The following is a 61,646-nucleotide window of genomic DNA, read 5'->3' on the forward strand; positions in this document are numbered from 1 at the left end:
GTAAAGGATTTTATTTCTCCTTCACTTATGAAACTTAGTTTGGCTGGATATGAAATTCTGGGTTGAAAATTCTTTTCTTTAAGAATGTTGAATATTGGCCCCTACTCTCTTCTGGCTTGTAGAGTTTCTGCCGAAAGATCCGCTATCAGTCTGATGGGCTTCCCTTTGTGGGTAACCCGACCTTTCTCTCTGGCTGCCTTTAACATTTTTCCTTCATTTCAACTTAGATGAATCTGACAATTATGTGTCTTAGAGTTGCTCTTCTCGACGAGTATCTTTGTGGCATTCTCTGCATTTCCTGAATTTGAATGTTGGCCTGCCTTGCTAGATTGGGGAAGTTATCCTGGATAATAGAGTGCTTTCCAACTTGGTTCCATTCTCCCCGTCACTTTCAGGTACACCAATCAGACATAGATTTGGTCTTTTCACATAGTCCCATATTTCTTGGAGGCTTTGTTCATTTATTTTTACTCTTTTTTCTCTAAACTTCTCTTCTTGCCTCATTTCATTAATTTGATATTCAATCACTGATACCCTTTCTTCCACTTGATCAAATTGGCTACTGAAGCTTGTGCATGTGTCACGTAGTTCTCGTGCCATGGTTTTCAGCTCCGTCAGGTCATTTAAGGACTTCTTTACACTGGTTATTCTAATTAGCCATTTGTCTAATCTTTTTTCAAGGTTTTCAGCTTCTTTGCAATGGGTTCAAACTTCCTCCTTTAGCTCGGAGAAGTTTGATCATCTGAAGCCTTCTTCTCTCAACTCGTCAAAGTCATTCTCCATCCAGCTTTGTTCCATTGCTGGTGAGGAGCCACATTCCTTTGGAGGAGAAGAGATGCTCTGGTTTTCAGAATTTTCAGCTTTTCTGCTCTGGTTTGTCCCCATCTTTATGGTTTTATCTACCATTGGTCTTTGATGATGGTGACGTACCTATGGGGTTTTGGTGTGGATGTCCTTTCTATTTGTTAGTTTTCCTTCTAACAGTCAGGACCCTCAGCTGCAGGTCTGTTGGAGTTTGCTGGAGGTCCACTCCAGACCCTGTTTGCCTGGGTATCACCAGCGGAGGCTGCAGAACAGTGAATATTGCAGAACAGAAAATGTTGCTGCCTGATCGTTCTTCTGGAAGCTTCATCTCAGAGGGGTACCCGGCCGTGTGGGGTGTCAGTCTGCCCCTACTAGGAGGTCCCTCCCAGTTAGGCTACTCAGGATTCGGGGACCCACTTGAGGAGCCAGTCTGTCCATTCTCAGATCTCAAACTCCATGCTGGGAGAACCACTACTCTCTTCAAAGCTGTCAGACGGGGACATTTAAGTCTGCAGAAGTTTCTGCTGCCTTTTGTTCAGCTATGCCCTGCTCCCAGAGGTGGAGTCTACAGAGGCAGGCAGGTCTCCTTGAGCTGGCCAAATCTCCTGGCCGCTTTGTTTACCTACTCAAGCCTCAGCAATGGCAGGCGCCCCTCCCCCAGCCTCCCCCAGCCACCTTGCAGTTCAATCTCAGACTGCTGTGCTAGCAATGAGCGAGGCTCCATGGGTGCGGGACCTTCCGAGCCAGGCACGGGATATAATCTCCTGGTGTGCCGTTTGCTAAGACCATTGGAAAAGCGCAGTATTAGGGTGGGAGTGACCCGATTTTCCAGGTGCTGTCTGTCTCAGCTTCCCTTGGCTAGGAAAGGAAATTCCCTGACCCCTTGTGCTTCCTGGGTGAGGCGATGCCTAACCCTGCTTTGGCTCACGCTTGGTGGGCTACACCCACTGTACTGCACCCACTGTCCAACAAGCCCCCATGAGATGAACCTGGTACCTCAGATGGAAATGCAGAAGTCACCCATCTTCTGTGTCACTCATGCTGGAAGCTGTAGACTGGAGCTGTTCCTATTTAGCCATCTTGGAACCACATGCCTACATTCCTAAAAATGGATTTTACAAAGAAGTGCACAGATGGGCTCAGGAGAAGGTTTGGGAACTTGAGTAAAGGTAGGTCAAGCAAACAATCCTTGTCAGTTATATGGATGAAGAGTCAAACAGGCCAAGTGCAGTGGCTCGCACCTGTCATCCCAGCACTTTGGGAGGCCGAGGTGGGCAGACACTTGAGATCAGGAGTTTGAAATCAGCCTGGCCAACATGGTGAAACCCCATCTCTACTAAAAATACAAAAATTAGCTGGACATGGTAGTGCACACCTGTAATCCCGGCTACTAGGGAAGCTGAGGTAGGAGAATTGCCTGAACCCCGGAGGTTGCAGTGAGCCAAGATTGCACCACTGCGCTCCAGCCTGGGTAACAGAGGAAGACTCCACCTCAGAAGGAAAAAAAAAGAAAAGAGTCAAATAAATCTCAAATATTTGAAGATATTTATTCTGAGACAAATATGAGTGACTGGCCAGGCATGGTGTCTCACGCCTATAATCTCAGCACTTTAGAAGGCCTAGATGGGAGGATAACTTGAGTGCAGGAGTTTGAGACCAGCCTGGACAACACAGTCAAACATCATGTCTACAAAAAAAATAAGCAAAATTAGCTAGGCATGGTGGTGCATGCATGTAGTCCTAGCTACTCAGGTGGCTGAGGTGGGAGGATCACTTGAGTCCAAGAAGTTGAAGCTGCAGTAAGCCAAGATCACACCACTGCCCTCCAGCCTGGGTGACAGAGCATGACCCTGTCTCAAAAACAAACTAACAAATATAAGTGACCATTGGCCTGTGACACAGCCCTTGGGAGGTCCTGAGAAGATGTGCTCTACAACTTGAGCTACAACTTGATTTTATACATTTTAGGGAGACATAAGACATTAGTCAATACCTGTAAGATGTACACTGGTTTGGTCCAGAAAGGTGGGACAACTGGGAGTGGGGTTTGGGGGTGGGTGTCTTCCAGGTCATACATTTTAGAAATTTAAAGGTTTTCTGATTGGCAATTGGTTTAAATAGTATTACCTAAAGACCTGGAATCAATAGAAAGAAATGAGCGGGTTATGATAAGGGGTTGTAGAGACCAAGGCTTCATCATGCAGATAAGGCCTCCAGGTAGCAGGCTTCAGAGAGAATAGATTATAGATGTTTCTTATCACACTTGGAGTCTGTTCTATCAGTCTTAAGGTCTCTATGTTTATGTTAATGCTGGTCAGCTGTGAGGCATATCTGATACCCACCACCCTCCACTTCCCATCATGGCCTAAACTAGTTTTTCAGATTAATTTTGGAATGCCCTTGGCCAACGGGAGGGTCCATCAGCCAGTTGGGGGCTTAGAATTTTATTTAGAACTTATTTTTGGTTTACAGTAAGAAAGTTGGATCTGGCCAGCCACAGTGGCTCATGTCTGTAATCCCAGCACTTTGGGAGGCTGAGGCAGGTGGATCACCTGAGGTTGGAGTTTGAGACCAGCCTGAACAACACGGAGAAACCCCATCTCTACTGAAAATACAAAATTAGCCAGGCATGGTGGCACATGCCTGCAATCCCACCTACTCAGGAGGCTGAGGCAGGAGAATCACTTGAAGCCGGGAGGCAGAAATTGTGGGGTGAGACAAGATCATGCCATTGCACTCCAGCCTGGGCAACAAGAGCAAAACTCCATTTCAAAAAAAAACAAAAGAAAGAAAAGAAAGAAAGAAAGTTGAATACCTTACATGAGGTGTGAATTATGATGGATATCATCAGCCCCATAGTTCCACCCATGAGAAAAGCAACAAAAGGAGGCTGTTAGCTCAACCACTGTTTTGTTCACCCAAAGACTCAAACTGAAACATTTATCTTTTTCTCGTGTAGTAAAGGAAGTGGTGCATTTCATAAGACCAGTCTTCCTGTTGTTTTACAATAATGTGTCAACCTTAAATAAAGAGATTTAGAAAATATGATTACGTATGGAGTTTACTAGAGCTCAGAGATTGAAGATGGCCACCCAGGAGCAGACATTCAAGTTGCCCTGAATATACACTTCAATTAGCAGTCATAACAATGAGTTTTTAAACCAGATAAGAAGAGTCAGTTCCTAAATTATTTAGCAAGTATTTACATTAAAATAACTTAAACTACTGATTAGCTATGCATTTTTCTTTGTATCACAAATTCTAGGAACGTGAAGATAATGGCTTAGGTAGCTAGTCAGGCACAAAATGTCTTTTAAACAATTGCCACAGGCAGGGCATGGTGGCTCACACCTGTAATCCCAGCACTTTGGGAGGCCAAGGCGGGCAGATCATCTGAGATTAGGAGTTTGAGACAGCCTGGCCAACATGGTGAAACCCCATCTCTACTAAAAACACAAAAATTATCTGGGCATGGTGGCACATGCCTGTAGTTCCAGCTACTCAGGAGGCTGAGGCAGGAGAGTCGCTTGAATCCAGGAGGCAGAGGTCGCATTGAGCCAAGATCAAACCATTGCACTCCAGCCTGGGCAACAGAGCAAGACTCCGTCTCAAAAAAAAAAAAAAAAAAAAAAATGCCCAACTGAAGTCCCACATTTATGTCTCTCCGGACCTGATAAATTCTGCATACCTCACAGAACTCAGACTGCTCTTAGCTACTTTTCTTTTCTTATAAGCACACAAACAAATTAAAAGACTTGGCCTAGTAAGGTGGCTCACACCTGTAATCCCACCACTTTGGGAGGCCAAGGTGAGCAGATCACTTGAGGTAAGGAGTTTGAGACCAGCCTATCCAACATTGTGAAACTCTGTCTCTACTAAAAATACAAAAATTAGCTAGGCATGGTGGCATGGGCCTGTAATCCAAGCTACTTGGGAGGCTGAGGCACGACAATTGCTTGAACCCAGGAGGTGAAGGCTGCAGCGAGTAGAGATTGCACCACTGCACTCCAGCCTGGGTGACAAAGTGAGACTCTATCTCAAAAAAAAAGTAAAAGACTTAATTTTTTTTCTGTGGAAATAAAGGAAGACACAGCTCTGACCTCTCCTTTTTCTTTCAGAATTTAATCCTCTGTCCTTTTCAAATGTATGTTACATCTTTATAATGGCTAAATAAACCTCTTCTCAGTCTCACAATTTAGGACCTGGGAGCCATGTTTCAAAATATGTATTCAAGGGAGATAGCTCTCATAGTTCTTCTGGGAGGGTAAGAACTGAATTTTGGTGGGCAGGGTGCCTTGGCCCAATCTTCAAAACTATATCCTCACGAAAAGATTTGAGGAGTTTGCTTCTTCTCATTTGGATAAAACCAATTAGCTAACAATGGTGGTCCTGCTAACAATTATGCTAAACTTAAGATGAACTATATGTGACAAAATATGCTGTCAAGTTTTCTTACTTGAAGCCTATTTTTGTTTATCTTGAAAACATGTTTGTAATGGGTTGCATCTGCTTGTCAATATAAACGGGTGAGATTCCTTGTGTCTTTTCAATCTCTTAATGAGTTGCCTATGATGTCCATCATATTGTGGTTTAATGTTCATTCAATAATAAAACTTTTCTATCTCTACTACCATTGTGGAGAGGATTTGGGGGTTGGCAGGTTTTTTTCGTTTGTTTGTTTGTTTGTTTGTTTGTTTGTTTTGCACTCAAAATCTTTTTAATAAGAGGGTAGGATCCAGGGTTAGTTTTTGTAGCCTGGGGGGGCCAGTTGGCCTCTGGCACGCTCGAACTTCCGGCCCTTGGAGCAGACGTAGGCTTTGGTGTGGCTGTGCGGGGTTCCTGGGGCCTTGCCCAAATGCCAGTACACCTCTCGGCACTTGCGAGGATCAGAGAGCAGGACAGTGCCGCAGCCCTTGGGGGAGTCCAGGGCCAGCTGGTCGAAAGTGAGGATCTTGCCCCCTGCCCTGAGGATGCGGCTGCGGGCCCGGCTGGTCACGCGCAGTGCACATACCTTCAGTTTGGGGACCTCCTGAACCTGCACGTCATCCGTTATGGTCCCCACAACCAGGGCCATTTTGTTTTCCCGGCCAGGAAGCTTCATCTTCTGGATCATCCGGGAAAGGGACAGAGGCGGCCGGTTGGTGCGACTCATAAACAACCTCTTCAGCACAACCTGGTTGAATGCGGAATTGGTTCTTCTGGCCAGAAACCTGTACAACTTGACCAACAGCCTCAGGTAGATATCCTGGCTCTTGAGCTCCTTGCTGGTGAAACTTTCGATCCTTGTTGTGGCAGATGTCAACTCCCATGATGGCACCTCCTGCTTAGTCAGGTCTGGAAAGAGCAATATTTTTTTTTTTTTTTTTGAGAGAGAGACAGGGTCTCACTATGTTGCCCAGGCTGGTCTTGAACTCCTGGGCTCAAGTGATCCTCCTGCCTTGGCCTCCCAAAATGCTGTGAATATTTTGTTTTTAATTGTATTTTCCCAACAATAATATACCATTTCCTAAGTCCTGGCGCAATCAGGTAATAGAAGACACCACCTTCAGGCAGAGAGAGGAGGAAGCAGCCAAGGTATTACATAGCAATGAATTTTGCAAAGCATTAAACTACAGTAAGTCCTCATTTAACTTCATAGATAGCATCAACCTTAAATAATGAGATTCAGAAAATATGATTAAATATAGTTTATCTGATCTCAAAGCTTAAGGATGGCTACCGAGGGCACAGATTCAAGTTGTCCTAAATGTACACTCTGATTAGCAGCAGTTACAAGTGGCTTTTTAAAGCAAAAGAGAAGAGGCAGCTCATACTTTTTTTACCAAAAATTTACATTAAAATAACATAAGCTATTGATTGTCTATACGTTGTTCTTTGTATCACAAATTCCAGAAGCATGAAAATAAGTGAGGCACCTAGCCATGAGAACAAATGCTTTTAAACAATTACCCCTGGGCGGCCAGGTGCAGTGGCTCAGGCCTGTAATCCCAGCACTCTGGGAGGACGACGTGGGTGGATCACGAGGTCAGCAGTTCAAGACCAGTCTGACCAACGTGGAGAAACCCCGTCTCTACTAAAAATACAAAAATTACTCCACATGGTGGCAGCTGCCTCTAATCCCAGCTACTCAGGAGGCTGAGGCAGGAGAATTGCTTAAACCTGGGAGGCGGAGGTTGCAGTGAGCCGAGATTGTGCCACTGCACTCCAGCCTGGGCGACAGAGTGAGACTCCATCTCAAAAAAAAAAAAAGTTACCCCTGGACCTGGGTTGGGAAGCAGTGGGAATGGGGGTGTATGTGACCAAAGTCCCATACTCATGTTTCTCTGGGCTTAAAAATTTTGCAAACCTCATATAACTCAAACTGCTCTGAGCTATTTTTCTTTCCTCAATAGGTTATTGAAGCTGCGACTTTGAGCTAAATAATGCATAATAAAACCAAATTTACCTTAGGCTAATTGATATAAACAAGAGTTAAGTTCCTAAGGCATATTTCAAGTCACAAAAACATTACAAAACTTCTAAATAAGGACAAAAAACACCTCTAATATTAAACACTGAAATAAATATGAGCTGTACATACATTTTAAAGGATTAATAAAACAAGATAATTATCCAATTTTGGTGAATCAGGTAGTGATGACAGTCATAATGGTGTTGGGTTAAATCAAGAAATAAATGTTTGCAAAGCAAAAAGTGTTAAGTTTTTGGAAAGGGGTTACTGGAAAGGGGTCCCAAACCAGACCCCAAGAGAGGGTTATTGGATCTCATGCAAGAAAGAATTTGAAGCGAATCCAGAAACTGAGAGTAAGTTTATTAGAGAAGTAAAGAAACAAAATAATGGCTACTGCATAGGCAGAGCAGCAGCTTGGAATGCTTAACTGATAATACTTATAGTTATTTCTTTATTATATGCTAAACAAGGGGTGGATTATTCATGAGTTTTCCAGGAAAGGGGTAGACAATTCCCAGAACTGAGGGTTTCTCCCCTTTTTAGACCATATAGAGTAACTTCCCAACATTGCTGTGGTATTTGTAGACTGTCGTGGTGCTGATGGGAGTGTCTTTTAGCATCCTAATGCATTCTAATTAGCATATAATGAACAGAATTATCAGAGGTCAATTTGGTCACCATCTTGGTTTTGGTCAGCTTCTTTATCACATGCTGTTTTACCAACAATGTCTTTGTGACCTGTATCTTGTGCCAACCTCCTATCTCATCCTGTGACTAAGAATGCCTATGCTCCTGGGAATGCAGTCCAGTAGGTCTCAGCCTTATTGTACCCAGTCCCTACAAAAGATGGAGTTGCAGGCCGGGCACAGTAGTTCATGCCTGTAATCCCAGCACTTTGTGAGGCCAAGGCGGGCGGATCACCTGTGGTCGGGAGTTTGAGACCAGCCTGACCAACATGGAGAAACCCCGTCTCTGCTAAAAATACAAAAAAATTAGCCAGGCATGGTGGCCCATCCGGTGAGCCGAGATCGAGCCATTGCACTCCAGCCTGGGCAACAAAAGCGAAACTCTGTCTCAAAAAAAAAAAAAAAAAGATGGAGTTACTTTGGTTCAAATGCCTCTGACATAAACAGCACTTCCTCCCACCACGCAGTTCAATAACAATCACAAACATGGCAGGCTCATTGAGCGCTTTCATATCACACTGTTTATTGTCATACATTTTGTATGATCACTGTATAATTTATAAATTTTATTTTACAATAAGCTGTATTAACTCTTTCATTCATTTTCCAATCTATTTATTCTACCAGTTCAGGGTCAAGGATAGCCAGAGTGTATCCAGAAGCTCAGCGCACAACACAGAAACCAGACCTGAACAGAACCTCATCCTATTGCACAGTGCCCTCATGCACACCTGAATTAACTCTGATTGGTACAATGTACACATGCCAATTAACCTAATGTGCACATCTTTGGATTGTGAAAGGAAACTGGAGTACTAAGAGAAAACCCACACCCACATTATTTGAGTACCTGCTGTACAGAACAATTCTTTTGTTTGGTTTCTGACTCTCTTTGTACAAAGACTTTCATTAAAGTTTTAAAAAGCACAAAAGGCCTGGCCTTCAACAACCTTTGCAAAATTATGATAGTAAAAGAAGTCTGACATGGCTGACTCCATCTTGCTTCTAAATTCTAAGCTGTCTATGCTTATTCCTCAGTGTAGCCTAAGCTAACCATGGGTGGAATTTATATTCTAACTTGAAAGCAAAGACAATAGTTCCTCTCTAAAACTAACTCCCTCCCTGTTCAGAGATTGATAACCACATTTATAAGTTTGATGAAAGGCCAGAAGATTAGGATTATGGGAGGGGCCTGAACTCTGGTATAGTTTCTATAAACCCTTGTTCCTCAGGAGTCATGTGGCCACAGGATTTATGACTTTCCCAATTGCTTATAGGTAACATCACTGAGAGTGGTCTTTTGAGATTTGTTTCAGACTTTCTGGCAACCAACTGACCCCACCAGGACCCATGACTCTTGACTCAGCTGGTCCTGTGGCCCCATCCAGAGGCAGACTCAGCACATGATGACTGTTTTCCACACCCCTATGATTTCATTCCCAACCAAACAACAGCACCCATTCCCTAGCCACCTGGCCACCAAATGGTCCATAAAATGTCTAGCCTGTTAGTTCTCAGAGAACTGATTTGAGAATTCAAGTTCCTCTATGTGGCTGGTTTCATGTCAATTAAACTTTCATTACCGCAATGTGAGGTTCTCAGTGAATTGATTTTGTCTGTGCAGCACTCAGGAAGCACTCATCAGGCAATTATGGGCCCAGAAAGGAGAGGCCTTCCTAATTTTGGCAGACTCTAGGACAGAAATACCTACACCAAACGGAAAAGAGAACCTTCATATAGTACTAAATACAGAGAATAAAATTGACTTTTGAAACAACAGTAATTATACTTTGACCTCCATTCCTAGATCATCTCTAATAAACTCTCCTCTTGTATGCCTACCACTCACTTTTGTGGTTGTATTATAAATCTTGGCATTGCTCCACCATGACATTCACAAAAGCAGATATCTGATTCTACCACAACCTCCTGTCACTTCAGCTTGCTTACTCAATTACATCTACTAACCTGTTTCTCACCTCCTTTGAAATCTTCAGTCAACTGTTCATTTACTTTCTACAGTCTTTCATCCCACCTTCTATTATTATTTGCCTCTCATTATACAGCTGAGACTTGTAGGGGAGGAAAACTGTCCTCTACCCTCTTAGGTTCTCCAGCTGGGTCTTTGAAATGAACTGACAACATACAAATTAACAGGAGAAAAGGCATACAAATTTATTTGATGTTAAATGTTTTACATGGCACAGGAGTCCTCATAGAAAAAAAGAAAATCCCCCAAAAAACAGCTGGGCTTGGAGAATTTGGACTGAAAAAGATAATTTCTTTTTTCAAGACAGGGTCTCACTCTGTCACCCAGGCTGAAGTGCAGTGGTGTGATCATGGCTCACTACAGCCTTAAACTCCCAGACTCAAGCAATTCTCCTGCCTCAGCCTCCCAAGTAGCTGGGACTACAGGTGCAAACAACCATGCTCAGCTAGTTTTTTCATAAGAAAGATAAACTTAGAGAGAAGAGACAAGGCAAAGGAAAGGGACTTTGAGCTTCTATGAGTAACAAATTGAAGGAAGGCAAGTATATGGGGAAACTGATGATAGATAAGGGCCAGTCAGTAGGTTTGTTTATGTAGATTCTTTGTCAGTGCCATCTCATCTCTGGTGATAAGTTGTTTTCTTCCTGGTATGTAACCATAATAGATTTGTTTCCTGATACACTCAGCAAGTCAATATACTGAGATACTAGGTTGCAGCAGATAAAGAGTTTTAATCATAGGGCTGCAAACAAGGAGACAAGAAGAAATCTCAAATCCATCTCCCCAAGGAGTTCGGGGTTAGAGATTTTAAGGATTTTGCAGTGGGCTGAAGTATGGAGACTGTTGATTTGTAGAAAATTATAGAGTGAAACCATGGGAGAAGGAGATGAATAAACTGGTTTGTTTGTTTGTTTGTTTTTTAGACAGAGTCTCACTCTGTCTCCCAGCCTGGAGTGCAGTAGCACAGTAACAGTTCAATGTAGCCTTGACCTCTTGGGCTCAAAGAAACTGTATCCTCATGTTGATTCAGTTCCTTTGGGGGGGCTCCTCAAACATTCAAGTTGTACCACTGGAATTTGGAATCTGCTTAAGCACTTTTTTTTTTTTTTTTTTTTTTAGACACTGTCTCACTCTGTTGCTCAGGCTGAGTGTAGTGGCACAATCACAGCTCACTTCAGCCTTAACCTTCTGGGCTCAAGCAATCTTCCCAAATCAGCTTCCTGAGTGGCTGGGACTCTTACAGGTAGTTAAATAGGCATGTGTAGGGCAGGACAGTGCTCTTCCTCCCCACCCACTAGGAATGTCAGATGATGGTTCAACAGTTTTCACGCTGACTCTCTAAAAATAATTTGGCAGTCAGTGACAGGGAGAGACAATCTCCTGATGATCCACAGCTATTACCATGAAACTGTTAGGTTGGGCACATTGGCTCACGCCTGTAATCCCAGCACTTTGGATGGCCAAGGCAGGTGGATCACTTGAGGTCAGAAGTACAAGAACAATCTAGCCAACAAGACAAAACCCTGCCTCTACTAAAAATACAAAAAAACAGTTAGCCAGGCATTGTGGTACATGCCTGTAATCCCAGCTCCTCAGGAAGCTGAGGCATGAGAATCACTTGAACCTGGAGGCAGAGGTTACAGTGAGTTGAGATGGCACCACTGCACTCTGGACTAGGTGAAGGAGTGAAACTCTGTCTCAAAAAAAAAAAAAAAAAAAAAAATCCCAGGCAGGGTGGCTCATGCTTGTAACTCCAGCACTTTGGGGGGCCAAGGCAGGTGGATCATGTGAAGTTAGGAGTTCAAGACCAACCTGGCCCACATAGTGAAACCCTGTCTCTACCAAAAAATATAACAATTATTTGGGCTTAGTGGTACACACTTGTAGTCCCAGCTACTCGGAAGGCTGAGATGGGAGAATCGCTTGAACCTGGGAGGCAGATGTTGCAGTGAGCCAAGATTGTGACACTGTATTCCAGCCTGGGTGACAGAGTGACATTCTGTCTTAAAAGAAAACAAATAAACAAAAAAAATTAAAGTGTTAGCTGCATGCAGATGCCAAGGAGAAGCAACTTCCTGGGCATGCACATTAAGAGACAAAATGGTGAAGTATGACCTTCCAGGGACACTCCATTGGACAAGGGAAGAAAGCCTCCGATGGGCACGTGTATAACTGCCTAGACACATTGCACATGTGTGCTCACTTTCCAAGGGTAAGAAGGGCACTGTGCATGCAGACAGCCCATCCTAAGGGAAGAATCATGGGAAAGAGGCAAGCTTATTGATATGGTTTGGCTCTGTGTCCACACCCAAATTTCATCCTGTAGCTCCCATAATTCTCATGTGTTGTGGGAGGGACCTGGCGGGAGAAAACTGAATCATGACGATGGGTCTTTCCTGTGCTGTTCTCATGATAGTGATTGGGTCTCATGAAATCTGATGGTTTAAAAAATGGGAGTTTCTCTGTACAAGCTCTCTCTTGCCACCACCATGTAAGAAGTGCCTTTCCCCTTCTGCCATGATTGTGAGGCCTCCCCAGCCATGTGGAAATGTAAACCCATTAAATCTCTTTCTTTTGTAAATTGCCCAGTCTTGGGTATGTCTTTATCAGCAGCATGAAAATGGACTAATATGGTAAATTGGTACCAGTGGAGTGGGGTGTTGCTGAAAAGATACCTAAAATGTGGAAGTGACTTTGGAACTGGGTAACAGACAGAGGCTGGAACAGTTTGGAGGGCTCAAAAGAAGACAGGAAGATGTGGGAAAGTTTGGAACTTCGTAGAGACTTGCTGAATGGCTTTGACAAAAATGCTGATGGTGAGATGAACAATAAGGTCCAGGTTGAGGTGGTCTCAGATGGAGATGAGGAGTTTATTGAGAACTGGAGCAAAGGTGACACTTGTTATGTTTTAGCAAACAGATTGGCAGCATTTTGCCCTTGTCCTAGAGATTTGTGGAACTTTGAACTTGAGAGAGATGATTTAGGGTATCTGGTGGAAGAAATTTCTAAGCAGCAAAGTATTCAAGAGGCTATGTGCGTACTGTTAAAGGCATTCAGTTTCAAAAGGGAAACAGAGCATAAAAGTTTGGAAAATCTGCAGCCTGACAATGCAATAGAAAAGAAAATCGTATTTTCTGAGGAGAAATTCAAGCTGGCTGCAGAAACTTGCATAAGTAACAAGGAGCTGAATGTTAATCACCAAGACAATGGGGAAAATGTCTCCAGGGCATGTCAGAGACCTTTGTGGCAGCCTCTCCCATCACAGCCCCAGAGGCCTAGGAGGAAAAAAGTGATTTTGTGGACTGGGCCCAGGGTCCACGTGCTGTGTGCAGCTTAGGGACTTTAATGCCCTGCATCCCAGCCACTCTAGCCATGGCTGAAAGGAGCAAACATAGAGCTTGGGCCATGGCTTCAAAAGGTGAAAGCCTCAAGCCTTAGCAGCTTCCATGTGGTGTTGAACCTGTGAGTGTACAGAAGTCAAGAATTGAGGTTTGGGAGCTTCTGCCTAGATTTCAGAAGATGTATGGAAACGCCTGGATGCCCAGGCAGAAGTTTGCTGTTGGGCGGGGTCCTCATGGAGAACCTCTGCTAGGGCAGTGCAGAAGGGAAATGTGGGGTAGGAGCCCCCAAACAGAGTCCCTACTGGGGTACTGCCTAGTGGAGCTATGAGAAGAGGGCCACTGTCCTCCAGACCCCAGAATTCTAGATCCACTGCCAGCTTGCACCATGCATCTGGGAATGCTGCAGACACTCAATGCCACCCCATGAAGGCAGCCAGGAGAGAGGCTTTACCCTGCAAAGCCACAGGGGTGGAGCTGCCCAAGACCATGGGAACCCACCTCTTGCATCAGCATGACCTGGATGTGAGACATGGAGTCAAAGGAGATCATTTTGGAGCTTTCAGATTTGACTGTCCTGCTGGATTTTGGACTTGCATGGGCCCTGTTGCCCCTTTGTTTTGGCCAATTTCTCCTATTTGGAATGGCTGTATTTACCTAATGCTAGTACCACCATTGTATCTAGGAAATAACATAATTTGCTTTTGATTTTACAGGCTCATAGGCAGAAGGAACTTGCCTTGTCTCGGATAAGACTTTGGACTGTGGACTTTTGAGTTAATGCTGAGATGAGTTAAGACTTTGGAGGACTGTTGGGAAGGCATGATTGGTTTTGAAATGTGAAGACAAGAGATTTGGAAAGGGCCAGGAGCAGAATGATATGGTTTGGCTCTGTGACCCCACCCAAATCTCATCTTGTAGCTCCCATAATTCCCACATGTGGGAGAGACATGGTGGGAGATGATCAAATCATGGGGATGGGTCTTTCCCACGCTGTTCTCATGATAGTGAAGGCATCTCATGAGATCTGATGGTTTTAAAAATGGGAGTTTCTCTGTACAAGCTCTCTCTTGCCACCACCATGTAAGAAGTGCCTTTGCCTTCTGCCACAATTGCGAGGCCTCCCCAGCCACATAGAACTGTAAGTCCATTAAACCTCTTTCTTTTGTAAATCGCCCAGTCTCAGGTATGTCTTTATCAGCAGCATGAAAACAGACTAATACACCTATAAAGTCCTAGGATGAGGGTTAAACACCACACTTGAACTTCAGGTGCCCACTTGGATCTCATCCAAGTGAATTTTCCTTTCTTTCCTGTTCTAAAGGCTTTAAAATAAACTTCCACTCCTGCTCTGAAACTCACCTCTGTCTCTTCTTCTGCCTTATGCCCCTCGGTTGAATTCTTTCTTCTGAGACGATAAGAACTGAAGTTGCTGCAGACCCATAGAAAGTCGCTGCCAGTATCTCAGATACCTTCCATCCATAACAGGACTACAGGCATGCACCACCATGCCCAGCTAATTTCTTTTAGTTTCTATAGATACAGAGTCCCATTATGTTGCCCAGGCTGGTCTCAAACTCCTGGACTCAAGTGATCCTCCCGCTTCAGCTTCCCAAAATGCTGGGATTATAGGTGTGAGCCACCATGCCTGGCCAAGCACTTTTTAAATAAAATTCTTATGATTCTAGTATCAGAGCTCCTACCTGTCTTAAAAACTTTATGATTTTAATATCAGAAATTCTATCTATAGGAACAATGGGTGTGCAAATCTGGTGCTATGTGCCTTTTGGTTACAAGGAAGTGAGTCAAACTGCAGCTTGATAAATGCTTAATTATAATTGTATTTCTGTCCATTATTCTTGCTAACCCTGTGACAACAACTTCATTAAGTGTGTGAGTGGGTGGTAGGAACACCTTCACAGAAAGAAATGTATGTTTTACTCTCAGGCAGATAGGAGAGGGCAGAGAGCTCATGTTATATATGCTTTTTATTAATTGTCTTCAGCTCAAAATAATCCTTACACCAGAGAGACATTTTTTGGGATGGTATATTTTGATCTATAGACTCTATAGACCACTCCTGCAGCCACTCAGATGCTGATGATGGGACTCAGGATACACCAACCCAAAATATGACCATAGGAGACTGGAACACATCACCCTAAAATACGCCTCTTTGACATATTGATTATTCTGAGCTAGTTATTCTGGGAAGCTGCAGACACAGAAGCAGCTATGAAAAGTTGTCCTTTTATCTCAATAAAGGAAATCTCCATTGATAAGGATGTCTCCCTCTCTGCACCAAGAAGACACTGATTATTAAATCACTAAACAGGCTTTTTATTTTTTTGACATGGAGTCTCGCTCTGTTGCCCAGGCTGAGTGCAGTGGCATGACCTCCGCCTGCTAGGTTCAAGCAATTCTCCAGCCTAAGTCTCCCTAGTAGCTGGGACTATAGGCGTGCACCACCACACCTGGGTAATTTTTTCTTTTTTCTTTTTTGTTTTGTTTTTGTATTTTTAGTGGAGATGGGGCTTTGCCATGTTGGCCAGGCTGGTCTCAAATTCGTGAGCTCGGGTGATCAGCCCACCTCGTCCTCCCAAAGTGCTGGCATTACAAACATGAGCCACCAGTCTGGCCCTAAATCACTAGAGACTCTTAAACAATCAAGACAGGATCAACTGAAATCTGTATAACAAACCTTATCTCTGTTTAAGGTAATTTTGCTGGCCATCTCAACTGAATCTGTCTCTGTCTCCACATCCTTCTTTGTTGTTGTTGTTGCTGCTGCTGCTGTTGTTTTCAGAAAATGATAACATTTAAGCCTGAAGTTGAAAATTTTTTTTGTTAATTTTTATTTTTTAAGATTTACTCATCTCTCTGGGTTATCTCCCATGCATACAAGATGTATACATGTTACTAAACTTGTTTTTCTCTTGTTCAATCTGTCTTTTGTTACAGAGAGTCTCAGCTAAGAACTCATGAAGGGAAGATAGAAAGTCATATTTCTTCCCCTATACCAGTATATTTAACAACTTTTCACCACTCCCCTTCTGTAAACTGAGTTATACCCAGACATCTTAGCCGTTAGCAGCATTAGCAAAATAAAGAGAAAGATCATGTAACACAGATTGGTACCACTATAAATTCATGATCCCCAGACTAAACTAGACCATCAACACTGCCTGATATCATGGTTGTCTCACTAGTCAATCCATACTTCTTTCTTTACCATCTTAACCATTTTTTAGTGTGCATTTCAGCAGTGTTAAGTTTATTTACATTGTTGTGCAACAGATCTCCAGAACTTTTTCATCTTGCATATCTGAAACTCATTAAACAACTCCACCATTCCTGGTAAACTGTCACAGGGGGGTGGCAGGGACAACAATCTGGGCCAGTGGCTCTGGAGTAAAATAATTTACCAAAAATGGTTGTAAAGAAAGGCAAATTTATGAAAGAAAATAGGAAAAGCCAGGCACGGTGGCTCACGCCTGTAATCCCAGTACTTTGGGAGGCCAAGGCAGGCAGATCAAAAGGTCAAGAGATCGAGACCATCCTGGCAAACATGGTGAAACCCGTCTCTACTAAAAATACAAAAATTAGCTGGGCATGGTGATGCACGCCTGTAGCCCCAGCTACTTGGGAGGCTGAGGCAGGAGAATGGCCCGAACCCGGGAGGCAGAGATTGCAGTGAACTGAGATTGCACCACTGTACTCCAGCCTGGTGACAGAGTGAGACTCCATCTCAAAAAAAAAAAAGAAAGAAAGAAAGAAAGAAAAGAAAGAAAGAAAAGACAAGAAGAGACAAGACAAGAAAAGACAAGACATTGCAATAAAGCAACTGGAAGCCTGCAAAAGACGAGCTGACTGCAAAGAGACAAAGGTTAGCTGGAGATTTTATAGAATAGAACTTGGGCTGATTGATAATGCCAATGCACTGGGAGCATAACTTGCATTCTTTTGTCAGCTGAGATGTTTGATAAATTGAGGCGTTTGTTGGTAAGCAGTAAGTTTGTGAGTTATGTACATTATCTGAGTAGGACGGCCATACGTCTTGGGCAATATATCCTTGGGCATAAAGAAAAACGGACCCATAATTCATCCGCTTCCTTTTTTGTTTGTATGTCCTGAACCATGAAGAAAGGCATATTTATAGCTTATTTGTTTTATCTCTTTGCTTTCCCCTGGTCCCGCCAGCCTGATTCCTTTTCCCTAATTAGGACTCCACAGTAACAACCACTCTACTTTCTGTTTCTATATATTTGTTATATATTATTCTTTATAATGATAACAAACCTTCACCCCATCTTTAGTCTCCTCAGAGGTAGTCTGTCTACCTCTTTCACAGAGAATGTGAACTACATCAAATTATAGCCATCATGTCTATAAATTGTCCTCCATACCTACCTTTCTTCCTTTCTTCTTGTTACAATGGAAGTGGTATTTCTTCCTCTTATACGAAACCAATCTCTCCATCTCTCTTCTAAATACCATCTCTGTTCATCTTCTCAGGAAGTCTACCCATCCTATTATCCTTTCTTTCTCTTATCCCTTTGCTGATGATTCTCTCAGCATTTAAAATGTCAGGCCTCTCCCAACATAACAGTAATAATAATGAAGAAAATTTCCCTGAACTCCACACCCCGGGACTGAGCATGCTGTCTTTTCTTCAGATAAATTTCATAGAAATGTTTAAACTTGCTGATACTCTTTTCTCATAATCTCCTCATTCCTTATTCACACTCATCTGGCTAAAGCCCCCAAACCTCACAATTAAGGTCCCAGTGGCCCTTGTATTGCTAAATCTAGTAGATACTTTTCAGTCTGCATTGCATGATCTCTAGGCAATATTTGACCCTGTTACCCATCCACTTGTCTTTGAAAACACCCTTTCCTTGATTTCTATGTCATATTCTGGTTGTTTTCCTCCCATCTCTTTAGCTGCTTATTTTCGGTTTCCTTTGTCCATTCCTGTTCTCTACCCAAGCCCTAGGTAATCTCTTCCGCCCATATGGTTTCACAGACTCTGTGTTAGTAACTCTCAAATCTCTATCTTTGGTGCATTCTTCTTTCTCCTAAACTCCAGACCCACACAGCCTTCTGCCAAATATCCTAAAGGAGACATCATTTGGCTGTCTTGAAGACAGCTCAAAAGCCACATATCTAACACTATACTTACCATGTCTGCCCTCACCCCATATACTCCTTTTCACTGTCTGCCCAAGTGCTCAAACCAAACTATTGACTTGATCCTCTCTTTCTCTCCCAAATTGATCACCAAATTCTGTCATGTCCACCTCTTAAAAGTATTTCAAATCTTCCCCCTTTTCTTTGCCTCTACTGCCACCACTCTTGTCCAAGCCACTAACATCACTTACCTGATCTATTTAGTATTCATTCATCAGCAAATAATTATTGAGTTTCCGATACTTGCCAAGCACTGCTGTAGACATTGAAGGTAAAGCAGAGAATCAGAGTTCTCTACTTTGTAAGTAACACCTAAATCTTTGAATCCATGCTTTGTCTTCCAACTCTTGAAAGAGACGTTGGTATAGAGAAATCGTTCTCTATTATATAATAAACAGTGCAGGCAAAATACATGGCAAATTACATTTGTACCAGTGTAGAAACGATAACGTGGTGGAATAAGCTCTGGGGAACTGGAGAGTGGGTGCCTTGACTACAAAACAGCCTCTACTTACGTCTAACCATTGTTTCCAAGAAGAAATATGAGCTAAGAGAGAGCATTCAGACCTTCTACTTTTTCAATTCTAGCGTTTATGTGACATTGCCTTATGGGTTTTTATGTATTTCCTTGCTTTTAAAAATTAGTCCTTTTTCTTTTCTTTTTTTATGTATTTTTTGTAGAGACAGGGTTTCACCATGTTGGCCAGGCTGGTCTGGAACTCCTGAGCCGAAGCAATCTGCCTGCCTTGGCCTCCGAAAATGCTGATTATAGGCATGAGCCACTGCTCACGGCCTAAAATTTATTTTTTGTGTACCTTACATCCCATATTACAAGCCATTTTTCTATGCCAAAACATATATTTTGAAAATCACTGTGCTTTTTTTGGAGGTAAGATGTCTGAACCCTGGAAATATTCTTAATCTAGAACAGGTCAGATCCCAGACATACCGAATAAATTATGTTCTGCTATATTTTTAGAAACACTTCCAAAGATTTTTCACATAAAGAAACTTAGTAAACTTAACAGAATGAAATTTCCTTTACTTGACAAAGATCATATAGCAAAACCTTCATAAAATATTAATGGAAAAACTTCAGATGTATCTCTTTAAAGAACAGGAACAAGAAAAAGATAACCCCTACCACTGCTATTTGTTATAACCACTAGAGGATATTTATTCTTGATTTTTTTCCGTGTTTGGGAGTAAACTCATGATTATTTTGCTATTGCTACCTCACCTTTCTAACATGATGGTAATCAGTCTCTTACAAAAGATCTTGTCTTTTAAAATCATTTGGAAAAGACTATGCCTACCTTCTTTTATTTTGGTAAAGTATATATAATATAAACATTTCCATTTTAGTCATTTTGAAGTGTACAGTTCAATGGCATTAAATACATTCACGTTCTTGTAAAACCATCACTACTATCCATCTCCAGAACTTTTTCATCATCCCATACTGAAAATCCATACCTATTAAACAGTAACTGCCCATTCTTCCCTTTCCCCAGCCCCTGGTAAACACTATTCTACTTTGTCTTTATGATTTGACTATTATAGGTACTTCATGTAGGTGGACTTATACAATATTTGTCCTTTAGTGCCTGGCTTATTTCACTTAGTGTATAATGCTTCCAAAGTTTATCCACGTTGTACCATGTACCAGAACTTCATTCCTTTTTCTGACTGAATAATATTCCATTATATGTACATGCAACATGTTTCTATCTATTCATCTGTTCATGGATATTTGGGTTGCTTCCACCTTTTGGTTATTATCAATAATGCTGCAATGATATTAGAGTACAAGTGTCTGTTTGTGTCTCTGCTTTCAATTCCTTTGGGTATATAACTAGGAATAGCTGCAGAATATGTTCATTCTGTGTTTGGTTTCTTGAGGAACTGTTAAACTGTTCTTCATAGCATCTGCTCCATTTTGTTGTTGTTGTTGTTTGAGAGAGTCTCACTCTGTCACCAGGCTGGAGTGCAGTGGCGTGATCTTGGCTCACTGCAACCTCTGCCTCCCAGGTTCAAGCAATTCTCCTGCCTCAGCCTCCCAAGTAGCTGGGACTACAGGCATGCACCACCATGCTCAGTTAATATTTGTATTTTTAGTAGAGATGGAGTTTCACCGTGTCGGCCAAGATTGTCTCAATCTCCTGACCTCGTGAACCGCCCACCTCAGCCTCTGAAAGTGCTGAGATTATAGGCGTGAGCCACCACACTCAGCCACATCTGCTCCATTTTACATTCTTATCAGCAATATACAAGGTTCCAATTTCTACATGTCTTGGCCAACATTTAACTTTTTTGGCTTTTTTTCTCTTTAGAGACAGGAGAAACACAGACTTGCTTCGTCACCCATGCAGTGCAATGGTGCAATCATAGCTCACTGCAGCCTCAAACTCCCGGGCTCAAGTGGTCCTCCTGCCTCAGCCTCCCAAGTATCTGGGACGACAGGCACACACCACTACACTTGGCTATTTTTTTTATTTTTAGTAGAGATGGGGTCCTGCTATGTTGCCCAGGTTGATCTTGAACTCCTGGACTCAGTGATCCTCCCACCTCAGCCTCCCAAAACACTAGGATTACAGGCATGAGCCACCATGCCCAGCCTTATTGTGGTTTTTATTTGCATTTCCATAATCATGTTGAACATCTCTTTATGTGATTACTGGGCATTTTTATATCTTCATTGGAGAAATGTCTACTCAAGTTCTTTGATCACTTTGAATTGAGTTGTTTAGGTTTCTTTTGTTGTCGAGTTCTAGTTCTTTACATATTCTGCATTTTTTGTTGTCATTGTTTTGTTTTTTGAGATGGAATCTCACCGTCGTGCCCAGGCTGGCGTGCAGTGGCGCGATCTAGGCTCACTGCCACCTCTGCCTCCTGGGTTCAAGTGATTCTCCTGCCTCAGCCTCCCAAGTAGCTGGGATTATAGGCGCTTGCCACCATGCCCAGCTAATTTTTTGTATTTTTAGTAGAGATGGGGTTTCACCATGTTGGACAGTCTGGTCTCAAACTCCTGACCTCAGGTGATCCGCCCACCTTGGCCTTCCAAAGTGCTGGGATTACAGGCGTGAGCCATGATGCACAGCCATATTCTGGATATTAATCCCTTAACAGATACATGATTTGCAACTATTTTCTCCCATTCTGTGGCTTGCCTTTTTATTCTGTTGACAGTGTCCTTCTATGTACAAAAGTATTTCTTTTTTTTTTTTTTCTTGAGACAGAGTCTCACTCTGTTGCCAGGCTGGAGTGCAGTCACACAATCTCGGCTCACTGCAACCTCTGCCTCCCAGGTTCAAGCAATTCTCCTGCCTCAGCCTCCTGAGTAGCTGGAACTACAGGCACACACCACCATGCCCAGCTAATTTTTGCATTTTTAGTAGAGACATGGTTTCACCATGTTGGCCAGGATGATCTCGATCTCTTGACGTCATGATCTGCCTGCCTCGGTCTCCCAAAGTGCTGGGATTACAGACATGAGCCACCGCGCCCGGCCCAAAAGTATTTCAATTTTATGAAGCCCAATTTGTATATTTTTTCTTATGTTGCCTATGATTTTGTTGTCATACTTAGGAAATCTACCAAATCCAATGTCATGAAGATTTTCCTCTATGTTTAATTCTGTTTTATAGTTTTCACTACACTATTATATTTAAGTATTTGACTCATTTTGAATTAGTTTTTATATATGGTGTTAGGTGAGGGTCCAACTTCACTCTTCCCATGTGTATATCCAGTTTTCCCAGCACCAACTGTCGAAAAGATTGACCTTTCCCCAGTAAATGGTCTTGTACCATATGTTTTTAAGATGACAGCTAAACCAAAATAATTGAAAACATAAAAACACTGTGCTAGCTAAACAAAATATGTGGAGGCTGGATTTTGGCCCAAAGGCCACCAATTTACAACAGTGTTTTAACTTCATTTCACATTAATTTTCCAAATGAACGGGGAGGAGAGAGAAACTTACCGTGGCTTACCATGTTCCAAGCATAGTGACAGGTACTGGTGATAAACTGGTCAAAAAGATTAAGAGTTTAAAGTCCTAGCGTCAGGGAGTTTGAAGCCGAATAAGAAGATTTGTGAAAAATAAAACACTTTTAGTACTTTGTCAGCAAATGTTTATAAATACGGAGCCCAAGCAGACAGTCGGTTGAGAACAGGATTAGAAAGTTTTTGTTTTGCTTTTTGAGACGGAGTCTCGCTCTGTTGTCCAGCCTGGAGTGCAGTGGCCCGATCTCGGCTCACCGCAACCTCCGCCTCCCAGGTTCAAGTGATTCTCCTGCCTCAGCCTCCTGAGTAGCTGGGACTACATGGCGCGACACCACACCTGGCTAATTTCTGTGTTTTAAGTAGAGACGGGGTTTCACTATGTTGGCCAGGCTGGTCTCGAACTCCTGACCTCAAGTGATCCGGCCGCCTCAGCCTCCCAAACCGCTAGGATTACAGGCGTGAGCCACCTGGCAGGCCGAGAGACAGTTTTTAGGATAAATGGAGGAAAACACAACACAACACAACATAACACAACACAACACAGGTACAAGTCCATGACAACTAAGAGCGTAGTCTGCAAGTACCCAATTGCCTACTGACAGCTGTCTCGTCTACGCCGCTTCTTTCTGCCGGGAAAGCGTTCTTTGAGTGCTGTGACATAAAAAAGCAGCGCCGGAAGAGAGAGGGCGGAACTTCCGCCTGAGCCCCGGCGACCAATTTGGTCTACCGTGTGGAATGTTGGGTAAGCTGCGTTCTGGCTTCGGCGCGGGTCACCGGGCGTCCATACGGCGGAGTCCTTCGTCCTCTAGGGTTCCTGCACTTTGCGCCAGCTGGAACCACTATCTTTGCACTCCTGGTAAGCGAGTTTCTTCTTTCTCCTAATATGTGTGTTGGGGGTGGGAGGACGCCAGAGACGTTCCAAGACGCACTTAGTGGAGTGTATGCGCTCGGAAGGCCCAGAGGTACGAGGAAGCCTAGTGATTAATAAACTATAATTAGTGCAGTACCTTAAACAAAATCAGTGGTTCCTGAAACGATGTCCTTGATTGCTTTTTACAATTGGGGTTTTCATTTCTGTGGTATTCTAAGTCTTTACCAGTTACAAGAATAAAACTTTTAAAACTCTTTCTGAAATCAGTGTTTATTAGACTGGGGCCTGGGTACTCCAGTTTAAATATTTCGGGGATTTTAAAGTAAATTGTTTTCTCTTTAAAGGGAGGCTGAGCCGGGCGCGGTGGCTCACGCCTGTAATCCCAGCACATTGGGAGGCCGAGGCGGGCGGATCACGAGGTTAGGAGATACGAGACCATCCTGGCTAACACAGTGAAACCCCGTCTCTACTAAAAATACAAAAGAATTAGCCAGGCGTGGTGGGCGCCTGTAGTCCCAGCTACTCGGGAAGCTGAGGCAGGAGAATGACGTGAGCCCGGGAGGCGGAGCTTGCAATGACCCAAGATCGCGCCACTGCACTCCAGCCTGGGCGACAGAGCGATACTCCTTCTCAAAAAAATAATAAAGGGAGGCTGAACTTTTTTTCTTTCTTTTAATGTAAGAAGCATCGATCAAGGATATTAGGAAAATATTTGCGTGATTACTGTGAGCCAAATACTGTCAAGCATTGGATTCAATGTTAACATTATAGACAAAGTCCTTGTCCTCATGGACGCTAGTTAGTCCTTACCATCTAGAGAGGCAAATAGATAACCAGTCAATTACAGTACAATGTTAAAAGTACTGTCATAGGCACAAGAGTGCTGTGAAAACTAATGGTGGAATACTAAAGTGTGAGGTGAAGAGTAGCTAGAGATGCTGATGCTGCTGACCTGGCCGCAAAAGGCTTAGAAATATATGTTGGGAACAATACCAATGGATAGCAATATCCCTTGAAACAGAACACTGAAGGAGGACCAGATTGTGAAGCAAAGCTAGAGGGGTTATTTTGATTTGTTGCATTTGAGATGTTTTTTGTTTTTGTTTGAGACAGTCTTACTCTGTCGCCCAGACTGGAGTGCAGTGGTACAATCTCCGCTCACTGCAACTTCCGCCCCCCCCCCCACCCTCCGTGTTCAAGCAATTCTTCTACTTCAGCTTCACGAGTGGCTGGGATTACAGGCGTGCACCACCACACCTGGCTAATTTTTGTAATTTTAGTAGAAATGGGGTTTCACCATGTAGGTCAGGGTGGTCTCAAACTCCTGGCCTCAAGCGATCTTCCTCCTTGGCCTTCCAAAGTGCTGGGATTACAGGAGTAAGCCACTGCACCCGGCCTGCATTTGAGGTGTCTTTCTGATGAATGGTCATTGAAGCCACAGAAGTAAGTCACATCTCACAAGGGAAATATATAGATTGAAAAAAAGAATAGGATAGAATGCAGAGTTATATCCACCTTTAAGGGAGAGGCATCTGGACATCAGTGCACAGGTCAGAGAGCAGGAAACCTGTGCAGGGTCATTAAATGAAGCCAAGGGAAGAAGGAATTTTTCAAGTGTTTTATTTGCATTTCGTAAAAAATTTGAATTCCCTTTATTTCTTTTCCTTCAAATTTGAGACTAGTTTTACATCTGTAAGCACCTTCAATATCTCATGGACATCCAGGCCTTTAGGATAAAATTGTGGAGATTTTTATACATTTGTCCCAATCTTGGACATTTTCTTTGTTAAAAACATTATTTGCTGCAAAATAAAGCCTGAACTGGGGAAGAGTTTGTTGCTATTTTTTAATCAGTAGATCTCGGTATATTTCTGTAATGAGGGCATTGGTACAGCAGTTCCTAAGTGCTTTTTACCTTTTGCCATTCTCAGTTGCTTTCATGTCCTTTGTCTTTGTTGCTTTTGTGAAGGATCTTGTGTTTGGTTCTGTATCTGGGCTTAGTGTAGAATGGAGGAGAATGGAGCATCATGATGTCAGCTGCCTTGGTGATACATAAATTTGTTGCCCAGTAACATTGATTATCTGGGCCCCTAGATAAAAATCTAAAAAGGAAAGTTATCCTTTTAGCTAAAGCAATAGTGAAATTCATGTCTAAAATAAGAGTCTCACTCTGTCACCCAGGCTGGAGTGCAGTGGCACAATCTTGGCTCACTGCAACCTCCACCTCCCAGGTTCAAGCAGTTCTCCTGCCTCAACCTCCCAAGAAGCTGGGATTACAGGTGTCTGCCACCATACCTGGCTAATTTTTGTATTTTTGGTAGAGATGAGGTTTCTCACCATGTTGGCCAGGCTAGGCTTGAACTGCTGATCTCAGGTGATCCCCGACCTTGGCCTCCCAAAGTGCTGGGATTACAGGCATGAGCCACTGCACCCGGCCAAGAACCCAACTAAGTTTTAAACTTTTTGCTCAATGAGTGATCACAGGCTCTAGGCCACAGGAGTCTAGAAAAAAAAAATTGGTACAAAGATTTGACTTTGTGTTTCAAAAATTGATTTTATTTTGGTATTTCAGATTTATACTTGCACAATTAGTTGATAAGTTTTAAAATCTTAATTTTAATTGCATTTTTCTTCTTTTACAGAAGTTATCTTACATATCTGCTTTCCTCAAAATGAGTGTTTGTGTCAATTTCTTCAGACCTTTCACCAGGTTTTTGGTGCCATTTACCCTTCCTAGGAAGAGAAATAATTTATATTCAACAATTTTGCAGAGGTACATATCTTCCAAAATACCAGCTGTTACTTATCCTAATAATGAGAGTACACCCCCTTCTGAAAAGCTAGAATTGGATAAGTGGAAAACTACCATGAAATCTAGTGTGCAAGAAGAATGTGTTTCAACAGTCTCAAGCAGTAAGGATGAAGATCCTCTAGCTGCCACCAGAGAGTTCATTGAGATGTGGAGATTGCTTGGCAAAGAAGTACCAGAACATATCACTGAAGAAGAGCTCAAAACCATTATGGAATGTGTTTCTAAAACAGCAAAAAAAAAATATTTAAAATATTTATATGTGAAGGAAAAACAGAAAAAAGCTAAGCAAATAAAAAAGGAAATGAAAGCAGCAGCAAGGGAAGAAGCAAAAAATGTCAAGCTGCTGGAAACCACTGAGGAAGATAAACAGCAAAACTTTCTATTTTTACGACTTTGGGATAGGAATATAAACATTGCAATGAGCTGGAAGGGTGCCCAGGCCATGCAGTTTGGACAACCTTTGGTTTTTGACATGGCTTATGAAAATTATATGAAACCAAAGGAATTGCAGTATACTATTTCCCAGCTTTTAGAAAGTGAAGGATGGAACAGAAGAAATGTTGATCCTTTCCATATTTATTTCTGCAATCTAAAAACAGATGGTGCTTATCACAGAGAGTTGGTTAAACGGTATGAAGAAAAATGGGACAAATTGCTTTTAACAGCAACAGAAAAGTCTCATGTAGATTTATTTCCAAAGGACAGTATTATCTATTTAACTGCAGATTCTCCCAATGTTATGACTACTTTCAGGCATGACAAAGTTTATATAATTGGGTCTTTTGTTGATAAGAAGATGCAGCCAGGCACATCCCTAGCCAAGGCAAAACGGCTGAACCTGGCAACCGAATGCCTTCCATTAGATAAATATTTACAATGGGATACTGGTAACAAAAATCTCACCTTAGATCAAATGATGCGTATTTTGTTATGTCTGAAAAACACTGGTAATTGGGAAGAGGCTCTGAAATTTGTTCCCAAGAGAAAACATACTGGTTTTCTGGAGATTTCTCAGCATTCTCAAGAGTTTATCGACAGATTGAAGAAGGCAAAAACTTTTAATTCATTTTCAAAAGGTTCTCTAAATGTGTGTGCACAGAAGAGGTGGCTCAAATGAGAACATTTCATGGCGTACAAAGTAAATGGGTTGGAAATACAGTTCTGTTAATATATGTCTTCCCAAATAATTCATTTTTCTCTTCTAAAGGTAGTCTTTCCCAACTGACTGCAGGGTTGTGTCTTTTCCCAATTAAATATCTGCAGAACTTTGGAATTATACTTTTACTGTAAAAAGATAAGTAAAAAGAATTGTCCAAGATTGTTGAACAGAATCATCTTTAAATTATCCCAACTAAATAGTTGTACCATTGGCAGACTTTTTTATGGAGGTTCCTAGAGGGTGGTGCCCTGGGGAGGGCTTGGAAGCTCCGCACCCCTTCCCCAATACCTTTCCCTGTGCATCTCTTCATCTGTATGTTTTGTAGTGTCTTTTATAGTAAACTAGTAAATGTGTTTGCTTCAATTGTATGAGCCACTCAAGCAGATTAATCAAGAGAAGGAGTTGGTACTCCAACTTGAAGCCAGTCAGTCAGAAGTTCTGTAGGCCCAGATTTGCAACTTGTGCTGGGGTGGGAGGAGGGAGCAGTTTCGGGGACTGGGCCCTCAACCTGTGGGGTCTGACACTATCTCCAGGTAGATAGTATCTGAATTGAATTACAGAACATTCGGCTGGTGTCCAGTGCAGAACTGATTGCTTGTGTGTTGATGAGAAATTCCCCCACATTTGGTCACAGAAGTCTTCTGTCTGTGTTGCTTGTTGAGGGAGAAAATAGGAAAAAGGACTTTTGAGTTTGGGGGGGTTTTCCATACAACTATGAAAAACGGGTTCACGGATAAAACTGATTTCTTGTCCTCTTACGGAAAAAGGGATTTATGCCTGGTGCACTGGCTCACTCCTGTAATCCCAGCACTTTGGGAGGCCATCGCAGGCTGATCACTTGAGCCCAGGAGTTTGATACCAGCATGGGCAACATGGTGAAACCCCATCTCTAAAAAAAATACAAAAATTAGCCAGGTGTGGTGGTGTGTGCATGTAGTCCCTGCTACTTGGGAGGCTGAGGTAGGAGGATCACTTGAGCCTGGGAGGTGGAGGTTGCAGTGAACCGACATTGCACCACTGTGCTATAGCCTGGGCAACAGAGTGAGACCCTGTCTCAGAAACTAAAAATAACATTTTTGAAAACATGGGAAATAGGAATGATATAGGCAACTATTCCTAATTTCTGAATTGGAAATTAGCATAAGTGTCCAATGCATTTCTTTTCTTTTTTTTGTTTTTTGTGATGGAGCCTCACCTTGTAACCCAGGCTGGAGTGCAGTGGTGTGATCATGGCTCGCTGCAGCCACAATCTCCTGGGCTCAAGCGAGCCTCCTGCCTCAGTTTCCCAAGTAGCTGGAATTTTAGAACCCTGAATGATGCCCTGTTGCAGGGTTGCATTTGCTAGAATAGACGCCATTTCTTCATACAAAGACTGTCCGTCTTTAGGCCATGTGCTTAAAAGATTGCATCCACTAAGGAGGTATTCGTTTCCTAATTTGCCCAAAGACAGACAAGGTGACATCTCCACAGAATTCAAGTGAGAGTAAGCTATGAAGATATAAGGGAAGGGAATTCCAAGTAAAAGGAACAAGTGTAAAAGCCCTTGAGCGAGGGTTCAAGGTCCAACAAGGAGGTTGGTGCGCCTGAAGCAAAAGGAGTAAAGAGCTGAAGATCAGGTCACAGGAGTAGCTAGATCTGTCAGCGCATCTTAAGCCACCATAAGAACTCTTATTCACTGTTATATCCCTAGAGCCTGGTGCTTAAACATTTGAATAGATGAATCTGACTCATTCTCCACCTCCCACCCCCATGGTTTTGTACATTTATTCTATGTGAAAACATTAACAGAAACTTTTCCTCCAGCCCAGATATAAATCTGAAATGGGTGATTTTTTTCCTCCCCCTCCTTGGATGATTTCTTTTCTTCCTCTTTCTCTGATTCTTGTCTTTTCTTGCCCACTTGCTACCACCACCCCATTTAGGGATCTTCATCTTGTCTTCATCTCTTCCCACCTGTCCCACCCCACCCCAAATTGGATTAAGTTTAAAATGATCACTTTGGCTGCTATGTTGAGAAGAGATTATAAGAGAGAGACCAGTTAGGAGGCTATTGCAGTAACAAAAGTGAGAGATAATAGGTAGGTAGTGAGACGCAGTCAGATCTGAATGTGTTTAGTCTGAAGGGGTAAAGCTGGCAGTAATGGATTGGATGGGAGAAAAATAAAATTTAGGGACGACTTCAAGATTGTTTACTAGAGAAACTGGAAGGACTTGTTACTATTTACTGAAATGCAGAAGCTTTGAGGGGGCAGGTAATCCAAAGTTAACTTTGGGACATTTTACAGTTGCCTATTAGATGTCCAAGTGGAGATGTCAAGTGGTCAGTTGGATATATGAGCCTGGAGTTCAGAGACAAGGTCTGGCTAGAGATGTTAATAATGTAGTTAAATGCTCCAGACTAGTTGAGGCCATCTAGGGAGTCTGTGTGGATAAAGATATCTGATGTTTGAGCCCTGAGGTACTCCAACATTTAGAGGTGTGGGAGATAAGAAGGAACCGGCAAATAAGACTGAGGTAGAGCAACCAGTAAGAAACGAGAGAAAATGTCCTGGAGGCAAAATGAAAAAAAGTGTTTCATGCTGCAGATCAAGTAAGATGAAGTCTGAGAGCTGACCACTGAATGTAGGAATGAGGACACTGCTGATTATCTTGACAACAGCAATTTCAATGGAGGGTTGAAAAGAAAGCCAATTGGAGTAGGGTTAAAAGAGAGTGGACAAAGCCAGGTGCAGTGGCTCAGGCCTGTAATCCCAGCACTTTGGGAGGCCGAGGCTGGCAGATCACCTGAGGTCGGGAATTCAAGACCACCCTGACGAACATGGAGAAACACCATCTCTACTAAAAATACAAAAAAAAAAAAAAAAAAAAAAGCTGGGCATAGCGGTGCATGCCTGTAATCCCAGCTATTTGGGAGGCTAAGGCAGGAGAATCGCTTGAACCTGGGAGATGGAAGTTGCGATGAGCCAAGATCATGCCATTACACTCCAGCCTGGGCAACAAGAGCGAAACTCCGTCTCAAAAAAAATTAAAAAAAAAAAAAAAAAAAAAAAAAAAAAAAGTTGGAGCTAGTGAGCGTGGTGGTGTGTGCCTTTAGTCTCAGCTACTTGGTGGGCTGAGCCAGGCGGATCGTTTGAGCCTGTGATGTGGAGGTTGCAGTGAGCCATGATTATGTCATTGCATTCCAGGTTGGGTAACAGAGCAAGACCCTGTCTCAAAAGATAAAGAATGGACAGATATAGGAGACAGAGTATGAACAATCTTTTCAAAGAGTTTCTATATGAAGGGAAATAGGAATGAGGAGCTAGAGGAAGATACGAGATCAATAGAAGAGTCTTTTATTAAGATGGGAGACATAAAAGCATGTATGTATGATGTTGGGAATGCCTCAATAGTAGAAAGAAAAATCGGATGGAACAATAGTGATGTGTGTAAACAAGGACAGGCTCCACTTCATAAATTTTAGGGCCCTAGCCACTGAGTCAATTGAATCAGAAACTGGCAGTGGGGCCCAGCAATCTGTGTTTTAAAATGTCCTTCAGGTGACTCTGATGTACACTGAAATTGAGAATAGTCTAAGGACATGTAGTAGAATTATAAGGCTACATTAAGAACCTACTTAATGGCTTACGTCTGTAATCCCAGAATTTTGGGAGGCTAAGGCAGGAGGATCACTTGAGCCCAGGAGTTCAAGGCTGCAGTGAGCTATGAGCCACTGCACTCTAACTTGGGCAACAGAACGAGATCCTGTCTCAAAAAAAAAAAAACTATTTACGGTTAGTGAAATCATGATTAGCCACTTTTCTTCTCCACTCTAATTTTTTTTTGGTAGCTCTTGGCCTGAATTTCAAGTTCAGCTCCACTTCTTCCCTTTTCCGTGCCCAAATTCCCTCTTCCATAAAAATGGGAGTAATAGTAGCACTTAAGTCATAGGGTTGTAATGATTTAATGTACTTAATTTCATGTAGAATACCTACAACAATGCTTGGTGTATAGTAAGCTTGAATAAATGTTAGATATTATAGTTGTCACCTCACAAATTACACATCTAAATTAACATAACAATTGCTCGTATTACCTTCCATGTCCAACTTTTTAAACCACTTAAATAGCTCATTAGAGGTTATAATCCATAGCTACTACTAAGCAAGCTCTCACCATGGCCAGGCAGCATATTAATAGATTTTACCTTTATTATCTCACTTAATGCCTTCAGTAACCCTATATGAATTATTCCATTTGTATAGTTATAACATATTCCATAACATTTTTATCCAGTCCAAACTCACAGAATTAGCAAAACGCAGAGTTAGAATTTAAGTCCAGTTTTTGTGTGGTGCAAAACTAATGCTCTTTGCCTTGGACTACATTGCCTATTCATTGTCAGAAAACAACACCTCAAAATTCAGTGCTTTGACATGCTGAACTAGAGAAGCAGCCACAACATGTCTCTGATCTCCCCACCCAACCTCCTGCCTCTCAATCCTCTGCCTCCCCCAAAACACGGGATAAGACTGTTCTTTGAAGTTTCTTATCTACATAGAAACCAGACCCATCAAAGAACACAATTGCTTTCTATCTCCTTCCTCCCTGAAATTTCATTAACCAGAAGAAATTAAAACATATCACAAAGCCAGACACAGTGGTGCACACATGTAGTCCCAGCTACTTGTGAGTCTCAGATGGGAGGATTCTTGAGGCCAGGAGTTTGAGGCTGTAGTGTGCTATCATCATGCCTGTGAATAGCCACCACACTCCAGCCTGGGCAACACAGTGGGACCTGGTCTCAAGAAAAAAACAAAACTCACATCACAGAGAAGGAGACTGAAAATTAACCACCACACTTAGAGCCCAAACTTTGCCTCAAACTACTGTTTTTTGTTTTTGAGACAGGGTCTCACCCTATCACCCCGGTTGGAGTGCAGTGGCGAGATCTTGGCTCACTGCAATCTTGCCTCCTGGGCTCAAGTGATCCTTCCATCTCAGCCTCCCTAGTAGCTGGGATTATGGGAGTGAGTCACTCACCCCTGGCCTTCAAATTATTGTTGGTTCTCTAGTTTCATTTGGTTCACAAAGAGAATAATTTACAAGTGAATTTCTGCATTAATCTCTCCTAAAATCATTTACTACTCCTCTAAAATTGCCTGTAGCCTCCCCACCTCTCTCTCCCCTGTGAAAAGTATTTAAGCTTCAACCATCTGACCCTTTTTTGAGTTTTCTTATTTTGTTGTGTTTTTCCCCACGCTTATGCACATTAATTTGTTAGGCTTCTCTCTTGTTAACCTGTCTTTTGTTATAAGCATGTTGTCATGACTCTTGATGGGGAGGAAAGTGATCACCCCCTTTCCACCCCTTCATACTACACTACTTTTTCATTTCCTAACCCGTTTGTAGGAGGCTACTGAAGCTTGCATTAATTTCTTCAATAGATATTTATCCAGACTAGTATAATCCAGGTGCTGGGGAAACACTGGCGAACATGACAGGCACACCTCATGAAACTCACAGAACTGAAAGGTGAATGGATTACTATCTTCATCCTTTTTTTGTTTTGTTTTTTTTCCCTTACATACGTAGTCCTGCACATCCTTAACTTCTGCAGTGTGGTATATGGGGACTGGATCCGCTCCTAAACAGGTATGTGACTTCTCTGAGCTTTATCTTTTTCACTTAAAAATTACAAGAATCGTCCAGGCGCGGTGGCTACTGCCTGTAATCCCAGCACTTAGGGAGGCTGAGGTGGGCGGATCACAAAGTCAGGAGATGGAGATCAGCCTGGCCAACATAGTGAAACCCCTTCTCTACTAAAAATACAAACAGCCGGGTGTGGCAGCACACACCTGTTGTCCCAGCTACTCAGTAGGCTGAGGCAGGAGAATCGCTTGAACCCAGGAGGCGGAGGTTGCAGTGAGTCGAGACCATGCCATTGCACTCCAGCCTGGGTGACAGAGTGAGAGACTCCATCCCCCCCAGAAAATATTACAAGCATCTATAAATACATAATCTCAAATAAAAATCTTCGCGTATACCTCCATTTTTAAAATGTTCTCTTTTCGCTGAGGAGGTGGAGGAGAGTCTCAAGGATTACCTCGAAAAGATCACAAGGAAAATGAAACAAACATGAATTAAGTACCTGTAAGATAGTTTCCTGGTTACTTTTACATACTTGATGATAAATGATGGCTCAGGGACTTCAACCTAGATCACAAAATCACCACACTGCCCTGCTTCTGTCATGGGAAACACATTTTGATACTTTCTTCATTCTTTCTCCACTCCCTAGACTTGAAGCCCGAGGTGTAATCCATCTGCAAATATTGAACACTTTTCATATATGAAACGCACAGTACAGTTTTAAAAACTGGGTCTCTGTTGTCAAGAACTTTTGAGCCATTCACAGACAACTGTTTAAAAACACACACACACAAACTGAGGGAAGTATGAAGTGACCAAATAATGGTATACAAAAATGATCTCATTTGAGCCCTATTACCACTCTTTGAGAAGGTACTATTATTATATCTCTTTTATAGAGAAGAAAAGGTAGGTCTGTAGGCAGTAAGCAAGTCTCTAGGTTACTCAAGCAGGAAAGGGCAAAACAGATTCAAATCCAAGTTGACTCCTAAGACTTTCTCTAACTATATATTGTAGAGCAAACCCAGAAATTCCAGTTCCCTAAGCAAGTAATAGACCCCATTTGGCTAGGAGGGCTGGATAAACACTGAGAAAGGGGGAAGATGAAGCCGAAAAGGTAGGCTAGGGCCTAATGTAACTCACGGACTTCATTCTGCAGACTGTAGGAATCCACTAAAGGTTTCTTAGTAAAGCAAAAATTACTGCAGTCTGAACTTGACGTAGTAGTTTCTCAATTTGGTAGAAACACCCTGTAGAAAAAGTAGCTTTACAGTTGGCTACCTGACTTGGACAAATTACTCTCTCTGGCCTCAACTCTCACAGCTAATTGAGAGAATTCTATTATTTGGACAATCGCGGTGATTAAACGAGTGTATGAAAGGCGTCTGAAGCTAGGGGGCGCTAGATAAACGCTGATTTCCCCTTTAAATAGGGAAAAAGAATGCGGGCTTTTTGTTTACATAGAGTTGGCCGGCATACGTTATCCAGCAAGGCCGGAACGGAAGACCCTCTCAGCCTCAGCTGCAACCACACCTGGGTATGCAGAAACCTTCTAAGATCCCAGCGTTTCCAGGGAGATGCTCCATTTCCCCTCACTTCTCCGGACGTGTCGCTGGACCATGAAGACCTCACTACCCTCTAATAAAGTCCGTAGCCAGCACTCCACGTAGACCGCCCAACCATCCCAGCTCTTCCTTCCGAAGCGGCTACTCAATGACATCACAGTCACTTCCGTTTCCGAAGGGGGGGGGCCTCTTTTCATTCTTCGGGACCGCTCTAGGCCGCCACCACGCCGGCTGGCCCCAAAAACTCAATGGTTGCTGGGCGGGGTCGTGACGTCCTTGGCGTGGCTGCAAGGGAGGCCGCGGCGGGGAAAATGGCGGACGGGAAGGCGGGAGAGGAGAAGCCTGAAAAGTCGCAGCGAGCTGGAGCCGCCGGAGGTGAACACAACCCCAGCGTCGCGGGCAGCGTGGGATGCTCCGGGCCTTTCTTTGAGCTCCCCAGGGTGGGGGGAGTGGGGTGGGGCGAGAATGGGCGGACCTGGACCTCACCCGGCCAGGTGCTGGGCCCAGACCTGCCTCGGGCACGCCCGGTGCGGCCCGCTGGGCTCCTGGCCCATATCGCCTCCTTGCCGGGGGAGAAGTGGCCACCGTTCGTCACCTCCTGGCCCCAGCGGAGGCCCTGATTCCGAGGAGAAGGGAGATGGGCTCCAGAAAGGGAGACCGAACTCGGGGTGGGACCAGGAGCGGCGGTGCAGGAGCCGCTACCGCCACACCGGAGACGCATATCACACAAAATACACACACCGGAGACGCTCATGAGACAAAACATACACACAGTGCGAGCCACCGAGTAGTTGCCGCGGGAACTGGCCGCAGGCCGAGTTTCTGACGGTGCCGGCCTCTCACTTACACGCAGGAGTTAATTACGCTTGCTGCTCTCTTTCACTGAGGAGGTGGACAACTCCGGCCTGCTCTCTTTCCTTTACTTCCAAGTTTAATACTGCCCCTGTGACAGGGTGGGCCGAGGTGATGGAGGGGAAGAGGAGTGCCTTTGCCTGCCCTCTGGTTTAAGCTGTGGGGTCTAGGGCTAAGGTTTGCTTGCTTTTCTTTGGAGTATCTCCCTTAGGCTGTTGCCAGCTGACCGCTTGCCAGATACTTAGGCGACTAAATAGTCTAGCGTGACTCTTCCTGTATTTTGTTACGATGTTAAACTCAGGTTACAGCTATCCTTATTCTGTCCATTCCACTCCCTAAATTCGGGTCTTGTGCGTTAAGGAAAAGAAACATGTAATCTCTCCAGCCCTCTCTTTGCACTTAATAAGACAAGTGGCTTAACACGTGCGAGCTGTTTAAAATGTTTTTAGAATATTTTAAACATTATTCTCTATTCTGACCACCTCAGTTAATCATTCCGGAAATTATTTGAGAAAATAGAAACGATTAATAGCATATTAATAGGCCACTAGTAGACCTACTAACATGTTTCATGTGAATTGCCTTGGGAACAAAAATTATTGAAAAGATTAAGTGTAATGTTAATTACTTTGGACCCAGGATTTCCTTTTTAAAAAAACATGTACGGTTCTGTTAAGCTGAAACTCCATCTCTCTCTTTCCCCTCCCCACGCCCAGCTTTTTTGTTGTTGTTGTTGTTGTTGTTGTTGTTTTTGACTAGTAAAATACCTTATGAAAGAACAATTTAAACTATCTACTACTTTCTCACTAGTGAATTTTTTTCCCAAAAAATTTGTCTTGGAAATTGTGGGATAAAATTACATAAAAATATTAAAGCAGTTTGAGGAAAAGCAAAAAAATTTAGAAGTAGTTTGAGGAAAAGCCTGAAGCATCTTACGTGTTGACTTTAAGGCCATCTCATTAACTGTCTTGACCGAGGGTAGCAGATGTGTTTAATGTGCTGTCAAAATGTACCTTGAATGTCATCATAAATCCACTGTATAATTTATCTGCCATTCTTTTAGTTGAGGGTTATTAGTTGTACAGTATGAATATTGATGTTTCCATTTTAGCATGTGGGGAGAAATAGTATAAAATTACTTTGCTAATTGGTATCAGAAAAATTATTATGGTCTTTTTCTTGGTAACTTAGAGTAAGTAATATCCCTTAACTTCTACATAATTTGTCTCCTTGTGGTTACAAGAAAGTAGTGCTGTTACATTTAAGCCATTTTTGAATGTCAGATATTTTTAATGAAATTGTGCAGAGGAATAATTAAAATATGTTATACCATGGATATTGCTAAATTGGTAATTTTGTGGCAGATAGTCACTTTTTTGAAAACACTGTCAAGTTTGTCTTACGGGCTTAACTAGAGAATGTTCTGAATTTTAATTCCTGGTTGAGCAGTCTACTGATTTGGAAGTATAAGTATTTTTTTATGAGTAGTTTCCATTAATTTTTTGTTGTTTTTTTTTTGAGATGGAGTCTTGCTCTGTCGCCAGGCTGGAGTGCAGTGGCACAACCTCGCCTCACTGCAAACTCCACCTCCTGGGTTCAAGTGATTCTCCTGCCTCAGCCTCCCAAGTAGCTGAGGCTACAGGCGCGTGCCACCACGCCCAGCTAGTTTTTGTGTTTTTAGTAGAGATGGGGTTTCACCATGTTGGCCAGGATGGTCTTAATCTCTTGACCTCGTGATCCGCCTGCCTGGGCTTCCCGAAGTGCTGGGGTTACAGACGTGAGCCACCGCGCCTGGCCAACATTAATTTATGTCTGTGAGAGAAGCTACTTATTTGAACTCCCTGCTTTAAAGAATAGGGTAAAACTTTGGTAGTTTTTTTTCTCCACTCTTTGGTTATATCTGTGTAGCTCTTTGAAAAAATGTTGGGAGAAATAATGTTAGGAAAAATGTTGAAGAAGAGCTAGTCATACATAATCATGGCCATCTCAAACTTGTTTGGTTACACCAAGAACTGCGTCAATGAAATTGACATTTATTATGCCAGACGCTAGTAGGGTCTTGAACACCTTCTCATTTAGGCTGCACACCTCTGTGCATACTAGAGAGGTAGCTCTGCCCTTCTTTCAAAAAAGGAAGCAACCAGAATGCAAATGGATTATGAAGGGTACCCTTATGGACTTAAACTTTCTTATTAGGTAATTTTTTCTTTCTTTCTTTTTTTTTTTTTGAGATGAAGTCACGCTCTCTCGCCCAGGCTGAAGTGTAGTGGTGTGATCTCAGCTCACTGCAACCTCTGCCTCCTGGATTCAAGTGATTCTCCTGCCTCAGCCTCCGGAGTAGCTGGGATTACAGGCGCTCGCCACCTTGCCCATCTTAATTTGTATTTTTAGTAGAGACGGGGTTTTGCCACGTTGCCCAGGCTGGTCTCAAACTCCTGACCTCAGGTGATCCACCCGCCTCAGCCTCCCAAAGTGCTGGGATTACAGACGTGAGCCACTGTGCCCAGCTTACTAGGTAATTTTTTCAAAGTAACGTGCCTTTGTGCTCTAAGGCTCACCCCTCTCCAATTAGTCAATGAAAAAAAAAATGCTAGTACCATGTGTAATTTTATTTCATATTAATTATACATTTTATTTGCTCAATACAAATTAGATAAAATTCCTTTTATTAAAATATTCCTTAGTAAAGAATCTAGTGATTTACTCTTTTATCCATGTTTTATGTTCTAAATTGATAAGTGATTTTCTCATTTTTAAAAAAACTGATCATGTATTTAGTCATTCTTTAGTGTATAGATGGTTTCTACATATAAAGCCAGCAGGTTTTTTGTATGTTTCTCTGTTCCAATGTGTAGAGCCAAAGAGATTTTTATTTTAACTATGTGTCAGTCACAGGAAAGTAGTTATTGTTTGGGTTTCACTATGAAATGTCATACTTTATTAGAACTACAAATAGAATACAGAATAAAATTAGCATAAGTGCTTTTAGTTATAAACTGAGACTCTGACAAAACTGCATCATACTCTTTTCAAAGATATTCTGTGCTTTGTAAATTGAGTTCCATTTTCAGCTATTGAATAGCAATCTTGATTCTTTAATTCTTCAGGTGCTTTTGTGATTTTATATATAAATAAGAGAATGGCACCTCAAGCAACCATGTCAGTGCTATCTTTGTCTTTTAGGGAAATCCCAAAACATAATCCTGCTTAATTTCCCTCCCCTATACTGACTTTACAACTTTTACTCCTTGTCCAAAGAGAATAAAGAGTTTCTTTTATTTTTCATCTAAACAGAATCAAATGTTTTGTTCAAAGTACTTATTAATCTAGAGACCCCATTATTCCAAAACTATATAGATCTAGATCTGTAGCCTCTGATCTTTAATCCTTTGCTTGTCAGTCTATTTGTGTTTGACTTTTTTTCTTCCCGTTCTAACTCTGTGTCCTGCTTTCTTAACTGTTATCAAGGCCATCTTTTGGAGCATCTTCTTTTTCTCCATAAATAAACTCTTGATCCAGTGTAGCAGAATACATCCTATATGGTGAACGGGCAAACTGGGGAAAGAAAATAAAATTTTTAATGATCAGCCAGCCTTCTTCTGTCTTATCGCCTGATATGTTCTTAGTCTTACATAACAGACCCAAGGAAGTCAGAATGTGAACTAATTTCATCATTGACTTCATACAAACAGAAGCAAAATTAGCAAGACATTTTGCCTTCCAAACCTACATATGTATGCCTTCTACTGTTTGAAATTATGATTAACTCATCTTTCATGAAAAAATCTAACATATAAACCAAAGTAAGATTTTTTTTTAATAGTTCTTATGGGTAGCTTAAAACAGGTAATAACCAAATTGTCAGAGTAGAATTAAGAGGGAATGACCTTGAAGTTCCTTTTCAACTCCTAAGATTGAGATATACATGAGGAACACATCACTCAAGAAAATAACTAGGCTGTATTAACATTGTCATTTGGGAAATAATGGGCCTGTTTATAACTAGGTACTTTGTATGATTATTACTGCATTACTGAAGAATATTATAATTTGTTATCCAAGTGTATTCTTTTACCACGTGACTGATTTGCTCACAAACTACTAAGTGTAAAAGATGTTAGATAGATCTGATTTCTAAAAGCAAAATCCCACAAATAACCAGATTATTGTGCAAATTGTAGTGTTTAGTTGAAGGGTCTTTACTTTTTGTGAACTCTGTGTTTATAATTTTAAATTGCTCTGTATTTGATGCTAGTTAATTCGTGGGAGCCTCTTCTACTGCCACACACTCTCAGTTCCTGCTGTATACTCTAACAAACAGTGGAAGAGACTGGTGGGTCAGTAGGTGACAACTGCAGAGGTATCTTCTTTATAACGATGCTTTTTGAGGTTGCTGCTCCCATCAATCTGCTAAGTAAAAATAGCTCATCTTGGTAAGTTGTTTCGACTTCACCAGGACCTGAAGAAGAAGCAGAAAAACCTGTGAAAACTAAGACTGTTTCTTCCAGTAATGGAGGGGAAAGTTCCAGTCGCAGCGCTGAGAAGCGATCAGCTGAAGAAGAAGCTGCCGACCTCCCAACAAAGCCTACAAAGATCTCCAAGTTTGGATTTGCCATAGGTAGTCAGACGACAAAGAAAGCATCAGCCATATCCATCAAACTTGGATCAAGTGTGAGTTGTTATTTCATATATGATGTTTATAATGGATCTTAAGGATTTGCTTTGGAAATGTGACATTTACTAGGTTATGGTAAATTAAGGGTGAAAAGGTACATTGTTTGAGAACTGATCTTTGACCTATGAACTTAGATGATCAGCGCCCTGTTTAAGAAGGGTCTGAATGAATTTTATCTCAATAAAGCTGGTAAGAAACAAAGATTTGGAATATTAGAAGGAACAACTATTATAGGGAATATGATTTATAAAATAATAAACTTAGAATTTTTCTAAGTTGGCTGGGCACAGTGGCTCACACCTGTAATCTGAAAATTTTGGGAGGCCAAAGTGGGAGGATCATTTGAGCCCAGGAGTTTCAGACCAGTCTGGGCAACATGGCGAGATCTATCCCTACAAAAAATAAAAATCTTTTTTTTAAGTTGAGCAAGTCCTCTGAAAAATATTTTCAGAAAGATTTTCCAAAGTTTATTTTTTTGTCTTTCAGTGCCTGTAGTATTAAAAATAATACTGAGAAATCAGTTATTTGTATCTTAAAAGATTAATATTAGTAAGGTATTGCTTAGTAAGATCTACCTAATTATCTTACTTTGGAACTACAAATGGGTAGTCTTTTACAGGTCAATATTTGATCCTTTGTTTTAAGATGTAAGCCTTAGATTAATACTTATTAACCATGGAACCTCTGGAAGTGTTTGAAATATTAATTTGAAGCATATGAAGTTGTAGATATTTGTTTCTGACCTATATGAAAATTTCATAACCTTCAACCAAATGGATCTCTTATTTAAGGGAAAAGGAAGTTACTTAAATAGTGTATTGCTGTTGGCTTTGGAAAATGGTTACATTCTTGTGTGAGGAGAAAAATCCTGAAATTGCCTTTGAGTTGGTTATTTGTATCTGTGCTGTGAAAGTTAATGCTCAATTGCCAGATGTGTATAACTTTATTCTACATTAGATGTTTATTCAAAGATCTTAAAAATATGGTCTGGAGCAGTCAGTATATTTGGGCTATTCTCATTTTGCAAAGCTATTATTACTTAGAATCCCCACCCTCACTCTGCTCTGTTTTCCCTTTTTCTATTTCTATTTTTTTAAAAATTCAGTCTGGGGCTGGGCGCAGTGGCTCAAGCCTGTAATCCCAGCACTTTGGGAGGCCGAGATGGGCAGATCACGAGGTTAGGAGATCGAGACCATCCTGGCTAACACGGTGAAACCCTGTCTCTACTAAAAAATGCAAAAAACTAGCCAGGCGAGGTGGCGGGCGCCTGTAATCCCAGCTACTTGGGAGACTGAGGCAGGAGAAAGGCGTAAACCTGGGAGGCAGAGCTTGCAGTGAGCTGAGATCCGGCCACTGCACTCCAGCCTAGGCGACAGAGCGAGACTCCGTCTCAAAAGAAAAAAAATTGTCTGAACAAAAAACATTGAGCTTATCACATCATTACTTCATTACTCTATTTCTGTATTTCAGCTGATTCTTTTTGTTTAATATGTACTTATAAAGCTTGTATAGACCTAACTGCATAAATATTTAATGTTTTTTGATAGGCAGTATATTAAATATATATTCTCAGGTGTACTTCTACTATAGATGGTCCCCTTGAGAATAGATTTTACTGTGCATGAACATAGTCCCTAAATCTAAATCCCTACTCTTTCTTTTTTTTAATTTATTTTTATTTTATTTTATTTTATTTTATTTTTATTTTGGAGATGGAGTCTCTTACTCTGTCATCCAGGCTGGAGTGCAGTGGCGCAATCTCAGCTCACTGCAACTTCTGTCTCCTGGGTTCAGGCGATTCTCGTGCCTCAGCCTCCTGAGTAGCTGGGACCATAGGCGCACGCCACCACGTCTGGCTAATTTTTGTATTTTTAGTAGAGAGTGGATTTCACCATGTTGGCCAGGCTGGTCTCAAACTCCTGACTTCAGGTGATCCGCCCACCTCGGCCTCCCAGAGTGCTGGAATTATGGGCATGAGCCACCGAGCTTGGCCCCTCTTTCTTTTTTTTTTTATTTTTTTAAGACAGTTTCACTCTCGTTGCCCGGACTGGAGTGTGGTGGTGCGATCTCAGCTCACCACAGTCTCTGACTCCGGGCTTCAAGTGATTCTCCTGCCTCAGTCTCCCGAGTAGCTGGGTTTACAGGCACGCACCACCACCCCCTGCTAATTTTGTATTTTCAGTAGAGACGGGGCTTCTCCATGCTGGTCAGACTGGTCTCGAACTCCCGACATCAGGTGCTCTGCCCGCCTCAGCCTCCCAAAGTGCTGGGATTACAGGTGTGAGCCACCGTGCCTGGCCTACTCTATAAATAATTGACATGATTACTGATTTCTGATAATTTGGGGTGGGAGGGTTATATTTTGAAAAAACTCAGTAAAACCAGTAAAACTTTTTAGTTTTGGAAAACAAATCTGTTTTTATAAAATAAACTGCAAGACTGGGTGTGGTGGCTTACATCTGTGTTCCCAGCACTTTGGGAGGACAAGGTGGGTAGATCACAAAGTCAAGAGATTGAGACCATCTTGGCCAACATGGTGAAACCCCATCTCTACTGAAAATACAAAAGTTAGCTGGGTGTGGTGGCATGCTCCTGTAGTCCCAGCTACTCGGGAGGCTGAGGCAGGAGAATCGCTTGAACCTGGGAGGCAGAGGTGCAGTGAGCCGAGATCACGCCACTGCACTCCAGCCTAGCGACAGAGTGAGACTCTGTCTCAAAAATAAAATAAGATAAACTACAGTGTAAACACAGTCTTATGGGGGGATGAAGTGTAGAATATTAAGAAATAATTGAAAATGCTGGATTGATTATATTATATGAAGATAGTTAATTTGCCAGCAAATGCTTATTTGTGTCCACGACATTAAATATATGACATCTTTAAAAATTAAGGGTGTTTCTAGAGTTACTGTGCATACGACTGAACATGTTGTATTCCTTCAAAAGAAAACACTATTTTTTAAAAAATGTGTGTGATATAAAAGAAGGGATGGTTAATTTTGTTTCAGCAGGTCAGAGAAGATTTTACTGATTAAGTGATCTTTGAGTTGGACTTAAATGTAGGCAGGAGCACAAGGGCATTTCATGCAAAGGCGGTTATGGTACATTGAGAAAATCATTAGTATTTGGACAGGGTTTGGTGGGGAAATATATTGGTAAACAGCCCCCAAAATTAGACCATGGGACAGAATTTAAGAACTTTTATTCCATAATGAGTCTCAAGACTTAAACAGATTTGCGTCCCAGAAGCATCATATGTGGTACCATATAGATGGTTAGTAGGAAGAGGATGCAGAAAGTGGGGGGGGCCAGGTGCAGTGGCTCATGCCTATAATTACAGCACTTTGGGAGGCTGAGGCAGGATTGCTTAAGCTCAGTAGTTTGAGACCAGGCTGGGCAACATAGTGAGACCTCTTCTCTACAAAAAATAGACCTCTTCTCTACAAAAAATAAACAAGGTTGGGCGCGGTGGCTCAGGCTGCTAATTCCAGCACTTTGGGAGGCCAAATCGGTGGATCTCTTGAAGCCAGGAGTTCGAGACCAGCCTGGCCAACATGGCAAAACCCCATCTCTACTGAAAAATACAAAAAATTAGCCAGGCGTGGTGGCACACACCTGTAATCCCAGTTGCTTGGGAGGCTGAGGCAGGAGAATTATTTGAACCCAGGAGGTGGAGGTTGTAGTGAGCTGAGATCATCCCATTTCACTCCAGTCTCGGTGACAGAGCAAGACTGTGTCTCGAAAAGAAGAAATGAGCCAGGCTTGGCAGGGTGCACCTATAGTCCCATCTCCTTGAGAGGCTGAGGTGGGAGGATCACTTGACCCAGGGAGGTCAAGGCTGCATTGAGACAAGACTGCACCACTGCACTCCATCCTGGGTGACAGAGTAAGACCTTGTCTCAAAAAAGAAAGAAAGAAAAGAAGGATCAGGAGATGTTTTTTGTTTTTTGTTTTTTTGAGACAGAGTCTCACTCTGTCACCCAGGCTGGAGTGCAAAGGTGTGATCTACAGGCGTGCATCACCACCATATCCAGCGTGTGTGTGTGTGTGTGTGTGTGTGTATTTTTAGTAGAGAGAGGGTTTCGCCATGTTGGCCAGGCTGATCTCGAACTCCTGACCTCAAGTGATCCACTTGCCTAGGCCTCCCGAAGTGCTGGGATTACAAGCATGAGCCTCTGCCTGGCCAGGAGATGTATTTCTGACAGTAGTCCCGGCAGGTAAATGCTAAGGATCTTAAGTTAGTGTGATGGCATGATTGAAAAGGCAGAGGGAGAATTAAGTTTACTTAATAGATGTCTAATCAATAGGACCTTACAAGTTGAGGAAAAGATTTTCTGGTTTGAGTACTTATGAACACTGTGAAACTAAAGTACCTAGGGGAGCTCCTAAGTGGAGCTGCCCAGTAGGCAGATAAAATTTTTTTTAGAGGTAAGGGACCTGCTGTGTTGAGCAGGCTGGCCTGGAACTCCTGGTCTCAAGCAGCCCTCCTGCCCCAGCTTCCCAGAGTGTTGAGATTGCAGACGTGAGCCACTGTGCCCGCCTGGGTATCTGTATCTTCTAAATGGGGAGCAGCAGGAAAGGGAGAGAGACAGAACAAAAGGTGGGAAAATTAGAAGAATAACCAGTAAAAAGCAGTGTTACAGAAGCGAAGGAAAGGGTGTTTTTATTTTTTAATTTAATTTTTTTTTTTGAGACATTCTCACTCTGTCACCCAGGCTGGAATGCAGTGGCGTGCTCTTACCTCACTGCAACCTCTGCCTCCTGGGTTCAAGCGATTCTCCTGCCTCAGCCTTCCAAGTAACTGGGATTACAGGCGCTCACCACCACACCTGGCTGTTTTTTTCTATTTTTAGTAGAGAGCACCTTGGGAGGCTGAGGCGGGTAGATCACTTGAGGTCAGGAGTTCAAGACCAGCCTGGCCAACATGAAACCTCGTCTCTACTAAATATACAAAATAAATTCGCTGGGCATGGTGGCACACATCTGTAAATCCCAGCTCTTCAGGAGGCTGAGGCATGAAAATCATTTGCACCCAGGAGGCACAGGCTGCAGCGAGCCGAGATTGTGCCACTGCACTCCAGCCTTGTCAATGGAGCAAGACTTTGTCTCAAAAACAAAAACAGAAAACATAGTATGAAGAGATGGTTTGTATTAATTATGTTTATAGGCCTAGGAGCAGAAAGCTGGCTAGTGCAGAAAGATGATTCATGATTCCTTTTATGCTTTCAAGGCACATTGTATTTAATGTTACTATGGGAAGGTATTACTAATCATTTTCTCTTGCCTGTACCAAGTACCCCTTAGGTAAGTGATATTGTAGATCCTAACTAGAAAATATTTTGTAGGAGGGCAACAAATGAACACCACAAGTTAGTAAAGTAAAACATACCTACTGATAATCCACATTTTTGAAAAGAGAGAATGGATTTGTCCAAAGTATTGAGTTTGTTACTATACAAATTTCTGTGGAAATATAAAGTTAAATCTTTCAAGATAAATTATTCATATCATTAAACAAGCTTGTATAAATGTTACTTACATGATATTCTTTTAATGTTTCTTCTTCAGAAGCCTAAAGAAACTGTTCCAACTCTTGCTCCAAAAACTCTTTCAGTAGCAGCAGCTTTTAATGAAGATGAAGATGTAAGTTGATATCCAGTTTTGTTTTTTTACTTTAACCAGTTATTTAAGGAAGGTATTAGTGGCAAATTATAGGTTATAATAGTATTAATGAATTTTCTTTATAATAGTTTTGTGTGTGTGTGTGTGTGACATCCATAAAACTGGATGTTCTATTTTGCATTTTATTTGGTTGTAGGATTATTTTAGAATATTGTTGACTTCGGGGGCAAGAAGCTTAAGGATGAAATCAACAAATGCTTATTATGAGTAATTTGTGCTAGGAAGTATGTAGGATCCAAAAAAAGAAAAATTAAATACTGTTGCCTTAATAATTTTTATAGTTGGGGTCTTCAGTAATGATACATTATGCATGCATTCAACTTTAAAAAGCCAACTGTTGGCTGGTCGTGGTGTCTCATGCCTGTAATCCTAGCACTTTGGGAGGCTGAGGCCAGTGGATCACTTGATGTCAGGAGTTCAAGACCAGTCTGGCCAATATGGTGAAACCCCATCTTGACTAAAAATACAAAAATTAGCCAGGCGTGGTGGCAAGCGCCTGTAATCCCAGCTACTCGGGAGGCTGAGGCAGGAGAATCACTTGAACCCAGGAGACAGAGGTTGCAGTGAGCCAGGATCACGCCACTGCACTTAAGCCTGGGCAACAGAGCAAGACTGTGTCAAAAAAAAAAAAAAAAAAGCTATTGTGCGCACTTCCCATATCCCTAGGAGGGATAACAAATAGTGCAGGTCATTCTGCCAGAAGTTCAACTCAAAAAGCATGTGGTCCAGAATGAGCATGAGATGCTTATCTGACTGTCTCTTAGTCCCAGTTTCCTCATGCCCCTCACAATGTCGCTACCTTCCCATGTTATGAATGACAAGCGTAATTCTGACTGATGTTATGAAGTTTCAAGCGTAATTCTGACTGATGTTTTTGTGTTAGACTCTGACATTAAAAACCCCCACTCATGATGTGACGTCATTGTGTAGCAATTAAGTGTTTCAGGATACATCAGTAGTTGTTCCCAAAAGCATATGTGGGCGTATATTCGTGTGTGTGTGTGTGTGTGTGTGAGTGTGTGAGAGAGAGAGTCTCTCTTTGTTGCCTAGGCCAGAGAGCAGTAGCATAATCACAGCTCACTGTAGCCTTGACTTCCCAGGCTCAAGTGATCCTCCCACCTCAGCCCTCCAAGTAGCTGGACCATAGGCATGCCCCATGGTCAGCTAATTTTTGTATTTTTTGTAGAGTTTCACCATATTGCCCAGGCTGGTCTCAAACTCCTGGGCTCAAGTGATCCTTTGCCTTGGCCTCCCAACATGCTGGGATTACAGGTGTGAGCCACCACACAGCCATATGTTCTATGTGGATAAGACTTTTATATTCAGAGGACTGGAGTGATTTGGGAAGAATATATATGAAGTAGATACTAAAACATTAGGCAGGGTTTTAGTGAATCAAGAAGTAACTTTCGTGGCCGGGTGCGGTGGCTCACGCCTGTAATCCCAGCACTTTGGGAGGCTGAGGCGGGCAGATCACCTGAGGTCAGGAGTTTGAGACCAGCCTTAACATAGAGAAACCCTGTCTCTACTAAAAATACAAAATTAGCCAGGTGTGGTGGTACATACCTGTAATCCCAGCTACTCAGGAGGCTGAGGCAGGAGTATTGCTTAAACCTGGGAGGCGGAGGTTGCGGTGAGCCGAGATCGCACCATTGCAGCCCAGCCTGGGCAATAAGAGTGAAACTCCATCTCAAAAAAAAAAAAAAAGATATACTTTTGTAAGCCAGGCTATCAATTTTCAAGTCACAAGTAGTAAATACCGAGTAGCTGCATTTGACTGAACTGGAGAGTTTTGTAGAGGAATTTTGAGCAAGGATAAATATGGAATGATAGAAGCCCAAATCAATAAGCAGAAAATGACTACAGTCATCAGTATATTCTCTCTCAGACTTTCACTCATTCTATCCATTTGAGTGCTTTCTGTATGTTAGCCACTGTGATGTTATAAAGATAAATCAGAAACGTTCACCTAGGAACTCAACCTAGTAGGGCAGACTTAAATGTAAAACAGTACAAGATAAAAATCTAAAGTACCTGAATAAATGATACTGTGGAAATTGAGAAAAGGAGTAAAGGCCAGATACTAGATGCAGCAGCATGTGAAAGACCACTAGACTGGCAGTTGGAAGAACTGAATTAAGTTTGAGAAGCACTGACTTAAATAATATTTAAAGTTCTTGGCATCTCTAACAATCTTAAGAAATTGGGTACCATTTGATTCAACCCATTCAGATATGTGCAGATTGTAGGAGGGAAGAATAATACAGGATGCAGGGAATACATACAAAAGTGCAGAGGTTGGAAATTGTAAGCACCTACATTACAACAATGGCTTACTTCGAATGCCTAACAATTTAAATATCTTTTCACATTATTTTACCCTTAATTTGTGAGTTGTGTGATATATTTATTCATATTTTGAAAATGGAGAAATTGACCAGACGTGGTGGCTCACGCCTGTAATCCCAGTACTTTGGGAGGCTGAGATGGGTGGATCACGAAGTCAGGAGATGAAGACCATCTGGCTAATATGGTGAAACCCTGTCTCTACTAAAAATACAAAAAATTAGCTGGGCGTGGTGGCATGAGCATGTAATCCCGGCTACTCGGGAGGCTGAGGCAGGAGAATCGGTTGAACCCAGGAGGTAGAGGTTGCAGTGAGGCAAGATCGCGCCACTGCACTCCAGCCTGGGCAACAGAGCAGGACTCCATCTCCAAAAAAAATGAAAATGGAGAAATCAAGTATGCCTGAGCACATGCCAGTGCACACACATGTTGTCTTTTAGGTCTTCTGGTTTCTTGTTCTTTGCATCATACCCTACTGCTTTCCCTGCTTTTAAATAAATTTCGGGTGCATTTAGACAACGTTCATTCTGCTGTGACAGTAATAAAGGATAAACTGTCTCATAGATTTCAAAAACACATGTATCTGAAATCTTCCTTTTTTTTTTTTTGGAGATCATAATTAAGTAACCTTAGGTATATATTTGAGTTTGAAATATACTGAACAAAGAGGGTAGCCACTTAATTAGTTAATTTTGAAATTTTAAAATATTTTTCCAGTTGTTACATATGTGTAGTCTCCTTTAATTTGGACAAATTCTTGAGTCTTTCTTTGTATTTCATGGTGTTAACATTTTTGAAGAGTACAGGCCAGTTATTTTGTATAAACCCCCTCAATTTGGATTTGTCTGATGTTTCCTCATGATTAGTTTCATGTTTCTTACTTCAGGCACAGATACCACAGAAGTGATGCCAAGTTATCAATGCATCATATCGGGGAGTACATGCGGCCAATATACCCCATCACTAACAGTGTTAACTTCGATCATTTGGTTAAAGTGCTGCCTGCCAGATTTCTTCACTGTCAAATTACTATTCTACCTTTTGTAATTGAAATTTATTTTGTGGGGATAGGCTTTGAGAATATGTGAAAATAATATGATTGAGAACGTTTACTCACTAGTGTTAACATCTGTTGATGATTCTCGCCAGAATTATATGATAAGGTTTGCCAAATGATGATTTTTCTGATTCCGTCATCCTTTCTGCATCTATTAACTGTCTATTACTGTAAGGAAGAGCTTCTTATCACACTTAAATTTTATTTATTTAACTGTATACTCATGGAATCTTACTTTATTCAATAGGTTATAATGCTCAGATTGTCACAGATTTAACCAGTAGAAGCCCCTTTAAGCTGGATCAACACCCTTTTAAAAAGTAGTAGTCAGCTAAGCAGCAGCATTTATATGTGAAAATTTACGTTTGAAAGGAACTTTCCCCACAATTTTCAACAACTATAAGCATAGAAAAAGTAAGAAATGAGCTCTCTTTTTCTCTTTTTTTTTTCCGAGACAGAGTTTCGCTCTTGTCACCCAGGCTGGAGTGCAGTGGCATGATCTCAGCTCACTGCAACCTTTGCCTGCTGGATTCAAGCAATTCTCCTGCCTCAGCCTCCTGAGTTAGCTAGGATTACAGGCACGCACCACCACACCTGGCTAATTTTTTGTATTTTTAGTAGAGATGGGGTTTCACCATGTTGGCCAGGCTGGTCTTGAACTCCTGACCTCAGGTGATCCACGCACCTCTGCCTTCCAAAGTGCTAGGATTACAAGTGTGAGCTACCGCACCCAGCCAGGAATGAGCTTTCAAGATGTCTTTATTGTAATAGATATTTTTGAGGAGCAGTACATTAAAGTGGTTAAGAACCTTTGCTTTGGTGTCAAACTCTTTTGCTGTTCATTCGCTTTGTTTCCTTGAGTGAGTTAACTTTGTTACCTCACCTGCAAAATATGAATGATGATAATCTTACCTCCCTCATGCGATTATGTTAGGATTTTTAAGAGATAGGACATATAAAAACATTTAACACGATGTGTAGCATTTAGTAGCTAAATGGTTTTAGTTCTAGAATGTTTGTTTTTTCAGCAGTTTTTTTTTCTTTATGCAAAATCAGCACCCTAGAAGACAGGCATTTATTTTTTAAATGTAGTTAAGGTAAATAACTCACTAATTTTCTCCTTTTATCAAAATTTACAGTAGTGAAAATGCTAAAAGACTTAGATATAAAATTTAGCATATTAGTAATCAGGAATTTAATAAGTTTGTATGCAGTTATCGTGGTTTACTTACTTTTTCTTTAGAGTGAACCAGAGGAAATGCCTCCAGAAGCAAAGATGAGGATGAAGAATATTGGAAGGTATTATAATTTTCATAAATATTATAGAAAGTTACAAAGGTGAATTAAGAACAAAAATAACCTGCACATGATTTCTTAGAGTTCAGATTTTTCTTTTTTGTTGTTGTTTATATTTTTTTAATTGTTTTCTTTTTTTGGCAAGCACTAACATAAAGGAATGTTGAGGCTTTTCTTGTGCATTTGGGCAGAACAGTTTTTAAAAGCATTTTCTGTGTACCAGATGATTAATTAGGATTTTGAAGATGAGTAAGACATGGATCAATCCTCATGAAGAAAGATAACTGTAATTATTCTGTGAACTATCGCTGATCTTATTTAGTCTCGCAGTTAGAGAAAATGAGTATCATAAGACATAACAATATTTTAAGACTACTTCTTGACTGGGTCTTACTCTGTTGCCCAGGCTGGAATGCTGTGGCACAATCACAGATCACTACAGCCTTGATCTCCCACGCTCAAGCGACCCTCCCACCTCAGCCTCTCAAGTAGCTGGGACCACAAGCATATGCCACCACACCCAGCTGATTTTTTTTATTTTTAGTAGAGACAGGGTCTCACTGTGTTGCCCAGCCTGGTCTCTTAACTCCTGAGTTCAAGTGATTTCCCCACCTCAGCCTCCCAGAGTGCTGGGATTACAGGTGTAAGCCACCACGCCCAGCCTGTTTTTTCAAATAAGAAATAGCTATGAGAAATGTTTCTGATTTCAAAATTTTTCCTGGTACAAAACAAATGGCTTTCAGTCACTTCAGTTTTTTTAAAAAATTTTAAGTAGAGACAGGATCTTGCTATATTGCCCAGGCTGGTCTCAAACTCCTGGCCTCAAGCAGTCCTGCCTCAGCCTCCCAGAGTGTTGGGAGTATAGGTGTGAGCCACCATACCCAGCCACTTCACTTATGATATCATTTCTACCACTTTATCTTACATTTCTTTTTTTCTTTAATGACTTAGATGCCAAATACCAAAATAAGACAAATGAAAGTATTTTAATTTTCTCTATTGTTGCTGTTGTCATGGAGATAACATTAATTTTACGTTAACATGATGTTCAGTTTCCTGTCTGTATGCATTAGTGGATAGCTTAGAGATTAGTAAGAAAGTTTTAATTCCACATCAACCCTATACTGTGTCCCCATTTCTTCCAAATGTATGAACCCACAAAGAACTGAGTGCTAAATCTTTTTCTTTTTCCTAATTAATTACCAGTATGATAATGCTAAGTGCTAAATCTATACACAGGCATAAGTTTTCAGACTTCCATTATGTGATTCAAGTAGAGTCAGTCCCATTGGGTACCTGCATGCCTTCCTTTCATACTGAGCTTAAAGTTGGAAGTACATGTGATGTTGTTGTCTTGCCTAAACACCTAGCACATATATTAATATATTTAAACATAAATAATTGAAGCAGAAGTTCACAAAATGACACTGAACCTTTGTATGTGTAATATATCTTCATGTTTTTCTTCTATTTCATTTTTTACAAATGCTGGTGGCCAGCTATCACATTGACTTCATAATAGTATTAATAGGTTACAGGCAACCGGTTTTTTTTTTTGTTTTGTTTTGGTTTTGGTGGGGTTTTGTTTTGTTTGCTTTTTTAAGATAGGATCTAGCTCTGTCACTCAGGCTGGAGTGCAGTGGTGTGATCATAGCTCACTGCAGCCTTGACTTCCTGGGCTCAGGCAATCCTCCCACCTCAGCCTCCTGAGCAGCTGGAACCACAGGTGCACACCACCACACCTGACTGATTTTTTAATTTTTTGTAGAGACAGGGTCTCACCATGTTGCTCTGGCTGGGAGGCAACAGTTTTTAAAACTAGTGGTTGCCACACTTAGCTGTGTATCAGAATTACCTTAAATGTTTGTTAAAACTACAGATTTATCCCCACCCCCAGTTTAGGCCTGCTGGATCTGAAATTCTAGAACTGTGTCTGTGAAGTGTTTTTTTGTTTGTTTGTTTGTTTTTTTGTTTGTTTGTGATGAAGTCTTGCTCTGTTGCCCAGGCTGGAGTGCAGTGGCGTGATCTCAGCTCACTGCCACCTCTGCCTCCCAGGTTCAAGCAGTTGTCCTGCCTTAGCCTCCCAAGTAGCTGGGACTACAGGCATGTGCCACCAAGCCTGGCTAATTTTTGTGTTTTTAGTAGAGACAGGGCTTCACTATGTTGGCCAGGCTGGTCTCAAACTCCTGACCTCAGGTGATCCACCTGCCTCGGCCTCCCAAATTGCTGGGATTACAGGCATCAGCATTGTGCCTGGCCTGTGAAGTGTATTTTTAAAAAGCTCTGTAGGGGCTTCCAGTGTTCAGTCTGTGTTTATAATAGGTGCTAAACAAACCTGTATTGAATGAATCAAAATCATAACCTGAAAGGCTTTATATAGCATTTTAAATAAATTTTCTTTCTTTAACGCAGGGATACACCAACATCAGCTGGACCAAACTCCTTCAATAAAGGAAAACATGGGTTTTCTGACAACCAGAAGCTGTGGGAGCGAAATATAAAATCTCATCTTGGAAATGTCCATGACCAAGACAATTAAATGATGTTTTGAAATTGGGGTGTGGGGTAAAGAAATCAGAAATGGTACCTTTTAAGAATTGCATATTTTTTTAGACACAACTATTAGCACATTAAGAGGGAAGCAAAAGTTATTGTCTATTTAAAACTGCAAGCAGTTACTCTCTTAACTCCCTTATTACCCAAACTTGTCTGGCTCCCAGGAACAGCCTTATAGAGAGAGGGAGTATTGTATTGGGAGGAAAATGTTACTGAACTATTCACTGAAAGTAAATTTAGATAAAATACAGCTTTTTTCCTTATGGGCATTTGTTTTGTTTCAAGTCATCATAAACTAGGTATTGCATTGCTATCAGTGGATACAGATGCTTAGCTCTTAAAGAATTTTTTTTTTTAATGTAAACTGTTGAATATTTGAAATAGCCCACTTCACCTTAATGGGTCTTGTCTATCTTCATTAGTCTTCAAAGAAAACCATTTGCTACCAAAGTAAATCAGTATTTTGAATGTGCTTCTCTTGTTTTTTGTTTATTAGCTAGTTCCTGTAAGCATTTCCACCAGAACTTGAGGCAAATCATAAGGAAGCTGTTTCTTTTAAAACACAAACCACCACCAAAATTTAAATGTACATATTGCTTAAATATTTGGCTGTTTTATTTTAAAAGGTATAAACACCAAAAAAAAAATAATAATAATAACATTGTATGAAGATGGAAAACAAGAAGATGCACTTTCTGTAGCCTTGTCTAAGGATTTAAATTACTAACTTGTGAACTCCAGTTTGAATTGAACTTAACTATCGGCTTTCTTACTAGTAAAATTGTATGGTTTATGTTAAATGCGTACGTATTGACCAGCGGCCTCTGAAAAGCACATTTTAGATACTGAAATTGAAGGAAAGAAAATGCATCTTCAAACATTTTTTGGAATCTCACCACATGTACTTTGTTAGATTTGTGTATTGTAGGGTGTTTGTTTTGTATTTTGTATTGTATATGAACTTTTTTTAAAATGTGACAGTTAAACACATCTTTAAAAGCATAGTCACAGACAAAAGAAGCATACAGTATAAAATTTCCTTGAAAACTCCTACAATATTATATTTGGAGGCAGCTTCAGATTGTTTTATTGGTGGTAACTGCTTGCTGAGGTCTTTTAGTTGGTAATAACTCCAGAGAAGCAGCCTGTGTATATTCCTAACATTTTGTTCACTAGCATTTAAGTTTAGAATAAGCCCAAGTAAAACGATGGAAATGTATATAGAACTCTTAGTTCTTACATGATTTAATTATATCAAGATACATGAATTTAACTTACTTTAATGTAGGCAAACTATCCTTTTTTTGTCCATTTTCCTATTTGTTAAAATAACATACCTCTCCTACGTATTATTTTCTTGACCCAAATGAAATATTAACCTAAGGTCAAGCTGGGAGAGAGAAATGACTGAGATGAATGTCTTTACTAAAGTACCAATAAATTTGTCAAACTCAATAGTGTGTTTACTTTCTATTCCATTTAATTGTTGCTTACTGGTTTTGTTTTAAAGTTAAGACAAATGTCAAGTGTTGCTCTTGTTCGTATTGTTGACCAAAGTAATGGGGGATTTAAAATTCTGAATTACTAGTGTCTGCCTAGCTCAGCACCGAGTTCTATAGCATTACAGAATCTCAGACTGAAGAAGACTTAATCCTCCTCCAGTGCCAAAGGATTGTCTGTCCTGTCCTTTAGAATCCTTGTAAGAAATCAAGACTTAATCCTTCCTCCAGTGCCAAAGGATTGCTGTCCTGTGCTTTAGAATAATCTTGCCAAAGCTTTTCTTGACAATCACAAAAATTAAGAAAGTTCTTTTTTTTTTTTTTCTTTTTTTTTGAGACAGTCTCACTCTGTTGCCCAGGCTGGAGTGCAGTGCAGTGGCACGATCTCGGCTCATTGTAACCTCTGCCTCCTGGGTTCAAGCAATTCTCATGTCTCAGCCTCCCAAATAGCTGGGACTACAGGCGCATGCTACCACACCCGGCTAATTTTTGTACTTTTAATAGAGACAGGGTTTCACCATATTGGTCAGACTAGTCTCGAACTCCTGACCTCAGGTGATCCACCTACCTTAGCCTCTCAAAGTCCTGGGATGACAGGCGTGAGCCACTGCGCCCAGCCTAGAAGCTTTTCTTTTACTAGTGTCTTCTGTCCATTAACCCTACAAATGGATTTAGACCATAAAGAAGAAAAAATGTAATCTCACTTATACTTAATGGCTTTCTTCAAATATTTGAAGTTTCTTTTTTTTTTTTTTTGAGATGGAGTCTCGCTCTGTCGCCCAGGCTGAAGTGCAGTGGTGGGATCTCAGCTCACTGCAAGCTCTGCCTCTCGGATTCACACCATTCTCCTGCCTCAGCCTCCCGAGTAGCCGGGACTACAGGTGCCCACCACCACACCCGGCTAATTTTTTTGTATTTTTAGTAGAGACAGGGTTTCACCTTGTTGGCCAAGATGGTCTCGATCTCCTGACCTTGTGATCCACCTGCCTCAGCCTCCTAAAGTGCTGGGATTACAGGCGTGAGCTACCGCACCCAGCTTGGTCTATCATAATTTTTTTTAACCCCAACATAACATGAACATGCCAACTGACCAAAATCAGTGTCAGATTTATACTTTTTTTAGCAGATCTGTACTTTTTTAGCAGATTTATACTTAATTTTTTATATATAGAAAGGTTATTTTTCCTATAGCTCTATTCCCTTTTCCTCACTTTTGTATTATTATTATTATTATTATTTATTATTATTATTATTACTTTGAGACAGAGTTTCGCTCTGTCACCCAGACTGGGGTGCATTGGTGCAATCTTCATTCTGTACAACCTCTGCCTCCTGGGTTCAAGAATTGCTTCAACAATTCTGCTAAGGCAGCAATTCTCGTGCCTTAGCCTCTCGTGTAACTGAGGCTAGGTAACAGGCACCCACCACCACACCTGGCTAATTTTTGTGTTTTTAGTAGAGATGGGGTTTCACCATATTGGCCAGGCTGGTCTCAAACCCTGGACCTCAGGTGATCCACCCACCTCAGTCTCCAAAAGTGCTGGGATTATAGGCATGAGTCACTGCACCCGACCTGTAGTATTACTATTAAACATGTATCTATTAATGATATGACCCCAGCAATATATTATTATAATTATTACTTTACCATTACCATTTTGTTAGCCCAATATAGCTTTGCTGTCACTAACCTCTTTGTGTAGTTATTATATTACACATACTACATTCTATGTATTATTGGCTCACCTATACATTATATACATATTTTATACGATGCATGTTAAATTAGTTAAGAAAGGAGAATGATTATACATTTAACCTGTCATAATTTCATTATTACTTTTACCTGTGCTTTTTTTTTTCAAGTGTGGAGTTGAATAATCATCTGTGTTGACTGCTTTCAGCCTGAAGAATTTCCTTTAGTATTTCGTTAACACAGATCTGCTAACAATTTTTCACAGCATTTGTCTGTCTGGTAGTCTTTATGTTATCTTATTTTCGAAAAATACCTTGCTGGATGTAGGACTTTTGGTAGACACTGTTTTGTTTTTTCCTGTGAGCATTTTGAATATGTAATCCCACTACTTTCTGCCCTTCATTGTTTCTCCTGAGAAACCATCTGTTAATCTTACTGGGATTTCCCTGTAAGTGATGACTTGTCTTTCTGTTGCTTCTTTTAGAATTTGATTCTCATTTTTTTTTTTTTTTTTTTTGAGACCGAGTCTCACTCTGTCACCCAAGCTGGAGTGCAGTATCGTAATCTCAGCTCACTGCAAGCTCCGCCTCCTGGATTCACACCACTCTCCCGCCTTAACCCCCCCAGTAACTGGGACTACAGGCTTGTGCCTCCACGCCTGGCTAATTTTTTGTATTTTTAATAGAGATGGGGTTTCACCGTGTTAACCAGGATGGTCTCGATCTCCTGACCTCGTGATCTGCCTGTCTTGGCCTCCCAAAGTGCTGGGATTACAGGCGTGAGCCACTGTGCCTGGCCTAGAATTTGATTCTTATCTTTGCATTTCAGCATTTTTACTATGATGTCTTCTGGCATTTATTTGTGTTTATCCTTTTTGGAGTTTGTTGAGTTTTGGATGTATAAGTTACTATTTTAAATAAATTTGGAAGTTTTCAGTTATTATTTTTACAAATATATTTTTCTGCCTCTTTCTCTCCCCTCTCTCTGGTATTCCTGTTACGCACGTACAGTCGTGTGCTGCATAATGACATGTTGGCCAACAATGGACCACATAAATGATGGTGGTCTCATAAGATTATAATGGAGTTGAAAAATGTCTAGCACCCAGAGATATCACAGTAATTGTAATGTCATAGCACAATGAATTATTCACGTTTGTGCTGATGCTAGTGTATGCTGCACTGTCACACCTATAAACGTATAGCAATACAGGCTAGGTGCGGTGGTTCACGCCTGTAATCCCAGCGCTTTGGGAGGCCCAGCGCTGATGGAGGTGGCTCAAGAGGTCAGAAGTTCGAGACCAGACTGGCCAAGATGGTGAAACCCCATCTCTACTAAAAATAAAAAAAATAAAAAAAAAAAAATGGGCGCTGTGGCAGGTGCCTGTAATCCCAGCTACTCCAGAGGCTAAGGCAGGAGAATCGCTTGAACCTGGGAGGTGGAGGTTGCAGTGAACTGAGATGGTGCCACTGCACTCTAGCCTGGGGAACAGAGCAAGACTCTGTCTCAAAAATAATAATAATAATATTTTAAAAAATTAGCTGGGCATGGTGGTGGGCGCCTGTAATCCCAGCTACTTGGAAGACCGAGGCAGGAGAATCACTTGAACCCAGGAAGTGAGCTGAGATCATGCCACTCCACCCCAGCCTGGGTGACAGAGCGAGACTCTTTCTCAAAAAAAAAAAAAACACACATGGCCAGGCGCAGTGGCTCACGCCTGTAATCCCAACACTTTGGGAGGCTGAGGCGGGCAGATCACGAGGTCAGGAAATCAAGATCATCCTGGCTAACATGATGAAACCCTGTCTTTACTAAAAATACAAAAAATTAGCCAGGTGTGGTGGCAGGTGCCTGTAGTCCCAGCTACTCGGGAGGCTGAGGCAGGAGAATGGCCAGAGCCAGGGAGGAGGAGCTTGCAGCAAGCCGAGATCGCGCCACTGCACTCCAGCTTGGGCAACAGAGTGAGACCCTGTCTCAAAAAAAAAAAATTATAGCAATACAATTATGTACAATTCATACTTGATAATAAATGACTATATTGCTAGCTTATTTATTTACCATACTAGTATTTTTATTGTTGTTTTAGAGTGTACTCCCACTTATTAAAAAAATTAATTGTAATACCAGCCTCAGGTAGGTCCTTCAGGAAGTATTTCAGAAGGCATTTTTTTTTTTATCATAGGAGATGATAACTCCATGCCTGTTATTGTCCCTGAAAACCTTCCAGTGAGAAAGTATGTGGAGATGGAAGAGAGTGATGTTGATGATCTTTATCCCATGTTGGCCCAAGCTAATCGGTGTGTTCGCGTCTTAGTTTTTTTTTGCTTTTTTTTTTTTTTTTTGAGACAGTCTCAAACCGTTGCCCAGGCTGGAGTGCAGTGGCACAATCTCAGCTCACTGCAACATCTGCCTCCGGGGTTCAAGCGATTCTCCTGTCTCAGCCTCCTGAATACCTGGGATTACAGGTGCCCATCACCACACCTGGCTAATTTTTTGTGTATTTTTATTAGAGACAGGGTTTCACTATGTTGGCCAGGCTGGTCTCGACCTCCTGACCTCGTGATCCACCCACCTTGGCCTCCCAAAGTGCTAGAATTACAGGCGTGAGCCGCCGTGTTTGTTTGTTTTGAGATGGAGTCTCACTCAGCTGCCCAGGCTGGAGTGCACTGGTGCTATCTTGGCTTACTGCAACCTCCACCCCCCCGGGCTCCAGCAATTCTCCTGCCCCAGCCTCCTGAGTAGCTGAGGCTACAGGTGTGCACCACCACACCCAGCTAATTTTTGTATTTTTAATAGAGACAGGGTTTCACCATGTTGGCCAGGATGGTCTTGATCTCTTGACTTCACCATCCGCCCACCTCAGCCTCCCAAAGTGCTGGGATTACAGACTTGAGCCACTGTGCCTGGCCTGTGTCTTAATTTTTAACCAAAAAAAGTTTAAAAGTAAAACAAAGAAAATATAAAATTTTAAAATAGGAAAAAATTTGTAGAATAAGGATATAAAGAAGGAAAATATTTTATACAGTTGTATAATGTGTTTATGTTTTAAGCTGTGTTATTACAAAAAATTTAAACGTTTAAAACATTAGTTTATAAAGTAAAAAAAGTGTAGTAGGCTAAGTTTATTATTGAGGAAAAGCAATTTTTAATAAATTAGTGAAGGCCTGATGTGGTGGCTCACACCTGTAATATTAGCACTTTGGGAAGCTGAGGCAGGAGGATTGCTTGAGGCCAGTAGTTCAAGATCAGCCTGGGTGATATAGTGAGACACTATCTCTATTTATTAAAAAATACATAAATAAATTTAGTGAAGCCTAAATTGTGGATGTTTAAATAAGACATGCTTCTTTGCATGTCTTTAATTTTTATTGGACACTGGACATTTTAGATAATATAGTATTTATTGTAGCAACTCTGAGTACTGGTCCCCTATCTTTCTCCCTCCGAGGTCTGGTTATCTTTATTTGCTTGTTTATGTGTCTAGTGGCTGGCTGTGTTATTTTAGTGAAGTCTGTTTCCCCTTCCACAGTCTAAGGTGCAGCACTGAGTATGCTCACAGTCAACTTGAGATGATAGTGATTTCCAGAAACCTTCTTCCCTTGTCCCTGATCACCCCCAGCTGTTAAACTCCTCTCATTGATGGCTAATTGCTCAGTTGTTTTGAATAATACTAAGGGCATAAACAAATTGCTCTACAAACTAATTCATGGAGAGTTTCTGAGATCAGTGTTTGACATTTGTTCTGATTCTGGGAGGCCTTCTTCCAGGTTTTGTTTTGTTTTGTTTTCAGATGGAGTCTCATTCCATGGCTCAGGCTGGAGTGCAGTGGTGCAATCTCAGCTCACTGCAACCTCTGCCTCCTGGGTTCAAGTGATTCTCCTGCCTCAACCTCCCGAGTAGCTGGGATTACAGGTGCGGGCCACCATGCCCAGCTAATTTTTGTATTTTTAGTAGAGATGGGGTTTCACCATGTTGGCCAGGCTGGCCTCGAACTCCTGACCTCAGGTGATCCACCCGCCTTGGCCACCTGCAGAGATTACAGGTATGAGCCACTGTGCCTGGCCACTTCTTCCAGTATTATTCCCTAGTTCTCTCCTACAAACAATCAGGTCTGCAGTTTATCCTGTAACTTGAATTTCCTCCCAAGTACCTTTCACCTGAATCTCCATCATGCTTGGGTGTGTCCTTAGATTTATATACATTTTTTTCTTTTTTTTTTTTTCTTGTTTGCTTTTTTTCAGTCTTTACATTTAAATATGTCCAAACAGTTTTAAAAAAAATTAAAGTGAGTCCTTTGGGAAGAGATTAGAATCTCTCTGTTTTACAGCCTGCTCCTCTCTTCAGGCAAAATATCTGAGCCAGGATTCTGGAGGTGGAGGTGGGGACAATAGAGAGTTTCTGAGTGACAGTCTTGCTTTGCAAGCTAAGCACAAGATGCAGCAGCCTGAGGTCCTCTTTTCTTTCCTCTCCTGGTGTGGAACCGCCACTTCGCGAGTTTAAAGAGGTCTCAGTCCTCTCATCACACTTTGTCCAAGGTGGAACTTCCATTCTACAAGTGAGGGTTGGGTGGGGAAAAAAAAACAAACACTTAACTATGCATACCCAGGACTTAGTCTCAGCAACAGGTAGCTGGAGGGGGCAGGATAAGAAATACTGACATCCTTGCCTGGTGCAGTGGCTCACATCTGTAATACCAACACTTTCTCTTTTTTTTTTTTTTTTTGAGACAGTCTTGCTCTGTCGCTCAGGCTGGAGTGCAATGGCGCAATCTCAGCTCACTGCAACCTCCATGTCCTCAGTTCAAGCAATTCTCCTGCCTCAGCCTCCCAAGTAGCTGGGATTACAGGCGCCCACCACCATGCCCAGCTAATTTTTGTATTTTTACTAGAGACAGGGTTTCCCCATGTTGGCCAGGCTGGCCTCAGGCCATCTGCCCTCCTCGGCCTCCTAAAGTGCTGGGATTACAGGTGTGAGTGACCTTGCCCGGCCTGTAACTCCGTGTAACACTGTGTTGCCCAGGAGTTCAGGACCAGCCTGGGCAACATAGTGAGACCCTGTCACAATAAAATAGTAAATAAAATAAATAAAATAAAATACTGACATCCCTATTCTCCTGGGAAGACAGCTCTCCACCTGGGAGCTGGTGGGAGAGGGAGCCCTGTGTTTTAGGATATAGCAGTCTGGAGTGGAGTCTTCACCTCACTGAGTTGAGATGGGAGAGGGAGGAGTGAGCTTGATTAAAATACCACAGACCCTTGCCTTTCTTAATGAGTTTTCACAGGTTGTCTTAAATAGATGTTTTTTCTTTTGCTGCTTGCCCTTAGGCTGATGATCACAGGCTTTAAATGGTTGGGGTTTGTTTTTGTTTTTTATATAATTTTTGCCAGGTACCTTGAGGAACAAGTTAGTGGAGTTCCTCATTCTTCATACCATAAGTCTATGTTTTTTTTTTTTTTTTTTTTTTTTTTTTTTTTTTTTTTTTT

At 41.6% G+C, this 61,646-nt stretch overlaps 2 protein-coding genes and 1 pseudogene across 3 annotated transcripts; 2 read left to right on the forward strand and 1 right to left on the reverse strand.

Moving 5' to 3' along the window:
• Positions 1 to 5,545: 5,545 nt before the first annotated feature.
• On the reverse strand, positions 5,546 to 6,113 carry LOC108527944 (60S ribosomal protein L18 pseudogene; annotated as a pseudogene).
• A 17,046-nt stretch (positions 6,114 to 23,159) lies between these two features.
• Positions 23,160 to 27,671, forward strand: TRMT10C (tRNA methyltransferase 10C, mitochondrial RNase P subunit). The gene is made up of 2 exons (XM_017869511.1): positions 23,160 to 23,322; positions 25,980 to 27,671. The coding sequence occupies exon 2, from the start codon at positions 26,010 to 26,012 to the stop codon at positions 27,264 to 27,266; it is 1,257 nt and encodes a 418-aa protein (XP_017725000.1). The 5' UTR covers positions 23,160 to 23,322; positions 25,980 to 26,009; the 3' UTR covers positions 27,267 to 27,671.
• A 7,028-nt stretch (positions 27,672 to 34,699) lies between these two features.
• Positions 34,700 to 52,965, forward strand: PCNP (PEST proteolytic signal containing nuclear protein). 2 transcript variants are annotated; one of them, XM_017869512.1, is made up of 5 exons: positions 34,700 to 34,879; positions 39,813 to 40,027; positions 45,600 to 45,674; positions 50,360 to 50,415; positions 52,825 to 52,965. In XM_017869512.1, exons 1-5 carry the CDS (start codon positions 34,753 to 34,755, stop codon positions 52,949 to 52,951), a joined length of 600 nt encoding a protein of 199 aa, XP_017725001.1. In that variant the 5' UTR covers positions 34,700 to 34,752; the 3' UTR covers positions 52,952 to 52,965. The 2 variants fall into 2 exon arrangements, with proteins under 2 accessions (XP_017725001.1, XP_017725002.1); XM_017869513.1 differs by lacking the exon at positions 50,360 to 50,415 and having other exon boundaries at positions 34,719 to 34,879.
• Positions 52,966 to 61,646: the final 8,681 nt, after the last annotated feature.

Source organism: Rhinopithecus bieti, unplaced genomic scaffold, assembly GCF_001698545.2.
Source record: "Rhinopithecus bieti isolate Rb0 unplaced genomic scaffold, ASM169854v2 scaffold_4640, whole genome shotgun sequence".
Lineage (NCBI taxonomy): Eukaryota > Metazoa > Chordata > Mammalia > Primates > Cercopithecidae > Rhinopithecus > Rhinopithecus bieti.

Bases quoted from the DNA above. Each gene is read 5' to 3' on its own strand.
- TRMT10C (XM_017869511.1), top strand. From the start codon at position 26,010: ATGAGTGTTTGTGTCAATTTCTTCAGACCTTTCACCAGGTTTTTGGTG.
- PCNP (XM_017869512.1), top strand. From the start codon at position 34,753: ATGGTTGCTGGGCGGGGTCGTGACGTCCTTGGCGTGGCTGCAAGGGAG. The intron at 40,028-45,599 runs GTGAGTTGTTAT...TTTCTTCTTCAG, and splicing joins CCATCAAACTTGGATCAAGT to AAGCCTAAAGAAACTGTTCC. The intron at 45,675-50,359 runs GTAAGTTGATAT...CTTTTTCTTTAG, and splicing joins CTTTTAATGAAGATGAAGAT to AGTGAACCAGAGGAAATGCC.